The following is a 72089-nucleotide window of genomic DNA, read 5'->3' on the forward strand; positions in this document are numbered from 1 at the left end:
AATAGCTCATATTTAAGATTCCCAATCCTTAACAGAAGTTAAAACAAGTAGTCAATATGTGGATGGTTTCAAAAGGACCCTGAAGCACTCTTGACCAAATAAAAATTGTTTTGTACTGACAGTAGCATGGGGACTCATTAGCGAACATTCTCCCGTGAAAGCTTTTGGTCTAGACAAAAGTGACTGAGTGGTGGAGCACAGAAATCTGGTCAGCACTGCCTTCTCCCTGCGTACTCAACATAGCTTCCAATGAAGGTAATCCAAGAGTTACCAGCCCATACTAGTTCTTATGCCAATATGCAGTATCACTTTTCTGTCATTTTTCTGTTTTTTTGTCATATGCATGGTGCTAGTACAGTGATAGTTTTAGTGTGTTCTTGTACATATTTTTATTTATAACCTAACAGAATAAAAAGTGGCAGTTTCGCCTGAAGGACAAAGCGTTGACAGCGATATCAAGGTTTAGTGTTTCACTTGGACACATTCGTTTGGCACCCCTACTCTGTGATTCAGACGAAGGGATGTTTGCTCCACAGTCCACAAATTTCTCGTGGAGTCCAACCGAATGCCTTGTAAAATTGGTATCTTTTCCTTTTTTTTAGTGCTTTTCAATTAATGAATATTGATTTTTCCTGCTCTTATTGCCTTCATTTTAACATGTAATTTCACCTTTAACAACACTTACTTTATAGCTGTTCTGAAAGTTTATTTGTGGTTATAACTTGGAATAATCCACCCATTTCTTGACTTCTCGAACTGTGTTCAAATGATACGCGGGTGCGACATATTGATGCGATGCATTACTCAAGACAGCTCTTCTGGGTAGAAACAACACCGCCCTGGCAGCTTTAAAACGTCTCTTGCATGCAGGAATTGAGGATGTTCTAATGATTGGAGTATCTGGCTTCTATGCTAGACGTGCTTTGTTCGAATCTGGCCGGTGGGCAATGTTATTTATATTTATTAATTTAAATATATATACTTATATATATATATCTGAAACATCATGGCAACGGCACAAATTTGCCTGGAGTGTCCATATAATTGCATTGCAATAAAATGTAGACACGAGGAATAGTGCCATTTTGTGACACTGAGTTCAACTGCAGTTACAGTTACCATATTGTGCCAACAGCTGCTGGTGCAAAGACCTTGATAAAAATTATAAACGTATAGTGCCACCCGCTCCCCCTTTCTTTTCTTCGTTCGATAAGAACACTCTTGCAACACAAACTCTTTTTTGTGATGTGTTGTGGTTGAACAAAGCGTCAATATCGGTTCTGCTGCTGCTGGATACGCACATACATATCCTGTGTTTCATACACGGTTATAGAGTACAGGCAGGCTAAACTTTCTATACTTGCAGGCTACTTTCTGTGGCAAGGAAGGGAAAACTACAAGGGTGGAGCTTCTGTGCATGTTTTGCTTTGCCAAGTATTCCGTCAGCATTTAACAGCATAGCTTGCACATGTGAGGGTATCACATTTGCCCAAACTTGAAATTCAAAAGCAGAAAATTGAATCAAATTTAACACTTACTGATATATTTTGTCTTATTTCGCTATTGTAAATACAATGTCTGTCTCCTCTTCGCTAGCCTATCTAACGCAGATGAGAATGTGGGACTTCTTGCAGCAGCACTCTTACTTGTGTGTGCTTTGCCTTTATAGCTTTCCCTCCATTGCTACAGAACTTTGTCCGTAAGTATCGCATCCCACATCTGGTCATGACGAGTTCCCACAATCGGATGTCTGTCTTCTCACTTTGCACAAGCACTTTCATGTGGTAGTGACTATGGGCTTAAAGTTGCTGAAGAAAAATATAAACACAAATTCTTAATATTCAGCAATGCCTTAAAGAGGCCCTAAACCACTTTTTATCGAAGTCAAGAAATGAATCTGAAGGTAAAGTAGAATATTTCGAAAATACTTTGATGCATTCAGCAGAAGCGGAGTTATTGGCAATAAAAACCTACACGGTGCTTCCGCTCCTTCTTCAATGACTTGCACTGCGAAGGCTACGGCAGAGCGGGGCATGCCCACAACGCTCCGCTTAACTGAACGTCACTGTGGTGTGCAGTTCAAATTTGATTTTGGATGTTCACGTAGACTCTACTGCGTGCGATTTTGACGCCTACGAGGCGTCACACGTGGTAGTCCTCAGCGAGTCGCAGTGCGCTCAGTGAGAGGACTCATCGCAGTGGCCGCAGTAGCTACTCTACATAGCAGACCGCAGCTACATGCAACCGTAGTGTGTATGTGCAGCATTTTCTTTGTGCATGACAGGGCTTAAGTGCGTGCCCGCGCTCATATGCTCCAGTCTGGCCGTGCTACGTGGTGCGGACCGGCTTTGTCCTGCACCAGCTTGACCGATGGATAATAGCCACATCCAACTTGCGCATTTTTGAAGCACTATCAATAGCTGAATACAAAGAGAAGTCTGCTAAGGCGTCTAACCAGGAGCAACCAGGAGTGAGCGCACGCTGGCTAGCGTGCGTGTGGTCTGACCTTTAAGTTTCGCATGGTTCAAGGCTAGTTGAGTGTTCAAAACTAGTCAAAATTAGCAAGACCCAATGGCTATGACACCAATAAACAGGGTGGCCAAAGTGAAATTTCTATGCGGGTGGCCACGACTGAGCGTGAGCAGATGAAGTTGGCTTCTTCCAGAAGTATGCAATTATTATCAAAATTCGAAAGCAGATTTTCGCTTACTTCAGCCTCTTTATTAAACTGCATCAATAAATATACCCAGTAACAGTATACCCAGTAACAGTAGGAAGAAGCACACTGATCCAAACACCCTTCTTGATTGATGTCAGCTGTTGGCCAATAGCAGCCGCGTATGGAAATCTGCTATATTATGAAATAAAGCATCCAGAAAAGAGTGAGGCGCAGGCTTCGGTCGAAAAGAGAGCGTTTGAGAAAAAGGTGACTTCGTGCTCCGCTTGCGAGCTCCACGCGCCGCGCATGACCGCAAAATTTGGCTGAGATGTTCACAGCAGTGTATGCTATCCGTGGACTGTGTTTATTTCACCAAGCCAAGCCCGAGGGGTGTTTCAGGACCCTTTCAATGAAAAGTGAAATTATATGCTGAAAGACGGTCAGTGGCATTGCTTTTTCACCAAGAACGAAAGCAGATGTAAGCATATGCTAGTCGCAGATAGTGTAATTTTCTCCAGCCCTGAATAAGTTGCAATGCAACTACCTCTGTTTGTTGATTTTATCAGTTAGTATTAAACATATAGTGCCAGAAGCAGGACAGTAAAAAAAATCAATATGTCATGCTGTGATTAGCTCATCAATGATCGGCCCTTTAGCAAGTGGAGGATTTGACTATCGCAGAAATGTAGCTGACATCAACGTGTCTGATCAAGGATAGTTATGCCAGCATTGGAGAGGCAGCGCTCTCTCACTTTCTCTCGATTTTATTTCTTGGGCTCCCAGTAACATGCAATATTGTGCAGATATCATTACAGCCATATAATTTACACATTGTGCTTGTTCATTTAGTCTGTTCAAATCTTTTTAGGGCCCCTTTAACAAGTGAAGGTGAAGGCAACGTGCTTTCCTTGAAATTTAAATGTGATGAGCAAAGGGGCTGTATGGTGTAGACATCACTACATTAAACATGGTAAGACATGCATGCCCTCTTGCAGTCAGAGCTCCCAGAAATGGAAAAACCTTGCCACACTAAAGAAACGCACTTTGCATCAAAAGCTAATAGCAGAACATTCTTCATTCTAAATCTCAAATGGACACTAAAGGGTAGTATTAGCCTAAGCTGGGATGGTTGATTACACTTATGAAATAACAAATTAGTGACTATTACCAAGATTAGGGGATTGGTATGGGAACCATACCAGCCTTCATAGAGTGCTGAGGAACCCTCATGTCCCTGCATCCTCTCGCAACTCTTTTCCTCTCTTTAAGCCTACTTATGAGTGGCCATAAAGCTTCTCACAATACTACTTTTAGGGAAATCGGGCATTGCTGACTGTGCGAGTCCTTTTAGGGGCACTGTGACTCTATGAGAATCGTGGGTTATGAAAACTTTGGCTTGTCTTGAACTTGGCTTGGTCTAAATGTGGCCATGGCAACATAAATAAAGCTTTCTTGGTATGGTCCTCTTAAGATGTTTTGGTTCTCCCATAGTATACAATAATGTTTCAATAATGTTTTCTCACCTACAATGTAAAAAGTAAACGAAGAAAATTAGAATGTACGACTGAAACCAGTACAATTGGGCACAGATATCCTCATTCCTTCTCCAAATTTAGCAACCCGTAACTGTGAGGAAGCCCATTGCACTGGAAATGGCTAATTGTTTTTGCCAATCATGCAGAGGCAAAGGGTCTACGCAGCACTGCCCAAGTCGAGGCCCTAAGGGAGAAAGTATACGCTGCCCTGGAGGAGCACTGCCGGCAACAGTACCCCGACCAGCCAGGGCGCTTTGCCAAGCTGCTTTTGCGACTTCCAGCCCTGCGCAGCATCGGCCTGAAGTGCCTCGAGCACCTCTTTTTCTTCAAGCTCATTGGGGACACCCCAATCGACAATTTCCTCTTATCTATGCTGGAGGCCCCATCTGACCCATGAGGTACTGCACTGCACAAGCTCTCTAGGAGAGTGGTATGTCCCTGTATCGTTTTTTGTTGAATTTTTGTCAGTTACCTCAGGGTGGGATCAGGGCTCTGGCTCCACAGCCCTGTGTCTCAGCTGTGAGGGGAAAGAAGCTCTGTGATGCCATTTTTTAGCATGTTGACTACTGGCCTGTAAACAGAAAGCTTTCCATTACTCCTGCACAAATCAGAGATAACAACAATGTGATATGATGTCTGATGGGCCAGTTTCAGGAATGGAAGATTTTAAAGAAAAGAAAAAAGATATAGTTGTTATGAAGCTGTCACTCTTCCAGATGCCACTTATAGAGTAATAGTGTTCTTACATATTTCTATAGGTTTTAACATTTACAGGGTATTAATTTCAAGAATTGCTATTGGACATGTCAGCTTCATTTGGCCCATAAAATTCTTATAAGAGTAGCTTGAGTGAGTTGGTAGTACGATATTTCAATAAAGTAGTACAGGGTGAGTAGGGACAAGAGAGTAAGAATACATACTCGCAATGCTAGCTTTCAGCCGTAATTATTCTTGTGATGTGATTTTATAGAGGATCAATAGTGCAAGCGCAGTTAACATACATTGAAATTTTTTTTAATCGAGCTCTGTTATGGATAATGCAGTTCCCTTAAACATGCAGTGGTTGCCAAGACTTGCTGCTTCTTTAGCTTCAGTTATCTTGGGGAATGGATGGATGTAGTTCCCCCTTACAATGATAGATTTATTCAAGAGTCTGCGCTGCATGTCAGAAAATGCAGCGGGGATTTTGGATCTTGTTTCACTGCTTTCTAATGCAATCATTCATGGTTCTTTCAATTTGACCACAAAACAGCACACGGATGTCACTGTTTTTCGTTGTTGTAGTACTTTCAAAAGCGACCATTTGTGTACCTTCCTTTTACTGCGAAGCTGTTAAAGGGAGTGTCACAGGTTTTCGTGCGGCAGTGTGCAATGACGTGGTTGATATGAAATGTAAACGCGACACATGTGCCAGAACCCCGAATGGTCTTATAATGTAATGATCTTTGATTATAAAACAAAAGTTACCTTGTGGATATATAATTCAAATAAAAAACAACTTATATGCGCAGTTTTTTTAAGCAGTAATCCGCATTATACCGGCCCCACATTGGAGGTCAGCCAGGAGTTTGTACGGCTTCAGCAATGAAAGCAGGGTGCTGCCATGGTGCTGCAATGCAGCCGGCATAGGAGCCATCAATAAGACCAGCCAGTCAAGGCCTCGCCCGAATGCAGCAACGTAGAAGCAGCTGCTGCTTATGGTTGCGGCGGTGAAGCCTAATGTCTTGGTGCTGCAACACACCTTTGTGGACACCATGAATAAGACCAGCCAGCCACGACCACGCTCAATCATAGCAGCAATTCTGCTGCATTGCTGCTGCATTTGAGTGAGGCCATGAGCCAGCAGATGGACCCTTAGTACTTCCAAAGAGTGTCCTTGTCTTTGATGTATCAGTTGTCAGATTGGCATACATCTGTGAAGAATCTTTGGCTAACATAGTGCAGATTGCAAGAAAAGCAAATGCAACGCACATGCTGTTATTCTGTGGTTGCTGCTATGTTGATTGTACAGGTAGTTGTGTGAATAATTGCCTAGGAAAGCACCGCAGCAATATTGAGAAACAGTGGTGAACCTCTTTAGCTTTAATGCAGGGTTTGCAAATGTCGGCCAGTCTTTGATAAATTTCAGTAATCTGCAATGCTGTTGAAGCAGTAAAGATAGTAAGCTTGGGTGGCCATTGTGTGTCAGGAGTTGTTTTTATAATAAGCACATTATTGGGAAGTACTAATTAGACTCCTTTAGAGTATACGTATATTCACTTCACTTGTGCAGATGCTTTCATATGAGGGTATTCTTGGCTAACAAGAATAGATGGGAGCTAGAGATGTGTCCAGGGGTGGGACTGCTGGGCCAATTGCGCCATTTTGATACAAACGCAAATTCCTGCGTCAAACTGCGCCAAACACAGAAAATTGTCCGAAATTGTACCACGCTGCGCCAGAACGGCTGCAGCATGTGTGCTCCGGCAGTGGTTGCGAACAGCGAGCGGATCGTTCCTCAAAAAAAGAGTGCCGCTGTTCACAACCCGCACACTGCGCGATGGCAACTCCTGTGCAGTTTCTCGTAATTTTTGCACTTATAACACTGGACTTTTTTTGGCACTTCCGGCAAAAGGCCGGCGCACGCGTGGCCACTCCCGGAACAGCCAGGGCAGTTTTATTTAGAGTGTACTACAATATGGTTGAGTGGGCCGAGCAGTGCAGCAGCAGCAGCGAGCGAATTGACCATCGTGCTGCCTCTCGCTTCAATGTGAACTAAGCGGCAAAAACAGAGCGCACATGAAGTTATCAGCACTCACACTCTGTCCCCATCGCACATCGTTTTCAATATATGGCCCGCGCGGCCATGCCATATGCAGCAGCAGCCCAAGTAGAACCTTGCCCCCCCCCCTCCCTTCCCTCAGTTCCTTGCGCACAACGGAAGACAGTGTGCTTCATCACTGCTTGCCTCCCTTGCGCGTGCAAGATTGAGCTGCCATCGTCGGCTCACCCTCACACGCTTTCACTCGCTCATACAGCATATGGCGCGCGGCGATATTGTTATCGCCCCTGGACTTTATACGGAACATCGCGGCGTCGACGAAAGAAATGCGCCTTAAGTGTCCATATATACTTTATATTGCAATAAAAACATATTGCAATAGTTTTATGTTATACCAGCCCAGAGTTGATTGCGGCTCTCTGGGTCTGCGGTGACATATGGCGACCCAGATATTATGTTACTGCGTTGAATGGACCGCATCATTTGAGAACATTTTCCGCTATCATCACGAGCGTCGGCGCGGGAATATATAGGTTGATCGTAGTGCTATTGATATATTCGGCGTTACAGAAAAGCATGCGCCGCACCGCCGCTCGACCGACTCTTCGATATTCTAGTACGCTATAGCTACAAAGCGCGCTTCTACCTCGCGCTTCGGTTTGGTTTATTCGGTGTTTCGTCATGGTTTCAAAGTGCGCTGTCATATTCCATTATTACTCCAAAATTCAAATTGGCCTGCTCCAAACTGCTTCAAAATGAGTATTTATCTGTTCCAAATTGCTCCAAACTGAAATTTATTGTGCTTCAAGCTGCTCAAAAAAGACAATTTTGTGTGCTCCAAAACGCAATTTTACTTGCTCCAAAAATTGCTCCAAAATGACTGGGCAGTCCCACCCCTGTGTGTCTGTATCTCCTTATTTTCTTGTCCTTGTTCATTCTAGGCTTTGCCTAAAGTAAATTTTGCATGTGCTCTAATTTATTGAGGTCATACCTGGAAGAATATTGATGACACAGATATAATGCCTGATTTATACTATAAATGGGCATTTGTGGCCAGTTTTGAGGTCACTTTTTCTAACAGGAAAAGGGACATGGCTCTTAGGACCTTTTTCTCTTGCAAAATCAGTCACGAGCATTCATAAAAAAGTATTTCAAGAGGTGTGTGCCAAGCAAGTATCCACACCAAGTGCAAGAGTCAGTTAAGGATGAACCTTGGCAGTGATACAGAAAACACATTGTGTACGATATTCAGGCAAAATTATAAAAGTGTGCGTTAAAGGCCAATTGCAACGAAATTGTGGACTGCGTAAAAAGACTAGTTTCAGAAAGGGTAGATAGCAGCCTCCGTGCAAAATTTAATTTTGAAATACGAGAGGATGAATTACGAAATGCTTGCAAAAATAGACGTTTTTGGTTCCAAAATTCGGGAGGAAAAAAACAAACGCTGCAAATACTGCTCACCTGAAGCGACACATGGCTAAGAACACAGCTCCTCGGCATGACCTCCAAGATTAGGCAGCGCGCTGCAAAATCTCAGAGGCAGCATGCTGGGACTTTCATCACATCTGCTAACCACCAGGTATATGCATTGTCTTCTAAGGTGCTGTTTAAAGGCTACTAATAAGAAAATTGTACAGTTAGCAGCACTGCAGTTTTGCAAGGATTGCTTCAGTGTATAGACTACTCATCTAATAACCAATTTAGCCAAAGTGAAATTTCGGTGTAGTTGGCTTCTTACAATTGCTGGGAAGTACAAAAATTGTCGAGTCTTGTTAATTTCAAATAGCACTTGCCATGACGTTTCAATCTCTGCAAAATAACAAGACAAATCGAAATGAAACTTTGAAGTAGTCGAGTGGGTGCATTGCAGGACATACTGAAGAAGTTACAAAGATGTGGTAGAATTGGGGGAGCTGCAAAAAAAATTATCAAAGCTGAACTAATAAGTGTGCAGCACACATATTATAGAGATACCAAAATGATAGCATTATGAAAATTAAAAGGTGGATTAGAATGAAACTGCGGGAATATCTACAGGAAAAATGTCAAGTGTATTGGCTGATTAAGAAATTAACAAAGCACTGCAGGGCCCAAATGCTGTAAAAAGAAGTGAAATTAATTTATGCTATAAGCAGGGGAATACAAGCTTTGAGCTGCAATTGTGCACAGTCATAGTGCTATGAGCCAATTGAAAATTGCTTTATGAAAACAGCAATGTCCAATTAAGCATGGTAATAAGAGTGAGGTGCTCTGGGTGATGGCAGCAGAGAAGGGATTACATGAGCAACATTTGTCATAGGAATGAAATTGTGTCCAGGTGGCGCAGTTTGCCATGGTGGCATGATCCTCTTTGGCGGAAAGGTGCGACAGCTTCACTTGTTTTTTATCTCTGATTCTGCACAGTCATGTAAGGCTGCCATAAGTTTTTATTGATGGATTGATGTTGTGAAGACCTTGGCTGTATATATGTATTTTGCCATGCTAAATTCAAGTTATATGCAATCAGTTCTCTTGCACAGCTAATATTTTGCAGTCATATCATGTATGCTGTCTGGAAGTGAACTATTTATTAATGCTGTGTCGCATGAAAGAGACTGGCATAATGAAAGAACTGTATGTATCAGAAGGTCCAGTAAAGCAAGAATGAATGTTCTAAACTATTTGGAACCAAGTCATAGCATCTAAAACTCTAGTGAGCAGATTGACATCTAAGGCAGATGTGAATCATGTTTCCTTGTGATAGTTATGTGTTTTTTAGTTTTATTGCATTCTCCAAATACAACAATAAAAGGGACTATAACAGTAGGTGTACGTTTCCCCAAAGTTGCAGTATCAATATTGCTACTTCGATAAAAGAAGGAATAATGTTTTCAAGTACTGGGACGTTTCAGCTAGCTTGTGCCAAAGCTTTTAAAAAGGCAGGTGCATGCTACACAAATGCAACCAACTAAACATTGTTCAGTGTTCCCTTGAGCAACTCAAAACTTTTTGGGAGCAGCCAAATTAACAGGTTAGTTAACATTAAAGTATTGGTTTAAATGCAAAATCTTCAGTTGAGAAGTTGTGGTGTGTATTGAGAAATATTCAATGTTTCCATGAAGATAGCCATTGTCAGTTTCGTTTTTCTAAAATCCTAAGAAAGCATGTGACATCTGAGAAGGTAGTCGCGCAGCAATGTTTATACCCCCACACAAGTTTCAAATTAATAATTTGCGTTGCATGCAGATAGATTGTACGAACAGGCTTTAGGGAAAAGCAGTGGTTCTGCTTCGATGCAAAGGTCTTGACCATCTTCTCAGATGCGTTGCCATCCACTGTTTTAGCCTCCTCACCATTTATGAAGTCTTTTAATAGCAGAAACAGTGATAGAGTCTCAGGAGTTGCCGTGCTCTTTGTCGTCCTCTTTTGTGGTCTCATAGTGTCTGTAGGCGTGTTGCTTTGCCAATAGCCAATATGGTTGTGTTCATCACTTATGGCCTATTATTGTGATAGCTATTATAGGGACACTCAAGGTGTGTTCGCATTCATGCCAATGGCGGCACTGTTGGCGTAGGCGTGGTTATTCGTACCCTGTCAACGGTGCATACACGGCTTGCGTGCAGAGAGGGTTAGAGGGTTCCGAGAGACGCGGAGTGCATTTGGCTGCAAAAACGACGAAGCGAAGTGGACGCACCATCAATGCAATGCTCAGTCTTCTCCGTATCGGAGCCAGGGCAATGTTCTGCCTTCAGCTGGTGGCATGAACATTGTGCGCACACACACTGTAAGTGCTCTAGCGTTCCTGCTGAGCTGCTGTGTGTATGCGCTTGCGCTTGTCTGAGCAGCACTAAACATCGAGGTAACATTATCTAATATTTCACTGGGCGCTGACTAATGCCAATGGTTTCTTTTCAATCGCATCTCATGCACCATCGAGGTGCGACATTTGCAACGCCACTGGCAGCGCTGCTCATCATGCCAGTGTTGTGAGACGCCTTGTAGCTGCCGTGGCACTGTTCCTTCTGTCCATACGGAGTTGTCTTGCATGCTGCCAAGCGCTAACATGTTGCACCCATGTATAGTTAAAACACCGTCTGAGGAGTTCAAGTGCAGGACTAAACCTTGCTATGGCTGCCAGTTCTTCACCCTTCGGGCAAAGCTGCCAAACCTTTTCGTACATCCTGTTTGCGTACAGCTGCAATAATATTAAGCATCTTTGAGGGCATTACCATCGCTCCACAAAACCGCCTAGTCACATGGTCTTTTTTATTTTTTGGATTTTGCATGCTTTCTCTGGAGCTCGAAAAAATCAAACCTGCAACAAACATCTTCATGAAAACAAATTATTAAATGTTTGTCAGTACGCTCTCTTACTTATTCATTGAAGATTTTGAATTAAGACGACTGTTCGCAGGATAGCTAATTAATCTTTGCTAATTAGTCAATCAGGTTCTTGGAGAAACATTGTTTAAGTTGCTCAAGAGAACATAACAATGCTGTCAGTTGTGTTTGCTTAAAGGGGTCCTGAAACACTTGTCGAACTAATCATAGAATGGCCTCACTATTAAAGGACGTCGTCTTACAAATCTCATTCAGCAAAAGTTTTTCAAATCTTTCAAGTATAAGTGGAGTTATCGCACCGATACACAGCTTTCTCTCTCTTTTCGTCGCCACTAGCACGCTGGAAGCTATGCAGTAGAGATGCCAAAGGGACAAAGCCCTGCACAAAAGTTGAATGTCTCGGCGGCGAAAGGGCTTGTCGCGGCACCCCGTGGCAGCCATGGTAGACTACTATGCAGCCCGCCACTGCTATCTCGAAGGCCACGTGCAGCAGACGCAGCTACACACAACTGTCGTGCATAGACTGGCAGTGCAAAGATGAAATGATTTTTCAGTCCTTTTGAAATTGCAGATGCATATGTGTTTCACTTATTTAACTAAAAATTAGCAATTATGCATTACTGAGAATGTTCTCGTGATCATGAAATCAGCCAACAGCTGTTGGTGGGTCCAGCTGCTTGTGATGACCCTGCATTACGACATTGTGAAAGTGAGAGCAAGCAATTTTTCGCTGTTTTTGACCCAAGATTGTAAATTCCGTGCTGCATGTAGTGCAATAATATTTGGCTCACGTGTTCACAAGAGCCTTTTGTACAGATTAGCAATGTTTTCTTACTATGATTTAAATGTGTTTCAGGGCCTCTTTAAAGAGGATAGAGTAAAGCGGACATAAGTGCATTGCATTTTTCTGAACCACTTGTAGCAAGTGAGCACAAAATCGTAGATTCAATCTCGGCTGCCGCGGCTGCATTCTGATGGGGGCGATAGGGCAAAACGCTTGTGTACCGTTCATTGGGTGCACGTTAAACAACCCCAGGTGGTCAGAATTAATGGGAAGCCCTCCATTACAGTGTGCCATCAGATCATAGTTTTGGCATGTAAAACCACAGAACGTCACTTGTAGCCAGGAAAATGGTTGTAAGCAAAAAACCTATTTTGCCATCTCAGGCAGGAAATGTTTTGGTAAATGTCATTTATGTGCTTACATATGTCTTGTTGCACTTTTCATTGCTTGCATATAAAGTAACTAGCATAAAACATATTTTCAACAATAGCAACAATGGGCTGTATTTCTTTGTAAGTATTGTTTTTCTTCAATCTTGCACATTTCTTATCATCCGTCTACCTGAGCTACTGATTCTGCCAGCATGGTGACATGCGAGCCTACAACGAAGGGCAAAAAGACTGAAAAAAGAATTGCTGCATAGTATAGCCCCAGGTATTGTGATACTACTCTGAAACTTGACATCATATGTTGTAATAGTGTAAAAACATTTTTTGGCTGTGCAATATAACTGATTGCGTATTTGAAATGAGCGTGTTGAGATATAGGGGGGTCAATGGCACAAATTGCATCAAAATCGATGTGAAAAACATTTTAAGACACTGTGGTCCAGTGGGTGTGGCTGGTACATCCTTGAATTGATGTACCACAACATATATGTGGTATTTTTTAATGTAATTGCACACAAGTGCAAAAGTTTACAATAAAAACACACACAGAAAATATAATTTTTGTGCAGTTTTCAGTCCCCAAGAGCCATGTTCCCCTTGTTAAGGATCCCCCTGAAACGGTGGCAGTAAATCAGTAAGTGGTAGGACCGAAATGAATTGTGCGAACTGTTAATGTAACGCTTTTTACTACGCAGAAATAGATAATGTTAAAGAACTTAACAATGGTGTTCTGCCTGCCATTATAGCATGAATAAAGAGAACTACAGTATCAAGCTGTTGAAACATAAGCCACCCATTGAACTCGGCCAATACTGTTAGGTAAAGAGCTCTGCTTCTGGTACTTGCTTAGAAGTGGTTGTCTTGTGTGCCATTGCATCTTGGTGCTTGCTCAATGATTTGCTGTACCATCCAATCTTATGTCACCCTTTAATGGTCCTTTAGGAACAGCCGAGGTCTAGCGCAAATCAACAGGTAGACCTTCAGAAACATGTCTCTCTTTTTAATAAGGAGGCATGTGCCAATGAAACTTTGGCTGACACTCTGCTCTTGTGTTGTTCTAGAGATTTCATTTGCAGAAAGAAAAATTAAAAAGGCAAGGACATTTGAAATTAAATGCATGAATTGAAGGCATTTTTTAACAAACTTACTTAAACATGAATCAGTCCTTACTGATTCCTTTTTTTATGATGTCAATTGCCCTTAATTTATAGCTGTCCTGTCAATTTTAGTTATACAAACCTAGCCTGAATGGGAGCATGCTGTGACACATTTTGTTAAAGTGTTATGCTGGTTCTGTTAACTGTCACATGGCCATTCCAGGTTGACTGTATACGGGTAAATACAGTAAAACCTCGATAATTCGAACTCGGTTAATTCGAAATTTCGGTTAATTCGAAGAATTTGAGCGGTCCCGTCATTCTCAATGCAAATTCTACCGGATAATTTGAATGGCCCGCGCGGCTCTATTCGGATAATTCGAAGTTTCCGGCTAGTAGCAACGTGCGGCGGTTAGGTTAGGGCGCTCCGTGCAGTCGCCAACCGATTTTCCGAGCTCGTGGGGACTGAAAAATAGTCCGGAAAACTCGTTCGGCCGAAAAAAAAGTAATTAGTGCGGCTTTAAAAAAAAATCTTTAATAATGCCCTGCCTCATACTACGCTTGGAGAGGATCGACTTGCTTGGATTTGCGCAGCAATGACGTCGTCTCCGTGTACAGTCCACACGAACACCACCGCGTTGGCGATCTCCGCCAACGGAGTTCGCCATGGAGATACAAGAAACGAGCTTCGCACCGCTTAGCTCTCGCGAAGGTACAGGAGGTAGCGCCGATCACTGAGACATGGGTCTCCGAGACACCTGCTCGGTGTACACGCCACGTTCAAAATAGCAACCGAAACTTGAGAAAAAAAAAAAAAAAAACTCACTGAAATAACACGCGTGGTGTCAGCGCGCACGAGCGAGCGCGGCCGCCGCAGCCCATAGCGAGCGAAAGTTCGTGCGGTCTATCGCTGCGAGCGGCGAGAGCACAGCCCATACGAAAGGTCAGAGCCGTCTGGAGATCGCTTTCAAGATACGCTGCGCGCGAGAAACCGCTCCGGCGCTAAGTACGCAGTTGTTAGAAGAGTAGAAGTCGTCGCCCCCCCCCCCCCCCCCCCCCCCACACGGCCTTTCGCACGAGGGAGGAAGTCGCCTCCGCCGTGCGTTCGCTCTCCATGAAAGCGCGCGTCCCCCGCGCGCTGTCACTCGCACATACGGCGGGCGCGCGGCGATGATTTTATCGCCCTTGGACTTTGTATGGATCCTCAGGGCGGCGACGCCGACGGCGAAAATCCGCTTGAAGTGTTTATATAATTGCTGTCGCAATAATAATAATAAAAAAAATCCCACAATAAATGGTTACAACGATGGCATGGCCTCCGAGAGTGGAGGATTGCGCGAGCTCTCTATTGATAGCGCGCGTTCTAATCTTGAAGGCTATACAGCGAGTCACATTCAAGCCAGTGCAAAATCCAACATGGCGGCCTCCAAGATTGGGTATGAGGATTTAGTCCGCAAAATCGAACTTTGGGGTCTCAATTCGTCCGAAAAATTGGGTGCGATGCACTCAATGGGAACCCTGATGGTGCATGAAGTTTGTGGAGTAAAGTGATTCCGTATGCTGGTTCTGTTATGCTACTGTCACATAGGGGCGGCAAACCAGCGCGCCAAGTAATCCCGCATCGGTGATTACTTTGAGTAATTTTTCTCGGACATTCCAGGTTTTCTTTTTTTTATTCATTTCGGTTAATTCGAAAATCCGCATAATTCGAAGAATTTTCGCGGTCCGGCGACCTTCGAATTATCGAGGTTTTACTGTATGTACAATTCCTTGATGGAACTGTTTACTGCATTGGGTGTTGGGCACCTCAGTAATATCACTTGCCCTTCTTAAATAGACCCTTTTCGTAATTCTAAAGCTAGCTTTCCTGCAAGAGTGTTTCTCCAACTAATGGCGGGATAGTCATTTTTGCAAACAGTCTGTACAAGCACATTTTGCTTGTATTATTGCGTGTAAAATGTCGACGTGGCTCTCTTCATGAAACCGTGTGCATGAGACAAGCCCCAGCATGTGCAGCTAGCACTTCGTCTTCATTTGAACGATGGCTGGTGCCGCCATTAGTTGGGCAAACAAATCTGGAGTGCAGAGAGGCGCACTTGTGAATTATGAAAGGACTTCACATGTTGAATGTATGTATGCAAGGTTAGCTTTCACAGTAGTCAGCTAACACTATCAATAATAATATTGGGAGACTGCCCCCTTTTTTTCGCTTAAGTAATGCACTGTAGAGGACACTTAAGAAACTACATGTGCATTGTCGTATTGCATGCAAGGCATTATTTTCTTTGCTGTCTTACTTAGGTCAGATAGACCAAAAAAGAAGCAGTGGCACCTTATCAAAAGGTTAAGTTTAGCAGCAGTGCACTTACTATATCTGTAGGTTTTGTTTTTTTGCTTTTTTGTTGTTGTTTTTTCTCTGTAGAATTGGAATATGTGCAAAGGCCACCTATATTTTCTAAATGGGCTATAATTATGAAAAATGTACAAAACAGGAAGACTGTGTTTGCTTGCACCACAGTGGCATTTATTAATGATGCAGCAAAAAAGTAAAATGTTTTAGGATATTATGACTATGCTTTCATCCTTTTAAAATGCTAAATCTTTGACGTGCTGCTTTTTAGTAGCTCTGGAGGCCATATTCTGCTTTAACAGATGGGTTTCAGCCTCGGAACATGTCAGTTGCCTTTTTTATGTATATATTTTTCATGGAGCAGTGTGATGTATAACATGAGTTATGCCTCCCATGAAATTGCTAGTTATACTGAGTGTATACTGCAATTTACAGTGCGCGGCTTGCATTTATTCTGCTAGTGTTTGTTTCGGTGTGTTTTCAGTACCTGGCTATGACAAAAGAAAGCACATAAATGTTAAAGGGGCATTTACTTTTTAGCATGCCTCATGTTGGCCAGCCTTCATGAAGCAACTCATCGGTTGTCGTCGGCACAACTGTCTCAGCGCAAAGTTTGTTTTAGTAAGCATGTATGTGAAGTGGTGAAGTAGACATGTTAAAGGCACATTAGTTTGCATATTTTTATTATTAGATTTTTGTTGTTGTTGTTGCCTGTAGAGCTCTGGCTAGTAGTGGAACAGTCGGGAGTAAGTGGAAAATAGTTGTATGTGAATCCTGTGCTGCTAGAAGCTTTATACTTTATTCTGTGTTGTGGAGGAGTGACTTGTGTTGGCGGATTTACAGTGCATGCATGACAGTCAAGTACAGGCAGCTTCATATCATTCGTCACAACCAAAACTGTCTGGCAAACAATGTACTATGTTGTTAAAATTCAAGATTGTAGCCAGCTGTAATTGCACTTTTTTCCACTGACCTCTGCTTGTGTTTCTGTATTCTTATTCATATGAATTTCCGAAACTGTGATTTGCAGACATCGTTGTCAATCGTGTAGGCATTGCAGTATGCAAGACTACTCTTGTAGATGAGTAGTGCAAGTACCTTCGTGCGACTATAAAATATGGCAGTGTAGGAAAGTTCTAGATTTTGAGCACTTACTACTTGCTTTTAATCTTTTAGCAAAGCAATTTTTAAAACTACTTTCGATGTTATGACCCTCTAGACAGTATGGTCTGAGGCACTTTATTTCTGAAGGTCTAGTGATGCGTGGCAAGTTGATATATGCATTGCTTGAAGCAGCGAATCTCATTGCTCGTCTTGGAGTTCAGCAAATGCTTTCCTTCCATATGTGGTATTTGTTACTGTGTGTAAGGATGCTTCCTCACTGATGATAACATTAATTTTATAGCGCCATCTGGCATGTCAAAATGTGCACAGTTCCTTTTTATTCACAAACTGGTGATGTCCATCTTATACACAAACCATGCCATTCATGACATGCATAGCACTTGAGCACTTCGCTCCCTTCTTTTATTTTATTTTTTCCTTCAAGCAATTTTAATGCAATTTTGTACTGTCAATCAAAAATTTTTTGTATATGAAATTTAAAAAATAAGGTCTGAAAGCACCGCTCTTCAATTTCTTAAGTGGCAATTGGATGTGGCAGTGTACCTTCAGACTTGACCATCTCTGCACTTTCATTGATAACTTACATAATTAGCATCATGCTTTTTGCTTTGTAAGGCAAATCCTTAGTAACTTTTGTTTTCACATTCATTGTCCTGTTGTCTCTATACAAAAAGGTAATAGAAAAGAAATTGTGCAGGTCCAACACAATCTTAGCATCTAAATGAAATGAAGTGAAGCGTTTGTGCTATGTTTCATGCTAGCAAAGAAAGCTTCACTTTAAATAATCCATTGATATGCTTAATGTTATACCTGTGGTTGTTATGCTAGGGCTTCTAGACGGTGCTGAATTGCATTCTTCTTTGCTGAAAATAGATACAAGGAAGTGGAATTTGCACTAGTAACTAGCATAGAAATTGATACGCCAAGTAGTGGCAATTTTGCTGAGAGCAATAAAAGCCCTTCACTTGGGTGCACAAGCTCTGTCAGGGTGAAAAATATACCTGTCTCCTGGTAAGCCTACGTCGTGCAACATTTTAATAGATGACCACACAATTGCATATACTATTATCTTGCAAGTTTAACCTTGACAATGCAGGCCAGGCACAATATTTCCCCGTGAAAAGAATGGGACAAGCTGCTGAATGCAGATTTTAATGTGAATGTCATTGTTCTTTGACAAAGACTTGGCTCCCATTTTGTTTTTGACAAAGTGTTACTGCTCAAAGCTCTACTCCTGAGCACAATGTGCTGCAAACTGGGCAGCACTCGCCAACTGTTATGGCTAGTTAGTGATCCCGGTGCTGTGACTTCTGTCACTGGTTTGTTTTGCTTGTTGTTCAAGATGTTTCTTTGTAGCACTGCATGTCTGTGCTTGTGTTTTTCATACTCGTGCACTTCACAAAGAGTTCATGTCACATGGTTTACACCAGCATGGAGTCATTGTGGTTGTCACCTTTTCACATAAGCATCTTGTAGATAGAATTGAGTGCATTGTTTTGTTGTTGTGTGGGTGCTCTATTGAGGCCCTGTCTTGGAGCTTTCCACTTGTTAATTTTGTGGTGTCAAAACCCAATGCTTTTCTGTTAGTTTCTGTCATAGATCTTACAATCATGTTCTTGTTTGACACTGCCCTGTAAAAGTCCATCTGATTGTGCCAGCATTCATTCACTGAGGAGCATCAATGTGGTGCTGAATTGCAGCTGAGTCTGGCTCAAGTGATAAGGCCGCCAAGGCTGTGGCAGCACTAAAGCAGAAGTGTCTTATATGCGTGAGAAAAAAATGTTTTATGGTTCTCATCTCTCTGGCTTGTGACCCTTGCAAGCAGTTTCGTGGCAGAGTTCTGCATCATTGTTTTGTACACACAGTAGTTATTAAAATGATTTAAATTTCAAAGGATTGTGTTTTTGTGTGTGTGTGTGCTTTCTTTGCATTTTGACAGTGGGGCAGCATTTGTGGGTGCACCATGATGCAGCACTCATAATGGTGATTACTTTTACTGGTTCTTCAAGGGCAGAATATGCACATGTAGCTGTCCCAGGAACGTCTGTTACCAGATCTTGTGCTACCTGTGCATCAATAACAGATTTATTATCTGGTACAGAAAGTATAATTAATCCATTAACTACTAAGCTAATATTCAGTTCTTAAGGCGTACACGCAATCTCAGTACGTTCAGCGTGCCATGCATTATTCATGGTGCACAGTTAGGGTGGCACTTCACGGTTCACAGGATCAGAACTGGAGGTGCACTTAAATTTCCACCAGAGTAAACTTAATTGCACAGACATGGTCATTTCCACAGCCCAACTTTGGCACAAGAAATGGAATGTGATTAGTCAGTTCACAACTTGTTAAAATGGTACATACCATGGGTTTGGCCATTTGTCTTTACTGTTTGTTCATTTAGTAAAGTGGTAGCATTTCTTAAGTGCCAAACAAAAGCAATTTTGGGGTACAGCAGGTGTAGTGCGGCAGTTTGGAGTGGGAATTCGAGACTATACTTTTTTTTTTTTTGTTACATTTACAATTGGCACGAAATTGGCCTTTTCTACATTTAAGTTATCCAGCAAATCACTGCAACCCCCAAACCTGGAACCTCATTCTGGACAACTGATGCTGGCATGTGCGCAGTGTTGAGCCATGACAGCACCAAATTTTTGGAAATACTATAGTACACAGAGGAAAGAAAAAAATATGCAGAACACATCCCTGATGTCTGTCCTTGTAAGCAAACCTTTTGTAGTATTAGAGAACAGCTCATTGAAACACAACACATGGTGTGTACTATTTGCAGGTCTCTTTATTTATAGATTAGAGTACTGTGGCACCACAGTGCCATAGTACAATGAGAGACGTGCAGCAAATTCCCTCGGCCACCATGGTGGACTTGGCAGATCAAGCGGAAGTGTTATTCAGCATTAAAACGCGTTGAATCAGAAGACACAACATGCTCGACCTTGTAGAAACACGCCAAGGTACGTTGAGAGACTGTGAATTTCAGCAATGAACATATCCTGTAACTTTTATCTTCGTCAGTTAGAAGAAGCACATACTCACTTTTTATAATTGGTGCTATGGGACGTGGCTAACGTGCCAAGCATCGCAAAGCGCTGGCTTGCACAAGTGAAATTTGGAAATTCATAAGGGTGTTTTATTCCACCTTTTTAGGCATGCATTCGTGGCCTAATGGTTGGAGCATTGGGCTTCTATGTTGGGGAACCAGGTTTGAAACCAACCATTGGTAATGTAATTTATTTATATATATATATGTATGTATAATCGTGTCACGATTTACAATAGGTGTGGGAGCACAGTGTTTTGACGTCAGTGTGCACCTGCACAGTCAATAGAGGTTAGATAGTGTGGGGATGCGCGATGAGTCGGACTTCCTTGATTTGTCGCGCGCCCATGTGAGTGTACTACTTACTATAGGTAGTACTTCGGCTAGCGTGCATTAGTGTATGAAAGGCGCAATAAATGCCCTTTTGTTTGTTTGCACTACTGTGTTGTCGTTCTTTTGTCTCAAGAGCCCGTGTGAGACCCCACAATAGATTAGAGATACTTCAAAATTACAGGAAGAAGCTATTGTTTTAAAAAATAATAACCAAAGGCACATTGACAGCCACGGTGCGCTCTTACCCTGAGTGTTCTGCGCTTTTGGTAGGGATGTGGAAGAGAGTTTGGAGGTCTGCAGGGCTTTGCAGGGCTTTGAAAGGCATAACTAGATGAACAGGAACCAGTACACACAGCATTGGAAAGTATGGCAGTTTGTGCATCCATGGGAATTCTGTCTGGCTGATGAGCTGTTGATACTCCTGAATCATTGATTGCGTTTCTGCTGACCTTGCTCTGCGCTGTATGTATTTGAGCAAGCAAGTAGCCGTGGTACAGGCATACCTGGTACTGCCAATTCGCACCAGCAAAACCTTGCAAACACTTGCACCATGTCCTTGAGAAGATGCAAAACCTTGCAAACAGAAGTCTGGCATCTTCTGGGAGTACTTTGTTCCCCAATCAGAATGACAAGCTTCATGCTCGGCAAGTGGAGACAGCGTTGATAGTGCTGTGTGTGTCACTGTACACATAATTATGTGTAGCTAACAAGCGCTACTTTCCACTTTCTTTGCAGGGAAACTAATGTGCAAAAGCTGCCAAATTGTGGGGTTTTTTTACTGGTAAATGCTTGAAAGCACAGACCATTCTCTGCATTTTATAATTCAGTGTGAATAGAGCAATCAATGGCATGACTCATGCAAATGTCGTCACCCTCAGGTACTCTACCGCCTGTCAACGTTCAAGAGGGTGGCATCTAAATGCAAATACTCTGAATACCATATTCTTGCATATTGGCATAATGACTAGCAGCTACTTATGCTGAAACAGATTTGCAAAACCCATAATTGCTAACGTGAACAACACAGGGACAGGAGGACAAACATGGATTGCATTTGTCCATATCTGTCCTAACAGAACTCCACAAGCAGGCTTTGCCACACAACTATGCCATCACTAAAATAGTGACGCTCGCGCTACTGCTCGTACTACTTTCCTGTTCCTGGCTTGCAGTCTTAGTAGTGGTGTTTGAGCCATGTGAAGCAGCTTACCTGCGTGCCTTTAAAGCTTTTAACTCTAGGCCTAAAACAATACAAAAGGCCAGTGGCATGCAGTGCACCGTCTGTCTTGCGAGAGCACCAAGGCAGTGCAAGAATGCACAGAAGTATGCACAGAATTTCAGACAGCTTCAAATGAGTCCAAATCAGTTGTGCATGATGATGTGCTGAGCAGGAAACTAGAATGTTGGATTTGTGGCAACATTACTGCACTTGTCCAGCAGCCCAGATCTTATTGCCGAAAGCCTACTCGCCTCAGTGGTTGTGGCAGGTTCGATTCTTGGGCACAGTGGCAGCATTCCAATACAGGTGGAATGTAACAATGCCTATGTACTGAAACGTGCACACTGAGGAGTTCCTCAGTGTGCTAGGGTGGTAAAAACAAAGGTCATCCGCTATGGCTTCCTTTATATTCTGTGCACAGCTTTCAGATGTAATGTCCCATGAATCGATAGTCAAATGGCCGATTTCAGTGACGCAGCCCCAGACTGATACCCATGTCGAGAACAGCGTTAGCAGTGCTTTGTGTAAAATAACTTTTTCTGGGGCAAGTTGGTGTCAGGTCTGCTGAAGGCATTGAGAGTTGATTCCCAAACTACATGTCACTTAGGAAGCACACCATGAAAATTGGGATCTGCAAAAGCCATGGATTCTTGTCCACCATGTAGTTCTGTACAAATCAAAAAAATTTTACAGGAAGCAAAAATGGAATGTCATGGGTGGTGTAAGAATAGTGGTAAAAGCTATACTGCTGCAATGGTGGCTAGAGTACTGCTGCTGGCCTATCTCAGGTAGACATTTGCATAAAAATTTAGGCATGCAAATTTCTAATCAAACTGAATACATATGTTTATGAAAAATTACCTTTTAATATTGAATCAAATAGTGAATATATACATTTCCAATTACTAAACAAAGTGAAATATAGAAGTTTTGGGAGTAAATTAGGCTAAAAAGGCTCATTTAAATTATTGGATACATGTAATGCCATTAGCAAATCGATGTCAGGCCAACTGAGAAGCTTGTAAATGAGAAACAACTGAAAGGTGGTGATCATATGCAGTGCGCCAATGACAATATTAAAATAAAGGAACAGCACTTCACAGGAGGCATGTAGTAGAATGTTGTTTGTTGAAGGAGCTAAATATAAAGTACTACAGCAGCACACATCATTTTAAGTATCCAAACAGGGCCAGATTGGCCAAATAATTGCTTTGCCTAAATTAAGGTATGCTTATTTAGCAACAGGAAACTACTGTGCAGACGCAATCTTCTCCATGCATTCGCTCAGGAACTCGTGTTTGTGCGCAACTGTTGTGGCTTTTCTACAGTACATAGTAGCATTAGGAAGTCTCCACTTTCATTGGTTCTCCTCCCTGTACACTGCAACAACTATTTTGATCCCTTATAGTATTAGAACGGAACAAATATTAAACAATTTTGAATAGTGAAATACGAATCGAATAAAGACTATTCGATGCATATTTGAAATATGTGCACACCCCTACTTTATTAATTTACTTACCTCATTTAGATACCCTCAAGGCCTAGAGGACTTAGCTTGTGGGTACAATATCATTCAGCTATTCATTTCAAAAGTGATTCCTAATACATGTAACAGACTCATATGATGTGCCTTCCATGGCAGGTTTGAATGCTTTTCACTACATAAAAATACAATTGGCGGATATGAGAAACAAGTACAAAGGCCCACAACCAGCTGGAATAATCTCAAGCAGGTGTTTGGTTACACACAGAATGGATCCTCACTGTGGCTTTCCTTCATTGTTCTGCTTGAGAGAAGCTGAGCTCCTTTGGGAGATCCACCCGTCTAATGTGGTAGGTTCCTCCATATATTATTACTGCTAAAATGTTTGAAACAACTTGTCACCAGAGGACAATATTAAAATATGATATAAAGGTATCCATCGCACGAGTTTTCTATTGTAAACAGCACACCATCCCTTGAAGAAACTTCATTACATTTTGTTCCAGCAGCTATGGATGCCTGTACTTGTCTCGGGGAGTTAACTCCTCCAACTGGTGCCAAAATCTCGACTACGATGCAGATGACACTCAAGATAAGTACGGCTGATTAAACGCTCATTTGTATTGTGCCAACTGACAAACCTTTCTTGAACACAATGACGGCCTCCATGGGATGGGGCTCTATTATTTAGCAACGCCTAGCAGAGAGGTAGTACCTTATCATGGATGTAGTTGGAAGCTTGACCTCAGCAACATCAAAATGCATGGTTAACATAAAAGATTGAGTATATTTTTGGCCCAATTTGAAGCTTCCTTGAGGAAACACACAGACACCATGAAGCCTCTAAGATGTGTGATGTTCATATGTGCCAAGTTGGAGGGCCAGTCTGTTGTCAACAATGATGATGAATGGCAGGCTCTGGCATGAGCACACACATTGCAAAAATTGCAAAAGAATGCCCAATCATGACATATCTCGCAGCGTTTTGAAAAAAAGGGAGGGAAAATTGCATTGGATGAGGTGTCGGGCAGTAGACCGGCTGCAGAAGAGAGGCTCAGGCTGCAGGCCTGAGCTCTAAAGCTTCTACTGGCGACCATTTATGAGGCTGCGCTTTGGTCTTCATGTCTTTCAATGTGTGCCCTTGGGGTATTCAGGCCCGACTCAATGCAGGAGGCAACAAGGACTTCGCCTACCCATCCTGCACTACCTTGACGAAGCTGCAAACCTATCACAGAGCATCAAGCACTTCAACGTAAGCCTATGCTAGGGGGCACCCTGCCATTGTACCACCTCTTCACAATCCCAAGCAAGGTAAGAACCAAGTTGCTGGGCTAGATGCATGACAGTAAATAAGTAGATTCTTGTGCAAAACAGACAACCACAAAAGGAATACACACATAGACAGGACAGTGCCTATCCTGTCTACGAGTGTATTCCTTTTGTGGCCATATGTTTTGCACAATAATCTACTTAAGTAATTACTGTCCAAGCAAAGCGTCAGACTTTTTCTGTTCAGTTATGAAGCAAAGCGTTTTTTCCAAACCTTCCCAGACTTTCTTTTTCCGACTGTGGCTGCTGGGTGCTGCTGCTGTCTTGCCGAAACGCTCACACTTCAAAAAAATTTTTTTTAATTACATGCCCAATGGTAGGCCCGAACCTTGGTCCCCCAGTACAACAGCCAGTACAACCGTTAGACCACAATCGTACGTATAGTACTCCTATCATGCCAACGCCAACTAACTCTTTGAGATGGTTGCCGCGTGTGTCACACTGCATAGCATGGGTGCGCGAGAGCACATGCGCGCGCTAGCTTCCTTTACGCCAAAGAAACAGAAATGAAATGGGCAAATTTATAGCATTTAATCAACTGCTTCACGAAAGCTTCGCTTCACATAGATTCCAAGATGTGCATTGGATTTGCATAATTCTTTTAACTACTCCCGGAGCAAATAGAGCTGCTGTGCAGCTCTGCTAGTGCGGGCGAAGAGTAATGTGACAGAGAACAGTGATTCCCAAACAATGCGCCGTCGCGGCAATTGTTTGCATCCCCATAAATGAAGGCAACTTCGGAATTAACTGTGTAAAGTGTTACATTGAACAACATAGACTTCAAAACTCAATTTTCCTGCAAAATTTGAGCAAGCTCAGTGCAGCAGTAAGCGCAAAATCATTTTTTAACCATTTTAAGCGAAATCTGCACGTCCATGTCTCAGTTCTGAATACACAATCTGTGAATGTTAGCATTCCTCTTGTGGGACGCTGTCCATCCAGCTTTACTGCACTATAAACTCATCTACATCAATATTATGAATCCAATCAATAACATAAGACTATTTCTTGAGGATGACATCTTGTTTATTCAAACTTGGCTGTACTTGATTTCCACGTACTAATACTGCACATGGGCTGGTTTAACAACAGTAATTACTCTTCCCGAGTTACACAACACTTGCATTATATACTTTCAGGCAGACAACTGAATGTCATTATTAAATAAAATAATACAAAATAATTAGTCTTATCCAGGAACATTTTGTTAAATGTTTTCATGATACATTCTGTGTCTGAAAAATCAAACCAAAAATGTAGTGGTAAAATACAAAACTAGGAATGCTTGGCAAAGAATGATCCAGAAGTTTGGTCCACAGCACAAGTGAAATCAAGTCAGTAAGTAGTATCAAAATAATTTATGATACTTTTAATTATAATACAGAGGCTGCTCATAGCACTGGCTTAATGCATCAGCCAGCATTCATTGCACACCTCAGGAGCAGTCTAGAGTGTTGTGCCAGCAGAAGCACTTAGGCAGGCACACCAGTCATGGGCTGAGCTGCCCACAGCTGGCCGGAACTTGTAACGACTTCCTCGACCAGGGTCCAACAACTGGAAGGAGTCCGACTCTGGGCAGGCGAGCACCACCCAGCCCGCAATGCAGCTCTGCTTACAGGGTTGACGCTTGAACTGAAAGGGAGTCCTTCATTAAACTTCTGCATGGTTTTGTGTGGCTTAAGTACAATTAAGATATAGTACTCTGTTTCAGTACCTCTCGGCACTGTGGATGCCACAGTCATCCTCGACCAATTAGGAGGGCAAACACATCTTAAAGGGACTGACAACCAATTTTCATGGTACCCATTTTCCCTTTTTTTTTGTGTGTGTGTGTGTGTGTGTGTGTGCAATGGAAAGCTTAGTGGTCAGAGTGTCTAATCATGAAGTGGTAACACAGAAACCGGCATGGAACATTTTTAATCAGAATTTTTCGATGTGCAATGAGTATGTAGTCGTTCACTGGAAGCATGTTAAAAGCAGTGATCGGCGAGCGCGATAGTGATTATACGTTGGCATTGGTGGGAGGCAGATGACAAGTGCGGCCATAGCTGTGAGAAAGTATTATTTTGTTTTTCAAGCCGATGTTGTTGCAATTAATGTTTTCTGAAGTGTTAAATTATTTCTACAATAATAGCTACGTGTTTTCGTGGTTTCCTGTCCCAACTGCTTTCGTCATTAACCAGTCAAGTTTTTTAGCCAAGCCAAGTTAGGTTCTCGAAAGCGAAACAATGCTTTTACAAGTGATACGCAGTTCAGCGTGTTGCCGTAGCCATGCGTGTGCTAATATTGTAGTGCTGGCACCAATTTATGATTTAGTCGATGACATTTTGTATCTCACAGGGAGACCAGACAACTCTGGGTACCTACCTGCAAACTTGCACGCGTCCCCACAACTCTGGCTACTTGCAATCTCGCGCACGTACAACAGCATGTGCTGCCCATTAGTGTGGACTTCGAAATACGCACGGAAATAGCGTAAGCGTCTAATAATATACAAGCTGCAATTTTAAGCAATAAGCACGCTTTGCTTAACAGCCGACTCACAATAATCTCATATACTAGTACATACGGAGTACCAAGATTTCACCGTCAGGCCGTGTAACTTACTGGTTCTTTAGACTTTCTTTGACAATTTAAAATTATAATTCCTACTTAAATCATGAACAGTGTGCTGGATTCCATCACTCTAAATCATGGTCATTACATTTCCATGAACGTCTCGCAACACATTATGGCCAGTAGTCAGTCCCTTTAAAGGTGTCCTTCCGTGCCTTGCCCTCTGGCGACCGCAGCAGCGCTGGTAGCAGCAGCATCTAACACTGTGGAACTGCACAGTGAGATCAGCTGTCGTGATAGAAGCAGCACAAGATTCGCTCTGATATCTATAAGGCGTGCATATTCTAGGTACCAGAGTCTTTTAATACTTCAAGATACAGAAGAGAAGGAGGAGGGTTGAGGAGGATTCAGAAGAAATGCTCGGCCAGCATGTAACATGGCACGGGATGGTGATGCCATCTCTCAATCCCTCTAGTACAGGGTGTGCTTGCTGATTCGTAAGTGCAGCTGTTCTCTTAATTACAGAGTTTGTGCTTGCACCTTTCTGCACTCCTGCCGCACTGTTCCAAGCACATTTAACGCCAACTGGTTTGTTCCTCTCATGTAAAAGAGCAGCTTGGAATGACACTGCACAGATGAGTCTGGGCAGTGTCATGCCAGCGTCGAATCCCACCGTTCAGGATGGTGACACCCTTTAACCAGGCCCACGCCACGCCGCCGCTTTTGCAGTCCAAGATTTAATTAAGGCAGTGAGAAGCCTGCTCAAACCTGATGTGCCATTTCCAACAACCGAATGCACTGAGCACCCAAATGTTAGCAAAATGTTTTTTAGAAGTTTTGTCACGTTGCGGTTCAGCATTTACTTGCACTGATTGTGCCAGCCAGATGTAACGAGGAGGATGGAATATGGCTGTATTCCATTTACACTGCTACCTAAATGGTAGCAATGTAAGAGTGTTTTCGGCCACGTGCACCCTGGTTATGCATGAAGAAAGTAGCACCGATGAGGAGCCCCTCAATAATCATACAAAGTAAATCAAATTAGTTACACACATAGATAAAATGAAAACGGCACACATATTAGTTTGCAGGGCAGTGTGAGCAAGTAGTATCAGTAAGTAGCTTTGCAATTTGAAGAAAACTTAAACAGAGCCCCCTCCTGAAAAGATAAGTAACCCACTAAACCCAACAGTCTAAAGAATGCCAGTTCGGGCAGCCTAGGCTCAGCTTACAAGACATTTTCGTATAAGAATTTCGAGACATAACACTGAAGGTGTTGTACAGAATAAATGGGCACTCTGTCTAATCGAAATGGTGCACAAGCAGCTGGACATGGCAGGGAACTTGTTCTACTTAGGGTAGGAAATTAGTACAGTAAAATCTCAGTGATACGATCACGGCTGGTACGAATTTCGGTGTGATACGAATTCGTAACATTCCCCGGCTGAAATACATTGCTCTTAATATGAAAAACATCGGCTGTTACGAACGCGTTGCCGCGCCGCCGCGGATCATACGAACGCGTGAGCAACAGCAGCGGCGGCCGAGCCAGCTAGAGCGACGGGCACAGACAAGCCGGCACGGCAGGATCCACAGTCGCCAAGCAACCGGCTACGTCTCGCGGCTGCGCAATCTCTCATTGGTCCCCACGTCGAGCGGACCGGACCACATCACTGCCTAGCTGATGCTTTGACCAGCGAGAAAGAAGACGAGGGTCGCTGCAGCAACGATGACCACCGCAGCAGCCCTGACGGCCAAAATTCTCCCTGCACTCGACGTGCTGAGGCGTTCAGTGAGTGGCGTGCGAAAACATTCGTGAGATCACGCGCGCGCACTTTTACGCCTTCCAGAAGGCGATCGTTGACGATTTGGGCAAGAAAACGCACACAGATAGTAGAACCCCGTTAATACACCTTACAAGGGACCGGGGGGAAAAAAAAAGGTAGCAGTTTCACCCGAAAGGCGAGGTAACGTTTGCGATATCAAATTAGTAGACAGCTGTACGAAATAAGGATAGTAGTTTCTCGGCCGTATAAACTTGTAAACATTCGCTTACGAACTAAATTAACAAGCACGGTGTCACACGCGCACAGGTAAACACGAACCTATCTCGCTCGATGATTGCGGGAGTTCGCTGAGTAAGGAAGCGCAGGCAGCAGCAGCTGTCTCTCGCTTCAACGCGAACTAAACGTCGAAAGCACAGCGCATACTAAGGTAACCAGCACTAGGCGCACTTCGTCAACATCGCAGATCGTTTTGAAGATTAGACCCGCACGAGCACACACTTTGTGCATGTCGCAGATTGCTTTCAAGATACAGCCATGTGATATGGCGCGCCATATCGGCAATGTGCCGGTTGCTTGTTGCAACGTACAAGCTGGCTGCACCGCTAAATTTATGTGACCCACATTCAAACGCAACGTAAGATGCAGGAACATTATAGATTGGTGATGTATCACGGGGAACTTAATACGTGGAAGTCAATGTAGGACTTGGGTCGGGACCGCGACAACGCGACGTAGCAGCCGGGAAAACGCAGCAGCGAGGAACGTATCAACGGCGTTCCACTATTACGAATTTTTTCTGCTAAAGATAAATTCATTTTTTCTTGATGTTGTAAATGTTTTCATGATACGAATTTTGGGTGATACGAATATTTCACGCGACCCCGCGAGATTCGTATCACCGAGGTTCCACTGTATTGTGCCAGATATGCATGCGACAAATATACGTGCAAATTTACTTACCGATACAAATGCAGCACTTGTGACAGAATCACTTCCTAGACTGAGCCCACATCATGGTCTTTATCTACTGAATGTACTGCTACTTTTATCTGCCATTGCAACTGGGGCCTGCTAATTCCTGTACATGGTGCATGAGATTTGCTCTATGAAGTTTGTGCAATGATATCACTCACATCAGAGCGCTCTTTGGCCAGCAGTGACTTGGGAGAGTAGAAGACTAAGGAGTTTCCCCGCAGCTCCACCCAGTAACGCAGCCATGAAGACATCTGCAGAGGATGACACAGCGTTCAACAGAGCGCTGGGAGCTTCCCCTAAACCAGGGTTTCCCAAACTTCCTGCCTTTGGGGATTGACACCAGCCCTGACCAGAGCTCCAACAAAGAGCACCACCCCACTCCACCAATGTGCTTATGCACAGCCTCTTAATAAATGTTGCAATAAATCAGTCACAATGAGCACAAAAACAGTCAATACATTACTGAGTTACTTAAACAGGAATTCAATGTGTAGCACAGTGCCCTTAATCAATCTCAAGTTTGCTACTACGTATGTGGAAACTAAGGGGAAGGGAGGCGGAATCAAATTCGTTTTGGAACCCTAAAATTCCACTAGGTGAATCCCAGCTTGGGAACCCTTGCTCTAAGCTATTTATTTATTTATTCAATACCCACAGCACCTTTACAGGCATTACACCCCCAGTGGGGGGAAACACATCAAGCGGATTCGTGCTCCATGACTTAGAAATAAACAATATGGTACATAACGTAAGCATAATGTTCAAAGAATAACAGTCACTATTCGCATGCAGAGAGAAGAGAAAAAAGAAAAAATTATTTCTCGGGTTTTACGCATCAAAACCACTTCTGATTATGAGGCACGCCGTAGTGGAGGGCTCCAGATTAATTTTGACCACCTGGGGTTCTTTAACGTGCACTACAACGCAAGCACACGGGCGTTTTTGCATTTCGCCTCCATCGAAATGCGGCCGCCACGGCCGGGATTCGATCCTGCAACCTCGTGCTCAGCAGCGCAACGCTTTAGCTAACTGAGCCACTGCGGCGGGTGAAAAAAGAAAAAAAAAAGGAACATAAGTAATGTCGCATCAATTCAACAAGGCATAAAATGTATCATCCGATATTACATCAACCACTGACAATGGTAGCCTATTCCACTCCCGTATTGTTCTAGGAAAATAAGACATCCTGAATATTTCTGTGTGACAAAATATTTCTCGTACTTTACAAGTGTGGCCACCTCGAGCTAATGCATAATAAGGTTCAAGTATGTACCGTTGCCTGTCTATGCCAATTGTTGAATGAAAGATACTATAAAAAAGCTTTAAAAAAAGATTTTTTCTGCAATTCTCAAAAGATTCCCATTGTAAATTATTCTTTGCTCGTGTGGCAAGCAAAGAATAATTTACAAAACTAAAAGTAAAACTATAATTTCCAGTAACAAATCTTGCAGCTAAATTTTGCATTCTTTCAAGGTATTCCTTGTCACCAAGCATCGGTGGGTCCCATACCTCACATGCATATTCTAAGACAGACCTGACAATAGGTGCTTGGGGCGCCACATGGGAAATGGCCGCCATGGGAGCGCCACAGACATCACTTTTTTTCCGTGCTCACGTTGGTTTCGACGGGAATTCAGGGCGCAGGCTCCTTTCCCAAGCGTATCACCCCTGAAGGAAGCCGAACGCCAGGCCGGGGTACACTTGTACCCTTTTGAACGTCTTGAAGAATTTAGTAGCCATACTGAAGTTTTTAGCATTGCGCTGTAGAAACCCTAATGCCTTGCCTGCACTTGCTATTACACGATCAACATAACGATGCCATTTTAAATCAGTGGTAAAATAAACTCCTAGGTATTTATATAAGGACACCCGTAACAATGCAATGTTATCTAAGGTATACTGAAAACAAACATGTTTTTTTTTTCTTGATAAATGACATGAAAACAGTCTTATCTAGATTCAAAATCATGTTCCAACCTGGTTTCAATGTCACAGACTGTAAGCAGTAAAGATACTTGTATTCAGGTGTTATAAATACAAAACTAAGAACTGACACACAAACAACAAAACTTTGCCTAAGGTCTCCTTTGTTATTGCTCTGTCTGTGTGTCTGTCTCTGCGTGTGCGATAGACAGTGGGCCTCTTTGATTTTCTACTTCTGGCTACCCGAGGGCTGCCGGAGCCAGCTAGAGCGCCTTTGTTTTTCTCGAGTTGCTCTGCTCACTGTGCGACGCACTTCCGCCGTGCATTCGTTTTACTCGGGCTGGATGGTTCTGGCTACCCGTGGGCTGCCAGAACTAGCCAGGACAATTTTGGTCTAGCTGCTCTGTGTAAGTTCTCTAGCTAGCAGACGTCAAAAAGAGGCGATGAGCGCTCGCCGCCATCTTTGTGGAGACATAACGGATTGCAACACAGACGCTTGAGGACTTTTACCTCACTCAGCCAACTGGCTACGGTCACCTTCTGATTTCACTAGTTCTAGCATTATCTTCTAAGGTTCTAATGCACTGTTCCGCCTTGTGAGGCTGTGCAATACGAGCGGTCACAAACCATTTGAAGCTTCTTTTTTTGTGTGCGTGTGTGTGTCCCGTGAAGGCTTTTTCTTAGTCCTGAACAGCGCGCCGTGCTCTCATGCGTGCATGCTATATCTGCATCGTGTTCTGCGAGAGTACTGGTTCAAATGGGCACAAGCGTACCCCAGCCTGGAGCTCGGCTTCCCTCAGGGGTGATGATGGAAAAGGAGCCTGCGCCCTAAATTCCTGTCGAAACCCTCCTGAACACTAAAACAAAGTGATGTTCCGGCCGCTCCCATGGCGGCCATCTCCCATGTGGCGCCCCAAGCACCTGAGGTGGAGACGCCTCCGGGTTGAGGACAAACACCCCTTCCCAAGCGTTGAGGTCCCATAATGGCATAGCACCAGGCCAGGAGCGTGCTTGTACCTATTTTATTGGTGGGTACCCAGCGGCAGCACTTGTCTCCCACAGCTGCGGCAGATGCTCTTCAACAAGGCTGTCTGTGGTTGAACAAGAGGCACCCAGAGACAACTCCTGAAATCTCCATTGGGCCCTCTTTCGAGATGGACCCCCATGAGAGCCGAGCACCAGGCCAGGGAACACCTTTACCCTAATGAGCCGGTGGGTTTCCGGAAGCACCAGGATTTGAACTCGGAACCTCCCGCATACGAGGCGGATGCTCTACCGCTAGGCCACCGTTGCGGTTATCGATATTTAAAGATATCAGAGTTCGAGTTAACCAGGGTTTACTGTACATGGTCTTTTTACACTTATCTATACTTTCACTGCTAACAGCTCTGTTTGCCTCCTATTCTATGCATTATTAACATTTTATTTCTTTTTATCATCAAAGGAAACTACTGTAAGTATACAGCCATGTCATCTGAGACACAACACAAGCAATTTATTAAGTGCAGTCTCTCCACACACGTATATCTGGGCAGATTACAGTGCTGTACAAAACAGGCATGGCGCTCTTTGGCCATACCTGGCCCTTGCGCCACTAAACCACACACATTCATTCATTCATGCTGTACAAAACATAGTCACACTCACATAGTCATGCAGTTAGCCAACCTAAAAATCCTGTATTCAAAGAAAAAAATACGTGCTAACAGACAATTTTTACTTTTACATGTGACACAACTTCTTTGGAGCACTGCACTTGCTCACTGAGTTATTACATCATTATTCGCTGCACTATACATATTTCTGACGCAGCACGGGTCATTCCAAGCTTTCTCAGGTCAGCACAGGTCGAATACAATGCAAGTCAAGTGGTGGCACATACTATTTTCAAACGTGCTAGACTTCAATCCTGTTATACTCATTCATGTTGCATGGTTTGAATCAACTCTGCTTTTGCGACAGGGGTGCTAGTCTACTACAACAATGCAGCAGAGGCGCTTTGCCTTTAGCATACACAGGAACCTGAACAACACAGATTACAAAGAGCATGAGATTACATAATGAGTGGACACTTACAGCAGGTCGACGACCATCTTTAAGAAGAGTTTTTCTGCGTACACAACCCTGGCAGCTAGCTGGCTGAGTGGCCAGCTCTTCCTCCCACCTGAAAAAGGAATAAAAAATGAAGCACACAAGCCGGGGAAAAAAAATAAAGTACAGTTAAACCTGGATATAACGAAATTGACAAATTCCCGAAAAACTTTGTTATATAGAGGATTTCGTTATATGCAGGTCGGCACGAAAATTCGAAAAAGAAACGCTTACCGTATGTACTATCGCTCAAGATTTTCTCCGAATACACTAAAGTTGCGATGAACAAAAAAGTCGCAGTTTCGTCCGAAAGGCACAGCATCGATTGCGACAGCAAATTAGCAGACAGCTATACGAAGTAAGGATAGTACAGTCAAACCTCGTTAATACGCACCCGCTTAATGCGTAATTGCGGTTTAAACGCAGTCGCGAAGATTCCCCCACCCAGCCCCCATTGAACCCCATGTATTGGCTGACCGCTTAAGCCATAGTCGCTCAGTGCCCACCAAACGGTTAGTGCATACTATTTTTCTTGTTCTACATGCACAGGCACAAAATCGGCAAAATCTCATGTGCGCAGACGTTCGATTCTCGAGTTGCGACGCCCGGACGACAGTCGCCAGCGATAGTGAACTTGCAACATGACCACCATGACGTATTTCCTGCTCGTACAGCTGTTGCTGATTGCTGCACACAAAAGCATGGCTTTCAAGATAAGTTCCCGGTAACGCGGAGAAGTTGCTGGTAGGGAGTGCGAATTCGCTGTCGCCGTCGGAGTAGTAACTGCGCAGAAGCACATTTTATTGCGAAGCGCATTTGTGCCGTCACCGTGGACATCGCTTTGAGGTTCCGTGTAAAATCCAAACACGGCAACTCACTGCTCCCCACTGCCAGAGCAACTCATCACGTAAGCACTGTGACCACGAGTTCTCGCAGTCATCAAGTGAACTCTGTTCACATGTGTCTTTAGGCACGTGACACCACACTTGCTTAGTTAGTAACCCAATGTTTACTGCTATTTATGGAGAAATTTCATTTTCTACTCATAAGTGCCACCATCTGGGCTGTTGTTCCATGAACTAGTATTTCTCAGTTTTGTGTGCAGTGAGATCAAATTAACAAGGTCATGAAACATCAACTGCATATGTACAAACATTTTTATGCATGCTATTCGACTGTAGTATCATGCATTTGGTTGCTAGAGATAGTTGTAATAATGGGGTTTTACGTGCCAACACAACGATATGATTATGAGGCACTCCGTAGTGGGAAACTCCAGATTAATTTTGACCACCTGGAGTTCTTTAACATGCACCAAATATACAAGGGCGTTTTTGCATTTCGCCCCCATGGAAATGCAGCAGCCGTGCCCTCAGGCTTAGCAGATCAGCGTCAAAGCCACTATGCCACCACGGCAGTATGCTACAGATAGAAAATGGTAGCATTAACAGCCCAAGATAGCAGCTGCTTATAAAACTATGAGCCTTAGTTTGTATAATAGTAGTTTAATACTTTGCTATCTCTGTCAGTGCTCTGCCTTTCAGGCTAAACTTTGGGTAGAAAATTATCTCGGCTCTTTCTTTTGGTCGAGAAAAAAAAAGAACCTTATTATTAGGGGTGTGCGAATATCAAAATTTTCGAATACAAATCGAATATGAATACTTAGCTTTGAATATCGAATTGAACACTGAATAATGACATGCACATGCATTTATTAGCAAGTTGGCTTAATTTGTAATGTTGGAACATTGCAATTGCATTGTCAATGTTAAAAAACTATACTAGTAAGCCGTTATACTAAAACATTTATTTAGCTCATGTTAACTTGGAAAATTGAGTAATTCCCATTAGCTGTCCTCACCAGCCTGTGCCTTATTATACCGCATCAAATGCCCGTAAACTCGGTGGCATTTGACCCTGTGCCAGTCATCACTCATCGCACTCGCTGTCAAGCAATAAGCTCTGAATTGGAGGTGGCGCTGAAAAAAGAAAAAGAAAGCGCACCCTCGCTGTCCCGCAAACACGTGCCCCTTGTGACTTAGACGCTGGCTTTCCCGCAAAGTTTATACGTCTAATGGCTACGTGTACTTTACAGGCGCAATTTTGCTAGCAGCACGAAATCATCGCAAAATTCAGCACAACATCGCCCCAATATTCTCAGACTAGATATAAACAAATGCGAAGAACCGTGCTTGCTCCTGCACAGCCAGCAATATATTCGATTTGATTCGAATATTCGTATCCAAATGCATATTCGAACCCCCCCCCCCCCCCATTTTCGAATATCTATTTTTCGAATCGAATACAAATATTAAAAATATAATAGTATTCGATAATAGTCAAACTTTTCTAATATTTGCACATCCCTACTTATTATTGAAGAAAGACACAATAAGCAAAAATAATTTTTCCATGCATTCAGATCACATTCACGCATGTAAACTAGAAGAATGAATGGAATGGTTGGAAATGAAATGTTTGCCCATTTATATTGAGTTGCTGTTAACATTCCCTTACTAACTAAATTAATAAGCACATTGTCACACACGCACAAACAAACACGAACACATCTCACTTGATGACCATGAACACTCGGTCAGAATGCTGGCATGATGAAGAGTAGCAACAGCAGCATTAGTGATCAAATTCCCCTTCATCCTGCCTCTCGCTTCAATATGCACCAACCTGCTGCCTCACCCCACTTCTCCTAGCATTTACACATCTCCCCGCTCCCCCATTGCACACGTAAGAAGACAGTGCACACCCTCGCATCCTTCCTCCCTTGCAAGCATGAGAAGACACCGCCACATCAAACCACCATCCTTCTCGGATTTTATAGAAAACATCATCGCGCCAGCGACGTTGGCAGAAATTCGTTTGGAGTGTCCATATAATTGCAATCGCAACAAAAACAGACACACACACAAGGTGGAAGTCGACGAGGGCACACGTTTGCCCTCCTTCGTGTGCATGTTTTGTTTTGCGCTTAGATCCCTTTCTTTTTTTAACCAGCTCAACCAACAATTGCTCTTAGCGAAGCACTGTCAACAAACTTGGGCACTGTCAGAAACACATTCAATGCTAATCAGCATAGAAGCTATAGATTCTTGTTAAAGCTTATAGTTCTTGGCATATAGGGTGAACAATTAACTAAGCATACCCGGGGCCTCACACAACTGTTAAGTTTGCTGGTCGAAAGCTCCCTATTCACCTGTACTCCCTTAAGCTAGCTTACCAGGACATGCAAGACTCAGATCTGGTTGTACTTAGACTTGCAGGGAACCTTATTCACTCACACTTACCCAAAACCAGACTACAGACTAACCTGTTAGTCTCTTCGAGTCCAAGCGAGCATTCATGAGTTTGCCAACCTGTGATGCAGATGTAAAGCATTGCTTTGTGCTGGGGAGCCTCTGGAACTCTTGAGCATAGGACTTCTACTGAGCAATTTCTACAGAGCAATTCAATTTTTTGCGCTTCAAGTTTTCAGCGCATAAGGTGTAGAGCCAAAAGCATCACGAGTTCCCCAAGAAATGCGCAGTGCAGTGCTTCTGTAGAGCATCGCACATTCTAGCCACCTAGTACTGACCCATAGAGTGGCGCAGGAGGCTCCCAGAGCTCCAGGGCTGCTGGCCGCCACAGAACAGTGCCAGCACCTTCAGCCACACTGTCATCCAAGAGCAGGCGGCCCTTCTGCTCAGGAGCAGCTGCATCCCCCCATCCACTGCACGAAGGATTTCACATGTACAAGTTAAAGCTTAAAGTCCACTTCAATCGAAAACATGCAGTTGGGCTCGTTTGTCAATCATAGCTTCCAAACATTCCCACTGAACACAGAGGACCAAGAAGACAAGGTAAATGCAATCAACTTCAGCTGATTCAACTTTGATGGAACCATCTCAAATTAAAAGGTGAGGTAGAAAAAACATCCAAACACACCGCCACTTTATTTGGCCTTATTTAGCTACCTAATGCACCCCCAAATCTAACATGCACCATATTTATAGATTTGAAGTAGAAAATGTATGCCCACATTTATGTACACCCAATTTAAAAAATAAAAAATAAAGCGTGCCTTCGGTTCTGGCAATCGAAGGCATAAAAAATAAAGCGTGCCTTCAATTCTGGCAATCAGAATAAATATTAAAGCTGCTGAGTTTGCCTTCATATAATGAAAATTTATTTCACCTAATGTTCATCGCCATCGCTCTCGGAAAGCTCTTTATCGCTATAGGCCACAACATGTCCTCTATGTGGTCTGCTGCGTTGACGAGTCAAGTTTGAATTATCTGGCAAAGGCCAATTGCAAGATTGAAATAATGAACGTCTTGGCCCATATAAATCTATGGGCACTGGCTGGCATAGAATTAACTGAAAAATCGAATTTGCCAGGAGTCCAATTAACGAAAGTAGATTGTATAAGGTGCACTATCAGCCCAAAGTTTATTCCTTCACTGCACGAAATAATTATACTGACTTACAAGCAAATCTGCACAAAACCTATTTTTTCTTTCGTTTTTGCCCCCTAAAACTTTCAGAGAAGCAAGCGTAATGCTCTGCATATGCCTAGACAAAACTGAGAGTATCAAAATGACAGTGAGGCCAGGCCTGTGAATCTAAGTTTCTGTCTTCTCCAAACTGTGCACACTGTCATGAGGCCACTTGGTGCTGCCCCAATGACCTGTAGGGGATACTTTATTTTTTTTTAATAAAATAAATATACTTTGAGTAATCAGATTTCTATTCGGCAAGACAGCAGAAGCACCCAGCCAGCAGCTACAGTCAGGAAAGTCTGGGAGGGTTCGCAAAGAAAGCTTCGCTTTAAACAATAATCTCAGTGCCATCTTTCATCTCTGATGCATGTACAAATTCAAGAACTTCGTATTATTTCTCACAGTTCTTGCGATTTCAACACTAACACCCTGTTTCAATGGAGTAACAATATCTTGAAAAATGTATACAGGGTGTTCCTTTTTAGACAATACAGATTTCTTATAAGTAATGAGCTCAGCGATCATGGCGTTTTGCAGAATAATTCATAGATGAGGTGGACACACTTTGCCGCTAATAATGTGAGCTTCAGAGACTAATTAACAAAAATTCATTAACTTTTATTAGTGCCTTGGGGGCAGTTGTCGAAATGGCCAATTTGGAGACAGTGACATTTTCATGTACACTTATCTTTTAAAAATTTTGAAAATCACACCTAATTCAAGATATTCATAAAGTTCCAAAGCTCAATCGAGGCAATATAGAGGCTGAGCACGTCCCGATGCGCGTCGGGCGGCAATGCTCCATAAAGAAGTGTAGGGCAAGGTTTAAATGATAGCATGCCGCAGCAAATCCTGACCTGACACACAACTGCACACGCTTGCCAGGCAAAGCGTGCCATAACAGTAGCTGCCGCGACTGGCCGAGACGTTCGGTTTCCAACTTCCTCAAGCTTGTCATCAAAGGGCATTTCGGTCTAATATAATAGAGGGGCCGGGCCGCCTTTTCTGCGCACCCGCGGCACTCGGTTTTGATATTGAATGAATTTACCGTTGAAATTCGACGATAAATACCTCGAATCAGATGCGACTTTCAAGATTTAAAAAAAAAGCGAGGGTACATTAAAATGTGACTGCCTTAAAATTTGCCATTTACACAACGAAAGGCACGAAAGGCACGAAAAAAAAAGTTAATTAATAATTTTTTGTTAATTACTCTTCTGAAGCTCACATCATTAGCGGCAAAGTATGTCCGCCTCGCCTAGGAACTCATTGGCATAAATGCCATGTTCATTGCGCTTATAGTCTTTTCATAAAAAACCTGTATTGTCTTTAAAAAAAAAAACACCCTGTATAACATAACCATTTCATTATAACCTAGTCATCTCAATATACAGTTAAACCTGGATATAACGATATTGACAAATTGCCGAAAAACTTTGTTATAAAGAGGATTTCGTTATATGCAGGTTCGGCCCGAAAATTCAAAAAAGAAATGCTTACCGTATGTACTCGATTCTAACGCACCCTCGGTTGTAACGCGCACCCCGTTTTCCGTTTTCGTCGAAGCACTCATTCTTGGAATGTCACACCAGGTACGTACTAGATGCGTGGACGCGTGTCGTTTCGCACAAGTGCGAGGCCTCAGAAACGAAGAGCGAGCGTCGCGATAGCGTCGTAGCGTCGTATAATGTTACAGTAGAACCCCGCTGTTACGTTCCCGGGTGCTGCGTTTTCCCGTCTGTACGTCGTTTTCGGCCGGTCCCGGCACAGCTCCCATAGAACCCAATGCATTGGTAACCCCAAGGGGTAACCCCGCTGTTGCGTCGCAACTGTGGGACCGTTCCCGCATCGTACGTTGTGAACTGCCACCCTGCGCCGGCCCGCGCGGCCATTTTGACTTTTCCTTTCGCTTGGCTTGGTGACTTGACAATGGCATTGGCCGCCCAAAGTGCCGGGGGCGACAACTATGACGAATTTTCGGTTTCCGCCAGCAAAAGTATGGCCCTTGAGATCCGTATTTGCTATCTAAAGATGGTGTCTATGACGCGTTGTGGCCCTAAAATTGGTTTTGGCTCATAGATGTTCCGTATAAAGTCCAAGGGCGATAACGCAGTCGCCGCGCGCCGTATGCTGTATGTGCGAGTGAAAACGCGCGAGCCAACGACTGCGTCTAAATCTCGCGCGCGCACGAAAGAAAAGCAGGGAGGAAACGCGCTTTCTTCCGTTGCGCTCGAGGCACCGGCAAGGAAGGGGGGTAGCGGGCGGCGTTGTACTGCACTCTGGCATCAACTGCGTACTGCGCGGCAGCGCGCGGTCGCGTGGGCCGTACCTTGAAAGCGATCAGCGTTATGGCAGAGTCTAGGCAGTGTAGGTGCGTTGACGGCTCGTAGCTTTGTGCGTGCTGTGTGTTCTCGGCGCTTAGTTTGCATTGAAGCGATAGACAACAGCACGAAGGTCACTTCGCTCGCTTCTGCAGCAGCGCTTCCACACGCCGCCAGCGTTTGACAGCGCGTGTCCGCGCTCATCGAGTGTGACGTGTCACAGCGTCTGCCAGCATGTTGGCAACATCAACTGAAAAAGGAGAGTACCGGCTTGGCAGGCTAAGCCAGCTGCATCAAGCGGCAGGATCAGGTTTGAATGAAAGGAGGGGGAAAGGTCACGCCCGCGGTGGCAAGATCGCCGGGTCGAGGGATGCAGGCCCGCCTCGCACATGCTCGCACGCACGCACACGTGCGCTCGCTTCGCATTCCGTCGTGGCGGAGAAGGTGCTTCCGGTTGATGCTCGCGCAAAGATGACAAAATATGGGGCGAAATCTCTGGGTTGTCGGCGGGGAAAATTCGTTATATCGAGGGGGTCTCCCGCTGCCACTTCATTACGTAGAGGTCTCAAATACATGTGCTTCTATGGAGTAATGGCGGGGAATAGAAAAATTTCGTTATATTCAGGAATTCGTTATATGGAGGTTCGTTATAAGCAGGTTTAACTGTATAAGCAAATAACAAAATCAACTTATGCGTTCATTAATTCTAATCTGTCACTAAACACGAAAGTGTAGCAAATCTGCTGCTAAATTTTTTTATGTTTTTTTTTCTTTCCATGGCTCTAACTACAACAAATCTACCTCAGCCTTCACAACATTCATCCTGTGGAATAACTTGCCATATACATTAAATATTACTTCTTCATTTAACAATATTCAGGAACTCTATAAAAGTTATTTATTAAATACATAATTTCATGGTTCTATAATATGTTATATTGGTTCACTGCTGCTTTATTTGATTTCTCTCATGTGTTCATGCTTTTTTCCTGTTCTTTGCATTGTTGTAAATTTGCCTTCTCCTATGCTGCATTATTCTGTTTTGTGTAATTTACGAATTTTATTGAGGGTCACAGTACAGTCACCGACTATGACATCTATGTCTATATACAGGGTGTCCCAACTATCATGCAGCAAGATTTTAAAATATGCAAATACCAAGTAGCTGGAGAGAACCAAGGTAATATTTCGGCACCTGGCGATACTTACATTACTTTTTTGCGTTCTGGCTAATTAGATAATTAGTCATAATTAATTAATCAACTTCTCAAATATTACAATTTAATGAAAAGTGTCAAGACAAAATTGTAGAGCAACATGAGAAACTCGCGATACAGCTTTCTGGTGCGCAATACGTGCTACATAAAAGTCTTTTTCCAAGCATGAAAGAAGCCCGCAAATACATGCAAATTGCCTCGAGCGGCCAGTCGCGCAGCAATTTTGCGTGTATTCGCAGGCTTCTTTCACACTCGGAAAAACACTTTTATGTAGCACGTATTGAGCAACAGAAAGCTACTGCTGGTACAGTTTTAAAGACCACTTACTTGCTTGTGGTTGATGGGCCACTCAGCAACACACTGCGAGAAAAACAAAACGCAGTCATCACACAACTTTCAATGGCTGCACAGAAGTGCAAGTCTATCCAGCGAAACGAAATACGCACTTTTAGTGGTAAATTTCAGAAGACTGGAAGTACTATTAGCAGTACATTTAAAAAGACTAGTGGATAAAAGGCAATGCAACACTGCAACAAGGTACAGTCAACCACAAAATATTACAGACCATGAAATCTGAGAAAAAGCTAAATATCTCCGTAGCCTTACAACACAGCCTGGTACTATTTGCATTTCAAGCCTCGACTAGAATATGCTAACAACATTGTCGTATACAGTTTTACTGGCTAATGCTACAGGCTGCTTGGGAATTGGACGTTTTCTGAGATCATGAGGTCCGTAAACTTTTGCGGTTGACTGTACATACCACACTTGTCTGCACTTTTACTTAACATTTGCCCAACTTTAAGAACTAGGTAACTCCTGGTCACATGACATCAATTCTAAATTGTGATACATACTGCAGTACAGAGCAGCTCAAGTATTAAAGGATTTTCTTTCCCACAGGAACTCATAACATTTCTTCATTTTGAAGCTTGCCCAACAGAATTTAAAATTGAAACATGAATTTTCCTTCCACACCACCCTCACCTGAATTTGTAATGCTCTCATTTGACAACACAACACCATGACTACTTAACAAAAGATGAAAACAGCAGTAGTCACAAAGGGATGAAGTCTGTCTATGCCATTGTAAGAAGTGAGGATCAGGTTGTGAAAATGATTGATTTTGGGAAGCCATTCTTTTCAGCATCTGCTGCACCTAATCTAATCTGCATTAAAATGGTTTATCTGAGAATGCACTCTGAACGCCTGAAAAAAAAAAGAAAAAAAAAAGAAAGAAAACTCATTTTTTCAGTGCAAACGGTGAGCATGAGCTCTGCTGAGGAAGAGCTCTGCCTGCACAGCTGCTGCATGGCCTGCACTTCCAAAGCAGCAAGTGAAGGAGAGCTGTGAATGCATGCAGAACTCGCTCCTGCACAACATCAAATTGAAGGGTGTGGCACAGGCAGTTCACGCTGCACTGTGCCAAACTAGTGCCAAAAGTGCAGCCACATCAAAGAGACGTCATCCGAGAGCTTTAAGTTTCGTATTTACATTTCGGTCCCATACACTTATGGTGGCCAAATAAGAAAGGCACAACCAAAAAATTCTGGGATCAGACTGACAGAGTTTGTAATGAAGGTAGACCTTCGATTGGCTCAGCGCATCGATGCATTGAGAGGCACCTCCCAATTGGCCATTGCTGCTGGCAGAGCACATGTGCTTGCCTTAAAAACTGTGTTGATGCCATATTCAGTCATTTCTTTGTTTACCACATTTCCCAGCATGTGTTACACTACCATGATTCACACTTGGGCATGAAATTTGGAGTTGCAGCATGTCAAATGACCAACTACACAGCAATGCCACAGTGTTTTCTGAAGTGACCACATGCGAGAAATGCTTTCATTTATTTTTTCTCGAGAGGAGGAAACAGCACATTAAAATATGGACCAAGTGACAGAACAAAAATACAAGTGCTTGTGTTGCCTTACCCATTCCTCCTTTTTTTTTTTTTTTGCACACAAACATTTAGTTGCATGCTTTACAAAGACATTTAATGTCTTAAAAAAGATATTATCTTCTACTGAACTAGAACACTGACCTTATTATGCACAATGTAAGCTAGAAAAATGTGTCACTACTTACACATATGTATTAGCAGTAAAATATTACTACTAATAGATATACCAAGTCACAACTTTGGCCTGACAATGTGGCGGTGGTTAGGCCCAGTGGTTTAGGCATAATAGCCATGATGAAAGTTCGTTGGTGGCTAGTAGAGTGGTGGCTATTAAGCCTTCACAGGAAGCTCACCATTATGTCAGTAATCAGTGGGCTGCATTGGTGCACTGGTGTCAGATCACGTACACAAGATGGACTAGCTGGGCTGCAGAATTTTTAAGTTTAGATCTGTGGGTAGACAGCGGGGAACACCTACTCAGTTTGTACTGGATTGAACGGTGTAAGCTCACGTGTGGGCATAAATCTCCAATGTGAATTTGTGCAACGCAACTTAAGCCGACAGCACTATGAAGCCAAGGTCACATGCACAATATTTGTTTGTTACAGCGATGCACACAGGTTTGTGCGACGGGCAAATGTGAAAAGACCCTGGCCTTAGCCAATACAAAATTTCACATACAGTAAAATCTCGGTAATACAAATCTCGCGGGGTTGCGTGAAATATTCGTATCATCAAAACGTACACAAAATCAAGAAAAAATGAATTTATTTTTACCAGAAAAGATTCCCAATAGAGGAACCCCATTGATACCTTCCTCGCTGCTGCGTTTTCCGGGCTGCTATGTCGCAATTTTGCGGTCCCGACCTAAATCACATTGACTTCCACGTACAGTAAAATCTCGATAATTCGAACTCTAAGGGGCCCGAAAACTTGTTCGAATTAAAAGAAGGACGTATTTTTGAATTATTCGTGCACCATAGCACGATGCACAAATGGTGCGAGTCGTGAAATAGCGCAGCGCACAAGAGCATAGCGAGCGAGGGCCTCGAAACTGCCCACGCCGGCCAACGCTGGCTTCCCGATAACGGCAGAACACGAAACTTCAGGGTTCGGGCGGCAGCGGCGGGCGGCGGCACGGCGACGGGCGCACGCAGAGACTGTGGAGGGTGAGGGAGGAGGGCGGCAGGGAAGTGGATTTGGCCTCGGCAACTCCGCCGCTTCTGTGGCTCCCCTCGCCCTCCCTGTCAACTCCCTCCTAGCTCCCTCACCTTCGACTGTCACCGTGCGCGCCCGGCGCCGTGCCAGCGCTGCCACTCCAGCCAGGCTGGCGCCAGCTCCCTGGAGTTTCGTTTTCTGCCGTTATCGGGAAGCGGGCGTTTGCCAGCGTGGGCAGTTTTGTTGGCCGGATTGTGACACCGCCGCTGCTTCCCTTTGCGCCGCAGCCGCAGCGTGCAAGGTCAACACGTGACTAGAAAATCGAGGAAGCATAACGGAGAAGGGTTAGACGTCGGCACGTACACGCGTGTTCCAGCGCAACGTAGGAACGGCGACCTTGCCATTTGAGAGAGAGTAAAATTTTCACCGCGTTTTTTTTTTTTTTTTTTTTTTTTTTTGTTCGCACGCAGCATTGAGGGGTCTCTCCTAAGCTTTTACTCTATGGCAGTGCCGGAGGCGCCGCCGCGTGATTTGGCGCACTGCTGAGAGCATTGTCGGTGCACGGTATGTTCGAATTAACCGTCGCAAATGCTTTTGCGTTCAATTTACCGGGCGTTTTTGCACAGACGCGTGACATAGCCGCATGTCTGTGCCGGTCGCTCCGCTGCTGTTCACGCAATCGTATGATCCGCAGTGGCGCGGCAACGCGTTCGGAACAGCCGATATTTTTCGTATTGTGCGCAATGTATTTTGGCCGGGAAATGTTACGAATTCGTATCACACCGAAATTCGTACCAGCCGGGATTGTATCACCGGGGTGTTACTGTAAATATTATTTCAATGATTCACAACACAGAATAATTCTGTCAATGAATTTTTGTGTTGCTGACATTGTAAGAAACAATGATATTGATTTTATTGTTGAAATTCATTTTTTCATACTGCATAATTGTTTGCACATTTTTGTGACCCACTCTGTGTCCAAAAAATTGGTCAGCGACTGTCGTCGGTTCAAATAATGTTCGCTCTAGTGATTTTCACTTATGCATCAAGGTAGAATTTTTTTAATAACACCAACAATTTATAACATGCTGGCATCTTGAAAGTTCATATCCACTCGAAAGCACCAAGCTACAAAAGAAGCCCACATGAATTTTTTGCTGGCAGCTGTTTTCTATCGTGTTAATGTTTGTTTTACTAAAGGGCAACTCAAGAAATTCTTTAGGAGTACAGATCTGAAAGAAATTTGTATCTACATTATATGTGGCACTTTGGTCATGCATACCAAACTGCATGGCTGGGAGACGCTGAGTTCTACTTCTTCTTTTTGAGGTTTTACATGCGAAAACCAGTTCAGATTATGAGGCACGCCGTAGTGGAGGGCTCCGGATTAATTTTGACCACCTGGGGTACTTCAACGTGCACTACAATGCAAGCTCACGGGCGTATTTGCATTTCGCCTCCATCATCCTGCGACCTTGTGCTCAACAGCGCAACGCCTTAGCTGACTGAGCCACCCCGGCGGGTAGACACTGAGTTCACCTGCAAATTAATTTTAAAGATTGGTGTGCACACTCGCGATCTGTGCTCTCTAAGGAATTATTTCTACTGGCCATCATGTGTTTGCCACTAGTGAAGTCAGAATGGGATCAGTAGCACTGATGCCATCATTTTGTAAAGCTGTCTTTAAATAATATTTACAGAACCTCACTGCCACAAGTAACTAACTTATGGTGACCTTCCATAAAAGCAACCTAAACTTATTATCTTTTCTTTTTCTTTTATTGCGCAGGCTAGTTGTGCAGCACAAGAACATTTAGAATTTGTTTTAGTTGAACAAACTGTCCCAAAGTGTCGCTCCTATTCCCTGCACATGCCTCATCATCATCACTGATGTTGCAGGGAGCAGCTCTCCAGGCTGCCAGTCCAGTTTTGGTTTTGAGGCACTTACTTAGTTCCTAAGCTGCGAGCTTTTCTATGACCAGGAATGAAGCGAGGCGGCCTGTTGGCACTTCCTGAAGGTGGACTGGGTTCTGATGGAGGTGCCAGCAGTGTCAAGCTTGCTTGTCGCCCAGGGGGCTCCAGGCGCAGAGACTCTCTACACAGGGCAAATACAGTTCCAGGGCAAAGCAATGTAAACATCCAGAATAATCAGCAATGAAGTCATGAATTGGAGTGACCAGGTGTTTTCAGGCCAAAAACAGAGTAGTGTTTTCATAACAGTGCCCAGATATGCAGCACGGCTTGTCCAAAAAAAGCTTAAAACAAACAAACTAATTCATCCACAGCACCTATTAAAAATAATACTCGTTAGCACAAAAAATTCACTTTGTAATTATATTTTTACACATATTTAGAGATGGCTCAATTTACTAATGATATTGCTAAAGTACAGTCAATAGCCAGTTGACAGAGATCACTACGTTATGCTTGCGCTATGCAGTAAATGTGATAGCCTTTGGGTTGCTCTTCTTCTTCCTGATAAAGATTGCATATCTAAAGTTACAGTACAGACAACCTTGAATATTTACAATGCCCAATGACAGAATGAATGGGAGGACATTCATATCAAATGAGTATTTTTGTGCATAAAAAAAAAGAGGGTAGGGGAGGGGGGGGGGGGGGCACTACACAATTTACTGAACAGTTTTACAAGCAACTTCATCAAAACATGCCAAAATCTGCTTATAACGGGAACTGGTCACCCTGTTAAAAACAAAAAGTGCTAGTCCTTAGTACGGCCTCATAGCTGCTAAAAAATAGGGGATGCATTTAAACCTATGAAAACACTCGGGGGGAGGGTATTGGTCATGCCTCATGCTAAGGTTCCCCGAGAAGCGAAACTGGCCAAGCAATTCGACTTCTGTATTTTTAGCATCCAGGCCTACAAATAATTATATGCACCATTGAGTTACTTGAGCTAGTGTGAACACAAGCATTTGCAAATTAGTGCATGTCATTGCGCTTGTCCTGGAAGTCAAGCTACTTTGCAACTAGACAATGCTTCCACAACAGACTGTTTGTCAGAAAGTGCATACCGGTATGAATCTTCCTGAAGGAACTTCTGTAATTCTTCAAGATAGAAGGGCTGCATAAGTTGTGCTTGGAGACTTGCGTTTGGGTTCAGAGCGAAGCGCTGGCAAGAGCTCTGTAGAGCACCCAAGCAGCCCAGAAGGGAGACATTTGCTGTTCCTCGATCACTCTGAAACCAGGAATGCACACAAGCAACGTATCCACAAGGAATTCTGCATCCTTAAAATTATTGCACCCAATAAAGCCATAAGTTACGAATTATTGCTTGTAACAAACAGAGGAAAGAAATAAATCTCCTTGAAAAATATTACATAAAAATATAGGAGTGGTGTGGGCTTGTATTGAACTTCATCCTGCAGGCCCTTTGATGTATCGAACTACGCACAGTGCTGTGCCCCAGAAAGGTGCGTTCTCTCAGCAAAATTTTCTTCTCACAGTGACACTATCTCAGGGACTGTGATCAGCTACCATTGCCACAAACTTGCTTCAGAGGCACTAGATGCTCCACAGGTCCTATAAAGAATTTAGAAGTGAAGGTTGCTTTGCAGTGTAGCATGTATGATAAAAATCGTAGCTGTTGATGGGGGGTTTCCTTCTGTCTGTGTAGTTTCTAATGTCAAGCGGGCATCACCTGTGTCCCCTAGTGTGCAGAATGTGAAGCACATTAACACTTCGCAGACCTATGCAACTTTGCAGAATCATTGAACAAAGACCAGTGCAGCTGTCATCAAACTTGACTACCAAATAGAATTGTGCCACCGTGATGCACTGTGCCCTCTTGACACTATTTCATTTTCATAACATGTGCTGATGTCTCCTCTTTTAGTGTCGTCAAGTATACAGTTCTCTGAATAATATACTTATTTAAATGTTTTTGATTTCATAAGGAAATTTGGAATGCTCACATCGGCTCAAAAAGAAATTTAGCTATATAGTATCTATGCAAAGTTTCAGCTCAACATCTTCCTTACCCTGCTTACATTGACAGTTTTTTCATTATGTCACCTCTTTGTTTTAGTGGGCCCATGTTCTTTGCTAATTTCCTGTGCATCTTCTAATTGACCCACACACTTGAAATTTTACCCATGGATGCTGTGCAATGTCTCATATTTTTGAAAACTTTCATTCTGACCTTTTAGACTTCATATATTGTTTTAGTCCCTCCATTCTCTCTGCAGCACCCACCACTGATAAATTCATGCAACTCCCCCAATTTACCCATATCTTTAATTTGTTCAGTATGTTATGCAATGTACCCATCCCTTCAGTTTCATTCCAATCTGAAATTTACTTCCCATACAGCAACCAGCTGGAGTTACTTGCAATTAGTGAGAATTTGATAATTTCTTATGACCCTCACAATTAGACGACATCTATGCTCTTGCCTGCATACCCTATAATGTCCTGCATATCCCTGTAAGGTTTTTTTCCCAATCCAACCTATAGGTAATTAATTCTCACTAGGTGTGGATGCTTGTAGTGCATGCACTTTTGTCAAACAACTTTTCCTGTATGGTTATGACTGATTGTAGTATTTAGCTTAGCTATAAAAGAAGGACTTGTTGGATTGCCATGTACATTCAATGCACCATGTGTGGTATACATACTCCCCAAGTAAAACCAAAACGCAAAGCAGAAGTCACACACATGATAAACTACACATCCATTGCTGGGTGGGTTTGTGTACTCCCTTAGTTTTAACACACCAAGATAGTGAGCAAGAATATATCAGAATAAAGACAAGCATCGTGAATTGAAAGGAGCATTTCCCATAGGAATAAATTACATCAGAGTGTCACTTTGCCACTTCTGCTAAAAAAAAAAATTATGGGGTTTTACGTGCCAAAATCACGATATGATTGTGAGGCACACCGTAGTGGAGAACTCTGGAATAATTTAGACCACCTGTGGTTCTTTTAACGTGCACCTAAATTGAAGTACACAGGTGTTTTCGCATTTCACCCCCATCGAAATGCGGCCGCCATGGCCGGGATTCGATCCCGCGACCTCGTGCTTAGCAGCCCAACATGCCACTTCTGCTAGCTGAAGGTCGACTGTCTCTATAAAGTGCACACGAAATTACAAATAAATGGGTGTCATTAAGCTGTACATGTAAATTATATAATAAAAGTAATGTATGCCCCAAATCAATTAAGAGACCCCCATATAAGACACAGTACAAGACATGAATGCTACCCACATATGTTCTCGACAAACCATGTGTTTCTGAACTCTTCAAAGGACCAAACTTTGCCTTCATTGAGGTCCAAGTAAATCTGATTAAGTTAAAAGCAAGGGGACATAGGTTCAGTCCATTATGGTTTTCCTTTTCCAAGTGCACTGACAACAAATATCCACTGCCAGGAATCGTACCTGCGACATTGTGCTCAGCAGCACAATGCCATAGCCACAGAGCCACTATGAAGGTTGAGTAGACATTATGACGGCTTACATGCTATGAAAGGAAAATCAAGGTTGCTTTTCTATGTCTAAAATCTATGCATCCATGAATTGTGTGTATTCTGTAAAGTATCAGTTGAAGTCCAGCATCATGTCCAGTGTGGTTCCCGTTCTGGTCGTGTGTCTCTTCAGCCCTAGTTGAGAGGTGCTAGCCTCACTGCAATCTCGTGGCCATATTGGTGACTACACGTGTACCAAGTCAAGCGCAGCCATAGTACCTCAAACACCCAGAAATAAAGACAGTTTGAGAGCGGACAATGCGAAATCCAAGACGAAAGATCAGCCTACTAATTCCAAAACCATAGGAGAGAGCATTGCCATGAAATTCCAAGAGGATCTTGCGACTTCCACAATGCGATGCAGGCAATGGCATGACAAGCAGTCTTTATTTGAAGAAACGCTTTCACAATAGAGTGCACCTTCTGGTAATTTTCTTGAGATAGCCTGACACCTCACACTGAACTTTTCACAGAGGAAGGATTTTGTGCAAAACAGCAAGAATAAAGAAACAGCAGGAATAGAGTGGGGGGATGTCATGAGGTGCACATGCTGCCGTCGCAAACGAAAGACTACAAAGATGAAGACATGTGTGTGATCATGCAACTGCACAGGAAAAAAAAGCATGAACGAAAAAGAAGAACTGCCAGAGAGCCTCGAGGCATGAGCGTAGAACAAGGAAGCAGCGCCATTGTGAAAGGAGAAGCCAAGAGAGAAAGGCAGCAGCGGCGGAAGCAGCAGCCCAAGAGACAATGGGTCCGGGCTCCTGCTCATGCTTGGTGCGCCTGAGCGTGCAGCTTAATGTTTAATGCCTTTGGGGCGTCCAGCAAAACATTGAACACAGCCTTTCTGCACTTGGCCTGCGTTCCTGGTGTCCCCTCGCAAGTGACCAGTCCTGCCACATCCCCTGGCCATCCGGCTGCAGTTGGAATCATCATCATCATCAGCCTATATTTATGTCCGCTGCAGGACGAAGGCCGCAAGTGACCAGTCCTGCCACATCCCCTGGCCGTCCGTCTGCAGTTGGAATCATCATCATCATCAGCCTATATTTATGTTCGCTGCAGGACGAAGGCCTCCCTGCGATCTCCAATTACCCCTGTCTTGCGCTACCGTATTCCAACTTGTGCCTGCAAATTTCGTAACTTCATCACCCCATCTGGTTTTCTGCCGTCCTCGACTGCGCTTCCCTTCTCTTGGTATCCGTTCTGTAACCCTAATGGTCCACCGGTTATCCGTCCTATGCATTACATGGAGTGCTCAGCTCCATTTCTTCCGCTTAATGTCAACTAGAATATTGGCTATTCCCGTTTGTTCTCTGATCCACACCACTTTCTTCCTGTCTCTTAACGTTAGTCCAAAGATTTTTCGTTCCATCGCTCTCTGTGCGGTCCTTAACTTGTTCTCGAGCTTCTTTGTTAACCTCCAAGTTTCTGGCCCATATGTTAGCACCGGTAGAATGCAATGATTGTACACTTTTCTTTTCAACAACAGTGGTACGCTCCCAGTCAGGATTTGGCAATGCCTGCCGTATGCACTCCAACCCATTTTATTCTTCTGTAAATTTCTTTCTCATGATCAGGGTCAGGGTCCCCTGTGAGTAATTGACCTAGATAAACGTACTCCTTTACAGACTCCAGAGGAATACCTCAGCCACAATAGACAACAGACACCTATGTCACTCCAGCCATGGAACTTCCCCAACACAATTATGAATGGTGACGTGTCAACATTAGAATTTTATTCACACAGTTTTAGTAAAGGGTTTCTAGTGTATATCTTAATGATGAATTATGTTTTTTGAAAACTTATAAATGGGTGCATGTGTGTGCAATAGGGAACATACGCTCGCGTCTTCATTTTCTCAATTCTGTTTGCATTGAACAGACTCAAGAACCTGCTATGGTGAATATACCAACACCGTGACAGATGAATAGCGAGAGATATAGAGATTTAAAAAAAACACGAAGTGTTCTCCCATCGCCTTTCTAAGAGATTGTGGTCACAGCCATGCATACATTGGCATTTAATTTCAGCTGGACACAACCACCACTTTTCCATCACTCGTTTGCCATCACTTTTGTGGTGCATGCCACATGCCATGTTCTTGTCAGATGGCAAAACATGTGATACACAACCAATTGCCTCCAAGTTGTAAAAAATGCATGTTTGTGTGGTTTCAAGTGAATTACATTTAATTTTCAGAATTAATGATGGTCAAAATAACAAGCTTTGTCTGTAATGGCTTACTAATTCATCTTTATTTTTGTCAAATTACTATCCCATTTCAAGATGTTAATATAAAAAGCCGTGGACTGCATTTGATTATTCAATATTCGAAGCTGTGTATTCATATTCCATTTATAAATTTTAGAAATCAAACTATTCACATGCTTCTAATGTGGCCAAGAAGATGCTTCAGTCAGTAAATGATCAGCATTTCACTGTACTTTTCACAAGCACCAGTTTTACACACACATCTATCTAAAATTGGCCCAACATTCTGATTAGACGTGGTTTCCTGATGTATAAAGAAGTAACAGCCACCTGGGAAGCACAAAGTTCCATGTGGAGCAAGTCTCGCAGGTAGGGTCCCAGATGCGGCACAAAGGGGCTGCCACGAGCCAAAGCACTCCGTAGCCGACTCCGCTGGGAAACAAAGTTGTCCTCTTCCGAAAAAAGGGAAGCAAGACGTTGCAGCAGTTGGCGCTCACGACGGCCCACCTACATAATTGTCAGCAGGTGTCACATGTACTAGTACAAGGAGCATGCCAAAAACCATGGTTAAAAAATAATGAAAAGTAAACACACTGCAATTAGAATCATCATCATCATCAGCCTATATTTTATGTCCACTGCAGGACGAAGGCCTCTCCCTGCGATCTCCAATTACCCTTGTCTTGCGCTAGCGTATTCCAACTTGCGTCTGCAAATTTCCTAACTTCGTCAACCCATCTGGTTTTCTGCCGACCTCGACTGCGCTTCCCTTCTGTTGGTATCCATTCTGTAACCCTAATGGTCCACCGGTTATCCATCCTACGCATTACATGACCTGCCTAGCTCCATTTCTTGCGCTTAATGTCAACTAGAATATCGGCTATCCCCGTTTGTTCTCCGATCCACACCGCTCTCTTCCTGTCTCTTAACGTTAGTCCTAAGATTTTTCGTTCCATCGCTCTTTGTGCAGTCCTTAACTTGTTCTCGAGCTTCTTTGTTAACCTCCAAGTTTCTGCCCCATATGTTAGTACCGGTAGAATGCAATGATTGTACACTTTTCTTTTCAGCGACAGTGGTAAGCTCCCAGTCAGGATTTGGCAATGCCTGCCGTATGCACTCCAACCCAATTTTATTCTTCTGTAAATTTCTTTCTCGTGATCAGGGTCCCCTGTGAGTAATTGACCTAGATAAACGTACTCCTTTACAGACTCTTGAGGCTGACTGGCGATCCTGAATTATTGTTCCCTTGCCAGGCTATTGAACATTATCTTTGTCTTCTGCATATTCATCTTCAACCCAATTCTTACACTTTCTCGATTAAGGTCCTTAATCATTTGCTGTAGTTCGTCTCCATTGTTGCCGAATAGGACAATGTCACCTGCAAACCGAAGGCTGCTGAGATATTTGCCGTTGATCCTCACTCCTAAGCCTTCCCAATCTAAGAGCTTGAATACTTCTTCTAAGCATGCAGTGAATAGCATTGGAGAAATTGTGTCTCCTTGCTTGACCCCTTTCTTGATAGGTAACTTTCTACTGTTCTTGTGGAGAATCAAGGTAGCTGTGGAATCCTTGTAGATGTTTGCTAAGGTATTTACGTATGCCTCCTGTACTCCTTGATTACGCAATGCCTCTATGACTGCTGGTATCTCTACTGAATCAAATGCCTTTTCATAATCTATGAAAGCCATAAAGAGAGGTTGATTGTACTCCGCAGATTTCTCGATTACTTGACTGATGACATGGATATGATCAATCGCAGAATATCCCTTCCTGAAGCCAGCCTCTTCTCTTGGTTGGCTGAAGTCAAGTGTTGCCCTGATTCTATTGGAAATTATCTTGGTGAATATTTTATACAATACTGAAAGCAAGCTAATGAGTCTATAATTCTTCAATTCTTTAACGTCTCCCTTCTTATGGATTAGTATAATGTTGGTGTTCTTCCAGCTCTCTGGTACACTTGAAGTTGTGAGGCATTGTGTATAAAGGGCCGCAAGCTTTTCAAGCACGATATCTCCTCCATCTTTGATTAAATCTACTGTTATTCCATCTTCTCCAGCAGCTTTTCCCCTGGTCATGTCTTTCAAGGCCCTTCTAACTTCATCGCTAGTTATAGAAGGAGCCTCTGTATCCTGTTCTTCACTACTTCGAATTAAAGTAGCTTGGCTGCTCTGGGAACTGTACAGTTCAGTATAGAATTCTTCCGCTGCTTTTACTATGTCATCGAAATTGCTGATGATATTTCCATGCTTATCTTTCAGTGCATACATCTTGCCTTGTCCTATGCCAAGCTTTCTTCTTACTGATTTAATGCTGCGTCCATATTTTACGGCTTCCTCAATCTTTTCCACGTTATAATTAAGAATATCCCTGACTTTCTTCTTGTTGATCAGTTTTGACAGTTCAGCGAATTCTATCTGATCTCTTGAGTTGGACATTTTCATGTTTTGTCGTTTCTTTATTAGGTCCTTTGTTTCTTGGGAGAGCTTATCTACTGGTTGCCTTGGAGCCTTACCTCCCACTTCAATTGCTGCTTCTGTGATCAACCTAGTTACGGTTTCATTCATTACCTCTATGTTGTCGTTATCTTCCTTTTCTAGAGCTGCATATTTGTTTGCAAGCACCAGCCTGAATTGGTCTGCTTTTACCCTTACTGCCTCTAGGTTGGCCTGTTTCCTCTTGACTAATTTCATTCTTTCTCTCTTCAAATTGAGAGAAATCCTAGACCTCACTAACCTATGGTCACTGCACTTTACCTTACCTAACACTTCTACATCCTGCACTATGAATAACTACCTAATAAAAATGCAGCAACCAAAAGGCTAATTATGAAGAAAACAACACAACTGATTCTATATCTTCACATTTACAGAACAGCATGAACAACCACAATGGTGCAGGAAACAGCACAGCGCTGCAGGTTTTCAAGACCTGTGCATTACCTCCCATGCTGCTCTGCTAATATCGACACCTATTTGCCCAGTTTCTCACTCTTCTGAAGCACAACCTACTGAAACAGGAATCTTGTAGCACTGCCATTTGTCCTAGCCATCAGAACTGTGAAAGTGCAAGATGCTATTAGAACAGTTTAGCACAGTGCAAAGCCTGATCGGCTACAACAATGCATTGCCCAAGAGGGTCAGGCATGTATGTAGTCTTGGCAAACACCTGCCACCTCGAGGCAGTGCACAGACATTGTAGGTAAGGTAATCATACCTGCCAAGTTCGGAGAAACTAAATCCGGGAGATCTTCCGAACGCGGGGGGGGGGGGGAGGGGGTCAGTCGGTAAGACCCCCCCCCCCCAATGTCGATATTTTCAAGTACTCCCAGATGAACTTCATTACAATTTTATTTACAGATATACAAATGACCACATGAACATCAAGGTCTCACTTTTGCAAGCATTTCGTTGTTGCTAATTTTGCCTTGAAAAATTCTTAAAAATTTTAATTCTCGGGTCTTATGTCTCACAACCACCATCTGATTATGAGGCACGCCATAGTGAGGGACTCCGAATTAATTTGGACCACCTGGGATTCTTTAATGTGCACCCAATGGACGGCACATGGGCGCTTTTACATTTCGCCGCCAACGAAATGCGGCCGCCGCAGCCGAGATTTGATCCCGCAAGCTCGTGCTTGGCAGTGCAATGCCAAAGCCACTGATGAAAACTGAAGACGACGAAGAGGAGAGAACGCGTGAGAAAAAGGCTCGCGCTAGCGCCATCTTTGAGCAGTCGGTTCAATAAACCGCTACCGGCGGACGCGCAGTCGCTTCGTTCCTTACATTTATGGTGCCGTGAAACCCGGGAGACGACTGGCGTCCTGCACCGACGATGGATCGACTGCGACGCAGCAGAGGCGTACTTCGAGCCGCTGCTACAAGGCTCATCTCGTCCGCTACCGAAGCGCTACAAGCCGAGCATCCTTCGCCATCCGACCTGCAAGTTATTCTGGATGACCTGCAGGACAAGGACTCGGCACTAGCAGCGCTCAACGAGATGATTGCCGACCTCATGGACGATGGTGACGAGTATGAGGCGGAAGCCACCGTCGCTCTGGAGTACCACGACAAGATCCGCAACACCATGAGCCGGGTCCGCTTCATTCTGAATTCTGCTGCAAGAGCCGGAGACAGCGCCACACAGAGCGTTCTGAGCGACACCGCCACCCAAGGCGTCTCCACTCAAGCAAGTTCCCGAGCACCGTTACACCGAGTTGCCCTACCGAAACTACAGGTACCCGTTTTCTCCGGTGAACTTCGCGAGTGGCAGGGCTTCTGGGAACATTTCGAGGCCACGATCCATAACAACCGCGAGCTGTCCGACATCGAGAAATTTTCGTACTTAAGATCATACTTAACCGGAACAGCGAAGCGTGCAATCGAAGGTGTGCGTCTGGCGGAAGCGAACTACGCTGTAGCAGTGAAATTGCTCCAAGAGAGGTTCGGCCGTCATACCGCCCTCGTTGACGACCACATCGACTGTTTACTTGCCATTGCGCCCATTGATCGCTCTTCTCAAGTATCGCAGCTGCGGGAACTCTACGAAGAGGTGCACTTTCGTACAAGCTGCCTCGACAGCCTCGGCGTTCCAGCGTCAGAATACGCGGTCATCCTTCATCGCGTTCTTATGCGATCGCTTCCCGAAGATATCGCTATTCTCTACCGTCAACGCATGAAGGAGACTGAGCCCGATGACGGGGCTACTCCGAGGTCGCGGCAAGAGGAGGTGAGAAAGGTCATGAAGTTCCTGCAGGTGCAAGTCGAGAGCAGAGAAGAGAGCCACGCCTCCCGTTCAAGGTGCCTACCGAAAACTACCTCCGCGGGACAAGGGCGGTGCCGACCTTGTCTACCACCGCCGGTACCGTCAGCATTAGCCTTGGCCGCAGGATCAGCATCGAACGAGCATCCCTGCTGTGTACTGTGTGATGACCGTGACCACACCATAAAGGACTGCCACGCCACTTTGTCAGCCCACGAGATCAGACGCCGGCTTGCTGGAAAGAACTGTTGTTTTAAATGTGGCAGAGAGGGCCATGTAGCACGAATGTGCCGCAACGCCGCGTGGATCAAGTGCAAGTTATGCTCGAAACGTCACCTTTCCGTACTTTGCGCCATATGGAACCAAGATCGCAACTACCCGTCTCCGGAGAGCAGGGATCCACTTGTCCACCATGATCCAACGAAAAGTGTCAAGCCGCCAGTGACAAGTGCTCCAGCTAGTAGTGATATGTCTGCACCTGTCTTGATGCAAACGGCCACAGTTTGGGCGTCCGGAAAACACAATTCCGTGTTAGTTCGACTACTGCTTGACACCGGCAGCCAGAGAACCTTTATTCGACGCGACCTGTCCAAAAGGCTCGACCTGCCTTCCCTCGGGACAGAAGACCTCTCTCTCTGGACGTTTGGCACTTCTAAGTGTTCCCGCCCTTACAGCTGTCGAAGTGTCAAGCTCGAACTTCATAGTCGGTTCGACTCACGTAGCGTCACCGTAGATGCGTTGGAGGTACCGGAAGTCTGCACCGTGAAGACTCCAGCCATCGGACCAGATCTCCTCGCACAGTTGCGTGAACGCAAGATGTTTGTCGCAGATGATAATCGACTGGGCGATCGGCCGATACCGACAATCAGTGTCCTTATAGGATCAGATTGCTATTGGCGCATAGTGACCGGAAGAATAGAACGTCTACGCAGCGATCTATGCGCGGTTGAGACGGTCTTCGGTTGGCTAGTGCAAGGCGTCTACCCAGTAAGGCCCGCCAATGCCTTGCCTAATTGGAACTGCAGCGCATCTGCCCTATTCCTTGCGTGTGAGCGGAATGGGCAAGCCGAACCTGACATTGCTGACCCGACGGAGATGTGGCGACTCGATGCAATAGGGATAACCGACCCTCAGGATACCGCTGGAGTTTGTGACCAAACGGCAATGACTCAGTTCACACAGTACGTGCACAAGGAAGCTGGACGTTACGTGGTTCCTCTGATGATAAGGCACCAGGGAAGACTGACTAGCACCAATCGAAGTGTCGCCGAAAACCGGCTCAGACGCCAGCTTCAGCGCTTCGACGGACAACAGGAGCTACTCCAGGAGTATGACCGCACCATCAGTGAGTACTTCAAAGAAGGTCACGCCGAACGTGTCGACACCTCTCGAGAACCCGAAGCGACGGTTTACTACCTTCCGCACCATGCAGTCATCCGTCGGGAAGCTATCACTACGAAGATACGCGTAGTGTTTGACGCCTCTTCCCATGAACGGGGCGAGTCATCGCTCAACGATATCTTGGACAAAGGGGTGAAACTTGGTGCCGAGCTCTTGCAACTGCTTGTACAGTTCAGGATGAACCCAATTATCCTGACAGCGGACATCCGGAAGGCTTTCCTTCAAATTTCAATCCGACCTGAAGACCGCGACGCTCTCCGCTTTCTATGGGTTGACCGACTGCCCGGCGACGAGGGGAAAATACCTTCCATCGTCGAATGGCGAATGACTCGTGTGCCCTTCGGAGCGTCGTCTAGCCCTTTCCTTCTATCTGCTACTTTGCAGCATCACTTCGAAATGTGGAAAAGGGCTCAGCCAATAATAGCTACACGCCTAAAGACATCATTCTACGTGGACGACCTCGTCATAGGAGCTTCCACTGAAGAAGAGGCCCTCGAAATCTACCGTGCTGCATTAGCCATCTTAGCAGATGCAAGTATGGAGTTGAGAAAGTGGTGCTCCAACTCCAGCGTTCTTTGCCATCAATTCCTGAAGGACAACACTTCTCTCGACACCATTGGAGAAGCCAAAGCAACAACAAAGCTGCTTGGCTTAGTATGGGACCGCGAAGCTGACGATATCGTGCTTACCACCAAAGCCGTTTCCGAGTATGTCGCTGCGCACTCAGCCACGAAACGCACCATTCTGCAGTCATTCGCAAGAATCTATGATCCTTTAGGTCTTATGGCTCCGTTCATCATTCGAGCGAAATTATTGTTCCAGCAGCTGTGGCGTAGGAACTCACCGTGGGATGAGCCATTACCGGAAGACGTCGAGAAACAGTGGGAAGGCTGGACATCCGAACTACCAACGCTCTCCTCGCTGCGAATTCCACGCTGCGTCATCTGTCACAATCCGCGACAGATTTCACCGTTTGAACTTCACCTGTTCTGCGATGCAAGCCCACTGGCATACGGCGTAGCCGTCTACATGCGCTACGAGATCAGAGGAGGAACAGTTAAGGTTCAGCTGCTCATGAGCAAGTGCAGGGTCGCACCGCTGAAGACTACCTCGCTGCCACGCCTAGAGCTGCTTGCGTGCCTGTTGGCTGCCAGGCTTTGGAACTACCTCCGAGGAATTCCAGAGACATCCAGCTGTCAGGGCGTGTTTTGGAGCGACTCATCGATAGCCCTACACTGGATTGCTGCTGACGCGAGACGTTGGGAGACTTTCGTGAGAAACCGTGTTCTCGAAATCCAACGCTTGACTTCGGGGTATTCTTGGAGGCACTGTGCAGGCACCGACAACCCAGCAGATTTGCTCACGCGTGGAGTAGCAGCCCAGTTATTGACGCGCAAGTTTTGCTGGTGGACCGGTCCTACGTGGTTGTCACAGCCCCATTTGCAATGGCCTGCGAATATTTGTTCTGCTCCTTCACCGGAGGCCCTTTCTAGCGAGACCAGTGAAGAGATATCCGCTTGCCCCACCGCAGTAGTGGTACTCTCGTCGCCCCCACACGAGCCATTGCTTGAGGTTGCAAGCTTTGGACGCCTCTCCCGATTACTGCGAGTAACGGCTTGGATCATGCGGTTTCGTCGGAACGCTTCGCAGAACATGCCATCTTGTACCGGACCACTTACGGCGTCAGAGTTGCACCAGGCGGAGATGTATTGGTTGAGGCATGTCCAACACTCCGCATTCGCAATCGAAGTCAAGGCCTTGGAGGAAGAACAACGAGTTCCCAACACCTCCAGTGTGCTGACGCTACAGCCGTTTCTCGACCGTGACAGACTACTTCGTGTAGGAGGCCGACTGCAGCAGCTTAACGACCGAGAGGAATTGAAGCATCCGATCTTGCTTCCTTCAGATCACCGGTTCACCGACCTCTTGGTTGATGCAACACACGTAAGGCTCCTACATGGAGGAGTTCAGCTCACCCTCCTGGACCTTCGGGAACGCTTTTGGATCCTCAAGGGGCGTCGCACAGTGAAGCGCGTTCTGAAAGCGTGCTTAGCATGCCGCCGACGGCGCCTACTTCCCGAAGCTGCCCCTGTAGCACCCTTGCCAAGGGAAAGAATTAGTGAAGCAACACCGTTTGAAGTGGTGGGAATTGACTTCTGCGGGCCACTCTATTGTCGTGCTGAATTACCATCCACTGTAAAAGTGTACATCGTTGTTTTTTCTTGTGCTGTGACGAGGGCAGTACACCTGGAGCTCACCACAGATATGACAGCGCAAGCATTTTTGCTAGCCTTCAGACGCTTTGCAGCACGACGTGGAATTCCTGCTATCGTGCACTCTGACAACGCGAAAACATTCCGCTGCAGCGCCAAGCATTTGTGCTCCCCTGTCAAAGACAACGTTCAAGACTATGCCAGCTCTCACCGAATCCAATGGCGCTTTATTGCTGAATGTGCGCCGTGGTGGGGAGGCTTCTGGGAGCGTGTAATCCGCACAATTAAGGATGCACTGAAGCGTTGCCTGGGACGGAGCAGCTTGAGCTACAACGAGCTACTCACCGTGCTTGCTGAAGTTGAGGCGGCAGTTAACTGCCGTCCGCTCACCTACTTGGAGGATGACGTCACATCCGCAGAAGTTTTGACGCCCTCACACTTCTTAGTCGGCAAGCGTCTCGTCACTTTGCCAACAGAACAAGAAAACCCCGCTCTTATTGCTGACGCGCCTGACCTTCGACGACGAGCTCGGCATCGGGAACAGCTGCTTCGCAGGCTTTGGAAGCAGTGGAAGAAGGAATACCTTCTTTTCCTGCGCTCTGCTCACCACAGCAAGCCTGTGCCGTCATCGAACTTAAAGCCCGACGATCTTGTCGTCGTCGAGGACATAAACACTCCGCCTATGGCATGGAAGATGGGCCGCGTCGTTAAGGCGTTTCAAGGAAGAGACGGTATTGCGCGGTCCTTCCTGATACTACTATCGAACGGCCAGCAAGTGCGACGTCCCATACAGCGGCTTTACCTCCTGGAGGCGCACACGTGCAGCGCGGCCGCGGGAGTGTGATGAAAACTGAAGACGACGAAGAGGAGAGAACGCGTGAGAAAAAAGGCTCGCGCTAGCGCCATCTTTGAGCAGTCGGTTCAATAAACCGCTACCGGCGGACGCGCAGTCGCTTCGTTCCTTACACAACCAAAGCCGGAAGAGCGATCCTACAGAGGGTCGGCCTGCGCCCGCCAGGGCCGAATCATATTGGGAGGAAGCCCCGAAGCGGGAGGAGGTGAGCAAGCAAGTAGCAAGGCGCCTGGTGGTCCTGCCGCTCCCGCGCAACGTGCACCCGGACCGCACAAGGAGCGAAGGGTGGCCAGGGCGAGAGCGCTGGCAGAAACATACGCCGACGACGCAAAGGCGGTGTACGTGGACGCAGCCCAAACACCAACGCAAGCCGAAAACGTACGTGGCAGCGGTTGTCCGGGCCACGGACGGGAAAGTACTCAACGCCTGCAGCGTCCGAGCGACGTCTGCGGAGCAAGCGGAGGAAGCCGCCATCGCCTGGCGCTGAGCGGCATACGGAGGCGACCACGATCCTGAGGCGACTCCCGCACGGCCATCGCCAACTTTGGCCGCGGGAGCGTCGGGACGCCGGCGGCGAGCCTGTTGCCGAGGACCAAGTCAACCACAACTTATCTACGATGGTTCCCGGCTCACGTCGGAGTCATCCCAGGAGGAGCGGCCAACCGAAACGAGGAGGCGGACGTCGTCGCGCGTGAGCTCGCGTACCGTGCGGCGCCCCCCCGCCCCTCGGAAGCGGACGAGGCTGACATCCTGGACCCGGACCCGCTACTGGACTACGGAGGAATCCTCGCTTGGTACCGAGAGGGCCGCCGAGCGTTGCCGGGGCCTCACCCGAGACTAGGGCGACGTGAGGGGGTCCTCTTACGACAGCTACAGACTGGAACAGTACTCACGCCGGCCCTAGCCCGGCACGTGTTGTCCCGGACTGTTTGAAAGTGCTACGTGCAGTGTGTGTGCGCGAGAACTGGCAACATTAGCCCACGTGCTGTGGGGGTGTGGACGCGTGTGCGGGGGGAACCGTGCGGGACTCTCTGCCCCGGACATGGAACACTACATCAGTTCGCCTGACCATCAGGCGCAACTCCAAGCCATCCAGCGGCTCGACGCGGCCCTGGCCCGGCAAAAGCGAACGGAGGCAACTCCTAGTAGCTAGCGCCGGACCGGTCCGCGCTGAGGTCTAGTGAGATAGGGGGGTGATTGGAGCCCTACGTGGCCTGATCCACCCCTACATGCCGGATTAATGTCAATAAAGTCATTTTCTCTCTCTCTCTAGTACAGAGGCCTCAAAAGAAAGAATAACATATTCTGTTATGTAGAGGCCCAATCTCTGAAAAGGTTGTTCCAATATTATTCTTGTCGAAGCGGCGACAATATAGAAGAAAGTATTGAATTGATTCTTCGCCATTACAAAAAAGGACGTACCTGCGGCCTGGCAGTTCCCTTGCGGAATAGGCCAACCAATCACAGCAGTGCACGCGCGCTGCTGGGTTCCTTGAAGCACCACCAGATGGCGTTCGCCTCCACGCGGATGGGGTGCAGAGTGTTCAGGTATTTATACAGGCAAAACATTGACTCACAGTGGACGAAAAGAAATAGTAGCTTACCAGGAAATATGCGACCGGTATGGCCAGCAACATGGCAAAAAAAGAACGTCAAACGCAAGTGAGAGAGGCTGAGACAAGGTTATGGGTGGCGGCAATGGAAAATAAACCTGCTATGACTACTACCTCAAAGGAAAAAAGGAATTGAGAAAGAAAATTTATGATAACTCAAAGGGAAGCTCCTTACTTTTCGAAGCGAGATCAGGATGCCTTAGAACGCGCAGTTATAAAGCGAAGTACACCAAGGACAAAGCCGCATGTGCTTGCGGTGGTAAAGCTAGAGAAACGGTGGAACATGTTTTGTGACAATGTTAAGAAACCTGCCCAGCTGCAAGTCTAGGCTCCTCTGACCTCCTTGAAGTCCTCGGGTTCATGGATAGCACGGGAAAAGTAAACATGTCAGCTGTAGAGATTAGTAAGAGGCGGTTGGAGGTTTGGTGGCAGAAATGTAGGGAGACCACAACAACGGAGGACGTACAGAAACTAAGTTCCCAGTATGTTTCAAAAAGGTTGATGCTTGGAATTCTTTCTATTTGTGTGTTGCTCCAAAATAAAGGTAGGACATTAGGCAAAATAATAACAACAGCTTGGTGGCGCCACCCATTACCCCCGTTTCAAAGGGGGGACGCTCATAGCATCCATCCATCCACCCATCCGCGGCGCCGGCCATGCGGGAGAAAAAAAAAAGAATAAGAAAGCTTGCATTCGCGCATCCGCGGCTGGCTGTACGATAATGAGGAAGCAAACGCTTCTTGCGGACAGAATGAATTCGAATTGCGCTACGTACATAGGCACATTCTGCCTCTCAAAGCATAGCGCGTTCAAGGCGTCCATCGTATTCACTGTAGTCAGCTACTCCCCTTAACAACAGGCACGGTATAATTTGTGTGCACCCGCGCTTGTGTGTGTGTGTGTGTGGTGTGTGTGTGTGTGTGTGTGGTGTGTGTGTGTGTGTGTGTGGTGTGTGTTGTGTGTGTGTGTGTGTGTGTGTGGTGTGTGTGTGTGTGTGTGTGTGTTGTGTGTGTGTGTGTGTGTGTGTGTGTGTGTGTGTGTGTGTGTGCGCGCGCGCGCCTACGTGCGTCTACTGGTATTTTGAATCTTTATGCAGTTCCACAAATCTTCGCTGTATGTAGATTCCATCTCGTGCGATCTGCTGTAACCTTTTTCTTTTATTTCTTTTCTGCGAATGTTTTTTTCCTACGGCGTGTCTACTCTCACTTCGTAATAAAATTTAAATAATGTTTTTATAGAAGACCGCGAGGTCTTGTCGATGATGAAGCTTGTTGATCCTGTAATTTCTCCGGCCTTTTTGCGTCTGTTTTCTGGTTGTATTGCTGCCGGTTTTCTTGTGCGTTCCGCTTCTACTGCCGTCCTGGTTCGATCAGTATTCTACGCCTATATTGTTATTGTATCCTATCAGGCATGTGGATTCTACCCACTATGAGGGATTGGCCAAGAAGTGGCTGGATTGTTCCAATTTATAATGCAGAATAAATTTCCGAATATTCTTCTATTTCTCGTAAGTTTTTTTTTTCACACCTGATCGAATAACAGTCCCCCGTTTACGTGTCCTTTTATGCCGTCTTTATCAGCTCTGCTGACGGCATTCACAATGCGCCAAATTCTTGTTATTGTTTTTTTTTAAGTTATTAATTGTTTCGCCTTGCAATGGACCATCTGCCGCGGTCGTAGGAGAGAGCTCAAAGCTGCCGCCAGATGGCAGAACGGTAGGGTCAGCCTAACGGTATCTTGATACCAAGCCCAGCGCTACTATCGAGGCGCCCTAGTCTGTATGGTCGTTGTTATTCTGCCAGAATGTTTCTTTTGTCATCATTATCCGCCCTCATTTTCCAGCGTGTCAGCTTCTTTCCCGATAATTATTCTCGGGCGCAGTAATCACTCTTCGGAGTCTTCAGGCTTGCGAGGCCCTTACACCAGTCAGCACTTGTACCTGGGGACAACCACGAGGAGACAAAGGCCAGTGCCCAAAGAGCTCCGCTCCTGCGTGTGCAGCGGGTCCTCGTCATCCACTTTGAGCAGCTCCTGGGACCAAGACAGTATCCGAAAATGTACTCATAGGGATGTGAAGTAAAGAACTAATCAACCTGACGACTATGAAATATGGCTTATAGACAGTACATTTCAATTGTCGCTGTTGCAGAATCAGCATGAAACGGGCTTTCATACTTACATAGGCGTATATTATTGACACTTTACGGCGCTTGGCAGCACAGGCGAAAGAAAAAAAAAATAGTAGCCCTTCCTCTGTCGAGGAAGGGCACGCGACAAGCGAAGCTTGTCGCGTGTTTCTTCGGTGTTCTTTCGAACGAACTGTACTGACGAGTGCCCCGTTGTGCTCGATCCACAACCGGTGACCCGCACTGCAGCTGGCTCCGAAGTTCCTGCTGAGAAACTCACGTTGAAACCTGGCCGTCGCACCGGGGAAGTTGGCGCTAGCGTTGCCGAGGCGTTCACCACCATTGTCGGGTTCTTGGAGGGATAGACGACGCTTACATTTGGCCTCAACATCGCGCTCCCGCAACTCGGTGTCGGCGGGTCTCCGTTGACGTTTGGCGCCAACATCGCGCTCCCTCAGCTCGGGGTCCGCAGCTCTTCGAGTACGCTTCGCCTCTGCTTCGGAAGCTTTCACGCTAGAATCGGAACGTCGACGGCGAGCCCTTTTCCGAGCGCGTTCATTCTCGATGGAATTTCATGAAATTCCATTGACATATTTAATTTTTTCAAAATGAAATATGTCCGTTACGTAAGACAATGAATGGCTCATGCCACTTTAAGCAATGGCTCATACTCCCCTAAACGCCGCCTCCCCATTAAGACGACAGGAGTGAAATTCTACGCTGGAATAATTAGCGGCAACGCAGCCAGCTGTGGAAGCAGACGACGACGAAAGCGGAAGCAGTGGCAGAAGCGCGTGCCGACCACCTGTGCAGCTCTGAGAGCAGCTGTTTTTTAGCGTTACATGGCCGGCGTAGGCTAGCGTATGGAATCTTTGCTTGAAAAATTATCCTCCAGCACTTCTGACTTGTGCCTCACAATTCCATGAATCAAAGCTTCAAACAGTAGTTTGCACAGCCCCCTTGATGAGGATATTCACCCTGATAAAGTGAAGGGTGCGCAATCAAGAAGTCACCATAATTAAAACAGCCACGAACCGCGGCGGAAGGTACTAAATACGTACTGGATCCCCATGCTGGAAAGACGGGATGCGGATCTGGGGAACTCACTGATATTTATAAAGAGCACATGTTCTCACTGGTCTCAGGCTCCTCTATATGAGTCGTAAAGTGGGCTTGCAGTGTGTAGTGTAAACCAATAATAGTGGGTGCTGCTGTATTCCGATGAGTGCGCAGACCTGCTAAGACCAGGTAAAGAAATGCGGGCTTTAAACATAATTTATGCAACAAATGATGTATGTAAATACGCACGCCGTCTTGATAGCTTCATTGGAATACAGCGAAATTGACACTCAAGTAATTCTGTCGTCTGAAAAAAAAGGCAGCCGGTTGTTATGGCAAAAGTCACATTTTAGCTTGAACCGCCAAACCGTGTCCATTTACTCTGCATTAAAGGGAAGGTTGTTTCCTATCAAGCATCAATTAGGAGAAGAGAGAAGATAAAGATGACGATAAAAATGACAAGGATGAAGACGGTGACGAAACGTATGAATACACGAAGCGAAGCATTTGTGCACTGCGTAGCGACATATTGGTACGACTAAATTTTACCTCTTACTTGCTTTACATTAAATGAAACCTTGATTTTGACTTCGTCAGGAGTATCTTGTGCATTTCTTGTATGTATTAATTCACCAGTCGCATTCTTTTTCTGTCTCTCAATATGGACAGCCGTCTTTCTATATTTTTGCTTTCAATAAATGCCTGAGCTGCTACTGTAATATAGTTTTCAAGTATGTCACTTTAACTGCCAAAATTGAATTCCTGTTTCCTGTTGCTGATTGGCAGTGAAGAAGAAGACGTGCTTGGAGAAACAGCCGCATTGAACCACAGCTCTGCTGTCTTCTGAAACTTTCCCTTCGAGCTCTTGCAGTATCATGATTGTGGTAAGTTGCGGTCTTTTACGAAGACCAGTCGGCGCCGCCATTGTAGTCAATTCACAGTTGCCACCTGGTACAAACTGGTTAATCAGGCACAACAGCACCACTACTGTTAATAGTGGTGCTGTTGTGTGGTGTTAATAGTGCTACTGTTAATGTTAACCATCCCACCTGCCTAGCGCTTGACAATCACGAGAATTCAACGCTTGCAAAAAAAGTCGCATTTTGGCCCAAAAGCCGAAGAATTAATTGCGATAGCAAATAAGTGAAGAGCTACACGAAGTAAGGATAGTAGTTTTATAGGCCGTATAAACTTGTGAACATAGGCATACTAACTAAATTAACAAACATGGTGTCACGCGCACAAGCTAACATGAACGCATCTCACTTGATGACCGCGGAAACTCGCTGTCAAAACCTTGAAGTGAGTACGCGCGGCAGCAGCAGCGAGCGAATTGACCTTCGTGTGCTATTCAACGCCAACAAAGCTGCTAAAACACAGCGCACGGCGGACTCTGTCCCCGTCGCAGATGACTTTCAAGATAGGGCGGCCCGCACACGCAGCAGCCGCCGGAGTAGAATGCGCCCCCCCCCCCCCCCCCCCCTTGCAGCCTTGCGCGTCGCACGCAAGGCTCTATTCCTCCCCTTGTTTGCCGATCAGCTGTAGCGCGTCAAGGCTCGCTCGCCTACAAATGCCTTTCTCTTACTCCAGCCTCACATGCCGTTAGATATCACAAGAGCGCTAGCGTTATGGTAGCGCTAGCTTCGCTCGCAACAAAGGGAGGCGGCTGCTAATGTCGTCAACGAAAAATGAAAACACAAGCAAAGCGTCACTTCCGACGTGTTTCTCGGGCAACGGCCCGAAGGGCAAATCATCGCTCAGAAAAGCGCCGATTCGAGAGGAGGGCGTGCGAGGGTGTTCGGCGAGGCGGCAGAGTTCACAGAATGTCGGTACTTTCAAATGATCTAGTGACTTCACTGCAGCCTTGGAGCGTTGCATGCAGGCTCCCTACGGTAGCCACATCCGGAGGCGAAGTTGGCGAAAAAAAGAAAGCTGCAGTTGCTGGGAAGCCTGATAAGCAGCCAGGGTTCTGTGAATGCTATCGCATTCCACACTTAGAGGCGAAGCTTAAGCGTCCTCCAAATTTATAGCATGTTGTTACAAGCGCATTAATTCTTGCATTTGTTTACCACTGTAATCAACATTCCTAGGTATGTAGAAGATTTTTAGTTGTTTTTAATCCTCCTTATACCGATGATTGCATCCATGTGGGCGAAAGTGTCGTAGACGTTTTTGAAAAGTGTTCCTCGGCCCTGTTCCACGCAAGCGATGCCAATGGGGGGATGTTTACAGTTTCTAGACATCTCCCTTATTTTAGATACCGAGAACGTATGACGGATATATCAGCCGCGTCCAAAAAAAAATTGAGGTACGATTCGGCCCATTCGAAAGTGGTAAAAAGAGGGATCGCCGCGAGTTGACTGCGTGCCGCTCTCAGAAAATCGCGCTGACACAAGTTAGCCATGAGTTTGACCGGCCAGTGAAACGCCTGAAAAAGACAGGTTACCCGCATGATATGGTTGCGCTATGTGTTGAAAGCTTCATCGAGGAGGTGCAGCTAGCTGAAAAAGGAGGGGAAGGCGAGATAAGGCGGCCTGATAAGCAGCCTTTGGTTGTGCCCTTCTTGCCCAACCTCTGGCACCGCCTAAAGAAGGTGGCTGTGAAGTGCGGTGTCGCCATAGTCCTGTCCGCACCGGGCAAGCTATATACGCATGTTCGCTGCAGTAAAAAATACGCAGAGTAAAACCACTTCCTCCAATAAGCGCGCTACGCGTTTCGTCGCTTGTAGAGCGAAAGTGGTTTATAGGATGCACTTTCTTTTGTAAAATGCGACGTTGGCCAAAGTGCCCGTTGCTTAAACGATAAACTCAGAGAGCACAGGTGCAACACAAAAGCGATTTTGGCTCCGGGACATCTGGCAGATCACTGCCGCAGGTGCCAGTGCCATTCCGTTTTCGAAGCCACTCGGTCAGTTTAAGAAAGAAAGAAGTAGGCTGTTATATGAAGCATTCTGCATAAGGTGAGAGGGAAGTAATTGCATCAGCGTCCCCTCAGTCACAGTGACAGAGGAGATGGAGTTCATACGTCAGGCTTTGGAATGCGCAGCCGTATGATCTTGCTTTTCCAAAGACATATATTTTTTGAAATTTTTTATGCTCCTTCAAACCGTGAATTGATAGTCCAGCGTCTTTCTGTCCACTTGCTTTCTTTCCTATTGGCTTTTTTTCGCTGGAAAGTCTTATAATGCACCTAATGCAGAACCAACGAGCCCATCTCTCAGCTCTAAATACACATTTGAAACTTAAGCGGCCCATCTTACACGCATGGGACCGAAGGTTTACTGTTCGTAGTCGCATGGAGTTTGTCAGAGTAACTTTTGAAGTGGGATCAGTTAGATAATTAGTCGTGGTTAATTAGCCAAATTATTAACATTCTTTTTGGGGCATACGTCGTACTTCAAACAGTGTAGACGGTGACCAATAATGTTGTTTGCATTACGTTTTCTTACGTGATTCTTCGTTCATGAGCTTGAAGAAAGCCCGCAAAAAAATAATGAAATCATCAGTGCGCGCTTGCCTGTCTAGAGTACAGCGCTCTGAATCGTGTTTCGAAAGAACGAAACCCCTGCCAAAGCGAAGTGTGTTTGTATGCGTGTTCGGCACCGGCCTGTTTCTTCTGGTTTAGGAACAAGACACATTTTAATTAATCTTCACAGCGAAGGCGCTGAGGTAGCTAGACGTCGTGGCTGACTGCATTTTTTCTTTCTTTTTACTTTGGCGATAGGCATGCGGACTTCGTTATTTCTATGCAATATTGAGAGCACTGTCATGCAGACCTACATGAGCACAATGACAAACTTTTTTGTAGTTTGCAGATGTTCTTCAGAGCCCACAAAATAAAACCGCGTAAAAATAATGTCACGGAAGCAACTTCAATGGTGTGTCTGAGCACGCTCTACAACTTTTAAAGATCGCTTACGCCCTAAAATGAATATTTATAAAGTTGCATAATGAAACGTATGAGATTAACTAACTATTCATGCTTCAAAATTAATATTAGTAGCCCAAGACGACTGTAAACAATGTGCCATTGGTCTCGTTATTCTAAGGGGCGCCATATTATTTTTATAGATTGGTTCAAGTGCCGTGAAAGATCCGGTATAACACTCTTGGTCGTGATGCTAACTGTCATTTGACGTCACTTGCTAGCGACTGACATTTGGCGCCAGTCAAGTTCTGCCATCGCCGCTGCGAGAGAAGTGAAAAAAAATGACTGCCGCGGTAAAGTGACGCAACAGATTACTGAGCATTCGAAATAACTTGTAATGACACCAAATTGTCTTTGTGAGGGCTAAAAAGCCTCAAAAGCCACAAAACTTCAGAAACACGACAGGCAATAAATCAATTCCAAAGCCGAAGCAACGAATACCATAAACCCAAATTTGTTCAGCGCCTTCATCGTCGTGCCAAATTTTTCACGGAGAACGTTTGGGACGCTAATATAACTGGTGCGAATTTTCAAGAAAATGAAGCTTTCCGGCACAACCGATGTATTTCAAGCCGTTTTTTTTTTTCATTGTTATTGCAGGTTCCTGTATTTTGCAGCGCGCTGCCTGTAAACTGGCTCCGTATCATCGCAACATTCTGTCTCGTAAGATTTACGTTTGCTCTGTCCAGCACTTGCGTATGTATCTGTACCACATATATTGTTCCGTTACGAATTGGTTAAACGCGCAGATGAAGAGGCGCAGAGTTCTATACCGGATAAAAAATCTGAGTATTACATCTTGCTCCGAAGCTAGACCTCGCGCGAGTGTATCCTTAGTCCATGATACACAAGTCGTGAAGCCCCGATAGTGATGGTAAGAAATGGCGCGGATTTCTATGTACACCCGTGAACAAAAGTATACTGACCAGGGGTTGCTCGATAAACCCGATTTTACCCCTGCCTGTGAACGCCACTTGAAATTGAGGACTGCAGTGCAAAATTGGCATTGCAAACTTTTCAGTGCGCACGTTAATTCGAGTTTATGCCTTTTAATTACGAAGGAATTCAGTTTTTTTTTCAGCGACCCTATGGTCCGTATACTTTTGCTCACGGGTGTACAGTTTCAACATCGCGCTATAGTCAAGTAGGATGACCATCTGGGCTAGCTGTTAAGGTGTCGACACAGCTATGGAAAGAATGTGTTTCTTGTTTCCTTCCCTATACCGTTCGACCTTCTGGCTAAGAATGTACTGAAGTGGAACCCACGAGGTGGCGTTCGAGTTTCCACTGTTATATGTGCGCGTGTGAGCCGAGAGCGCTCCGAACGCCAAAAAGTCGGCGCATACGAACATCTATAGTCGCATGATCGCGATCGAAAATTGACGGAACTCAGCTGCAGCTTTCACTAATCGCCGAGCCAGGCCTATATGGTACAGGTACAAGGAGATGACTATTGAAATGGATGACCTTGATCGCAGGTCTCGATGCTAACCCCTACTCCACTTTGCCATTATTCTAAAAATGTTAAGAATGTAGCAGGGATATGCTTCCACCTATA

At 44.9% G+C, this 72089-nt stretch overlaps 2 protein-coding genes across 4 annotated transcripts in view; one reads left to right on the forward strand and one right to left on the reverse strand.

Moving 5' to 3' along the window:
* Positions 1-13784, forward strand: part of LOC119432939 (retinoic acid receptor RXR-alpha-B) — a 21647-nt gene extending 7863 nt beyond the window's left edge. For 2 of the 3 annotated variants that reach the window (XM_037700093.2, XM_037700087.2), the window contains one exon: positions 4341-13784. In XM_037700093.2, coding sequence (XP_037556021.1) covers positions 4341-4591 — 251 coding nt within the window. In that variant the 3' untranslated portion in view covers positions 4592-13784. Of the gene's footprint in view, positions 1778-4340 lie in introns of those variants that run through there. The other variant, XM_049671290.1, reaches the window with a different exon arrangement.
* A 12007-nt stretch (positions 13785-25791) lies between these two features.
* LOC119432959 (ras-specific guanine nucleotide-releasing factor RalGPS1) lies at positions 25792-53120 on the reverse strand. Its single transcript, XM_037700104.2, has 8 exons — positions 52910-53120; positions 47911-48074; positions 46824-46970; positions 42139-42171; positions 37370-37504; positions 33766-33853; positions 29925-30017; positions 25792-26080 (listed from the first exon to the last, which is right to left on the reverse strand). The coding sequence occupies exons 1-8, from the start codon at positions 52928-52930 to the stop codon at positions 25895-25897; spliced, it is 867 nt and encodes a 288-aa protein (XP_037556032.1). The 5' UTR covers positions 52931-53120; the 3' UTR covers positions 25792-25894.
* Between the last annotated feature and the right edge of the window lie 18969 nt (positions 53121-72089).

Source organism: Dermacentor silvarum, chromosome 1, assembly GCF_013339745.2.
Source record: "Dermacentor silvarum isolate Dsil-2018 chromosome 1, BIME_Dsil_1.4, whole genome shotgun sequence".
NCBI classification, from domain to species: domain Eukaryota; kingdom Metazoa; phylum Arthropoda; class Arachnida; order Ixodida; family Ixodidae; genus Dermacentor; species Dermacentor silvarum.

Bases quoted from the DNA above. Each gene is read 5' to 3' on its own strand.
- LOC119432959 (XM_037700104.2), bottom strand. From the start codon at position 52,930: ATGGAACTTTGTGCTTCCCAG. The intron at 42,172-46,823 runs GTAAGTGCCTCA...TTTTTCTCGCAG, and splicing joins GCTCGCAGCTTAGGAACTAA to TGTGTTGCTGAGTGGCCCAT. The intron at 37,505-42,138 runs GTAAGTGGTCTT...TCCTTCGTGCAG, and splicing joins GGCCCATCAACCACAAGCAA to TGGATGGGGGGATGCAGCTG.